The 72,089-nt window shown below is 32.0% G+C and overlaps 4 protein-coding genes, 2 long non-coding RNA genes and 1 pseudogene across 16 annotated transcripts; 4 read left to right on the top strand and 3 right to left on the bottom strand.

Annotated features, from left to right (window-relative positions):
• Positions 1-7,457: 7,457 nt before the first annotated feature.
• Positions 7,458-10,308, bottom strand: LOC146954188 (small ribosomal subunit protein uS3x). Its single transcript, XM_085715234.1, has 6 exons — positions 10,201-10,308; positions 9,967-10,114; positions 9,302-9,473; positions 8,252-8,306; positions 8,032-8,163; positions 7,458-7,903 (listed from the first exon to the last, which is right to left on the bottom strand). The coding sequence occupies exons 1-6, from the start codon at positions 10,228-10,230 to the stop codon at positions 7,721-7,723; spliced, it is 720 nt and encodes a 239-aa protein (XP_085571360.1). The 5' UTR covers positions 10,231-10,308; the 3' UTR covers positions 7,458-7,720.
• A 3,649-nt stretch (positions 10,309-13,957) lies between these two features.
• Positions 13,958-16,558, top strand: LOC146954187 (uncharacterized; annotated as a pseudogene). Its single transcript, XR_015012379.1, has 3 exons — positions 13,958-14,057; positions 14,170-14,264; positions 15,644-16,558. The product of XR_015012379.1 is annotated as an uncharacterized LOC146954187 (transcript).
• A 4,628-nt stretch (positions 16,559-21,186) lies between these two features.
• Positions 21,187-24,226, top strand: LOC146954186 (plasmodesmata-located protein 2-like). The gene is made up of 4 exons (XM_085715217.1): positions 21,187-21,946; positions 22,734-23,075; positions 23,613-23,720; positions 23,823-24,226. The coding sequence occupies exons 1-4, from the start codon at positions 21,346-21,348 to the stop codon at positions 23,828-23,830; spliced, it is 1,059 nt and encodes a 352-aa protein (XP_085571343.1). The 5' UTR covers positions 21,187-21,345; the 3' UTR covers positions 23,831-24,226.
• Positions 24,227-36,735: 12,509 nt separating this feature from the next.
• LOC146954185 (putative carotenoid cleavage dioxygenase 4, chloroplastic) lies at positions 36,736-38,626 on the bottom strand. Its single transcript, XM_085715180.1, has one exon. It carries the CDS (start codon positions 38,565-38,567, stop codon positions 36,822-36,824), a length of 1,746 nt encoding a protein of 581 aa, XP_085571306.1. The 5' UTR covers positions 38,568-38,626; the 3' UTR covers positions 36,736-36,821.
• A 1,560-nt stretch (positions 38,627-40,186) lies between these two features.
• LOC146954184 (uncharacterized) lies at positions 40,187-53,901 on the bottom strand. Of its 10 annotated transcripts, none has more exons than XR_015012354.1 (11): positions 53,512-53,901; positions 52,989-53,112; positions 52,665-52,779; positions 52,304-52,435; positions 51,910-51,958; positions 47,355-47,442; positions 46,201-46,275; positions 41,547-42,804; positions 41,350-41,462; positions 40,715-40,827; positions 40,187-40,539 (listed from the first exon to the last, which is right to left on the bottom strand). It is a non-coding gene; the product is annotated as an uncharacterized LOC146954184 (long non-coding RNA). The 10 variants fall into 10 exon arrangements; XR_015012353.1 differs by having other exon boundaries at positions 42,759-42,804; XR_015012360.1 differs by having other exon boundaries at positions 41,547-42,784.
• Positions 53,902-57,781: 3,880 nt separating this feature from the next.
• LOC146954183 (uncharacterized) lies at positions 57,782-59,473 on the top strand. The gene is made up of 2 exons (XR_015012224.1): positions 57,782-58,198; positions 59,080-59,473. It is a non-coding gene; the product is annotated as an uncharacterized LOC146954183 (long non-coding RNA).
• A 3,768-nt stretch (positions 59,474-63,241) lies between these two features.
• On the top strand, positions 63,242-66,281 carry LOC146954182 (plasmodesmata-located protein 2-like). The gene is made up of 4 exons (XM_085715027.1): positions 63,242-64,001; positions 64,789-65,130; positions 65,668-65,775; positions 65,878-66,281. The coding sequence occupies exons 1-4, from the start codon at positions 63,401-63,403 to the stop codon at positions 65,883-65,885; spliced, it is 1,059 nt and encodes a 352-aa protein (XP_085571153.1). The 5' UTR covers positions 63,242-63,400; the 3' UTR covers positions 65,886-66,281.
• Positions 66,282-72,089: the final 5,808 nt, after the last annotated feature.

The following is a 72,089-nucleotide window of genomic DNA, read 5'->3' as shown; positions in this document are numbered from 1 at the left end:
ATATGTTAAAACAACAACAACAACATTTGAACATGAATTCATCAACAATTCAACAACCGCAACTTCATTCATCATCAAATTCATACAAAAACATATCATGTTCATATCTACCCATTTTGACATACAAATTCAACAACAACAACACAATTAACATTCAATTCATGTACATAATCATGTCAACAAAATTAAGCACGAAATTCTACAACCAAAATCAAATTAAGCACTTAACCACAATTATGCAAAGAATTAGGGTATAATTAAACTAAAGAATTATGATTAAAGCCTAACCCCCTTACCTCAATTCTTCACAATCAACACTAAGGCTTCACTTTAGCTCCAATCCTTGAAGCTTGACCTCCCTCTAGCCTTCTCTAGATCTCCTCTTCAAACCCTTGTCTTCTCTCTATCTCTATCTCTATCTCTTCTCAATTGAAAATGAAAATGTTGGCAAAAAAACCTATTTCCTCTACCAACTAGAGCTTATATAGGTTCACCTAATTGGGCTTAACTCACCACACCTTAATGAGCCCAACCCATTTCTATTCTAACCCACAAATGGGTAAAATGTAACACTAACGGTCAACTACCGGTAATTAAAATAAATCACTACAACTCCCTAGCACTTTGTAAAATAATACTAGCTCTCACTAAACAATAAAATAATCCTCATCAAAATTACTAAATTACCCCTACTCTCAAAATGACCAAAATACCCCTTAGTCCAAAATGACTAAAATACCCTTCTAACACCGAATTCTACAATTCCCGACCAAAAATACACACAGAGGCAATTAATCACATAAGAGCACATATAACACACATAAATAAATAATAAAATAAATCTAGCGAAAAATTGGGCTGTTACAATAACTGACATATTAGACACAAACATTGATTCATTCTTATTTTATCATGTTATCATGTTTCTAAAACCATTTGCAAGTTAACCGATCAAGAAACCTTATTTTGACAAAGTTTGCCTATTTTCCAAAAATCGTCCATTTTCAATTTCCAACATCAAAATAGGTTACCAAGTTCTTATATATATATATATATATATATATATATATATATATATCATAAAAAACATTTTTACAGACCAACTAACATCTTAGTAAACTAATCAAAGCCTTTTCGTTTCACAAAGTTCCCTTATTTCGTCAAATTTCAAAAATTCGTCTCTCTTTGACACATGATTCAAAACCGAAACCGATTCAAAGTAAAGCCATGTTAAAACACTCTAAAAAGTCCAATTACACTTCAATTAGGTAGGGTTAGTTGTTTGGAACTCATAGGAATGCATTTGCATCCGTAAAAATGCGAAAAATCGAGTTTTTGGGTGCCTGCACAAGCCGCAAGGTCGTGCCTATTGGACACACAGTCGTGTGTGCCAACAACGAACCGCACGCGTGATCCGTGCCAACAAGGGGCACGGTCGTGTGTGTCTGATAGTACATGATTTTTGATTTTTTGCCATTTCACGCGTAAAATTCCGATCATCGATTCTGTTTTCTCCTACGCGTTCCAATCACTTAAACATATCATATTCTACTATAAAATCATGTTTTTCTTATCTCAAAACAACATACTCCAATTCTTTCAAAATCACCTATTTATCGAAAACACTTAAAACAACTTTTTACTCAAAACTCAATTTTCTTCCAAACAATCTCACACCCAAAACTTATAGTCCAGAATAGAGATTCTATTCATCCTGACTCAACACAACACATCAACAACTCACTCCAATTCATCAAAATCAAACTTCTACATTCTTGACCCATTTTCTCAAAAATCATCAAAACACCACAACTTAATCAGACTTCACATTTATCATCTTCAAATTCATGAATTCACATCAACAACATATACCCAACAACAATTATCACATATTCATCATAAATTCAACATCAAGTAACAACAACATCATCATTTTCAATATTTTAAGCCAAAGCTTCACAATTATCATTTCTACATGGTTCAACAATGAAATTTAAGTAGCCACAACAAATTTTTAACAAATTTCACATATTCAAAATCATCACTTAACTAGGAGTACGAAAATCAACATTTAAAATCATCAAAATTATAATTCATACAAAAGCACTTATGACCCATAAGCTAAGAACTTAACCATAAGTGATTATACACCCAAACCTAACCCCCTTCCCTCTTGTCTTCATAAAATTAAGCTAATATCCACTCCTCGTTGCTCCTAGCTTGAATCCTCTTTGAATCTCCTCTTTGGGTGACCTCCTCTTTTCTCTTCTCGCTAACCCTCTCTCTATTTCTCTAGCCTTTCTTTTTGTTAGGTGAAAAATGAATGAGTTTTAACCTAGTTTTTCTCATGAATTATCTATATATTGTCACCACTCAATTGTGCTTAGGTTAAAACAATTCATAACGAGCTTAAACTCTACTAATAAATTCTAAAATGTTACTACTCACTAACTTGCTAAAATATCGACTAATTACCATCTCAAAACAGTTACCACAAGTCACTACTAACTTAGTAAAATAACTATTCTCACTAAAATACTAAAATTAACCTTCCCACTAGAATTACTAATTTACCCTTACTCACCAAATGACCAAATGCCCTTAATCTTAAAATGACTAAAATACCCTTATAGGCTAAAAATCCACTAATCCCAAATCAAATACACATAAAAGCAAATAAGCACATGTAACACATATAAATAAATACTAACACAATCCTAACAAAAACAGGTTGTTACAACCCTCCCTACTTACATAATTTTCGTCCTCGAAAATTACCTGAAGAAAACAACTTTAAATACGATTCCTTCATACGACTCTCTGATTCCCAAGTAGCGCTCTCACCGGATAGTCCAAACCAAATCACTTTCACCAAAACAATCTCTTTTCCTCTTAATTGCTTAACTTATCGATCTTCATTCCTCACCGGCCAAGTCTCAACGGTCAAATTACCCCTTACTTCCAAATCATCCACTTGAATCACATGAGACAGATCATACACATACTTCCTACACTACGACACATGGTTTTTTTTTTTTTTTGGTAAAATGAATATGAACCATTAGATAAGGATTGATCAACCTTTGGATTATAAAAGTCTATGAGTCTTACTATATGCTATCAACACTCAATAATTTCTTTTATTTCATCATCATTGTCTCTCTCCTATCATCTCTTGTGCATTTTTTCTTTCTCTGTCTTGACAATTCAGATCTGCAGCAACCAACAACAAAGAGCTTGGATCATTGATGGTCTAGTGGCAAGAAACATGCTTGAATGGAGGGGATGTTGGAGAGGGGGCGCAGATTGCAGCTAAAATCTGCACCAAACAATATGGGATGAAGAAAAATGCTCTCTTTAATTGTTGAAAGATTTGCTTTTTTGGTAGTAATTTTTATGGGATGTGTTCTTGATTGCAGATGTAATATTTTCTCTTAAGTGTATATAAAAGTGTGAATCTTGTTATTGCTTTGTTTTTTATTGCATATCAAAGATTTGTTCTTTTATCTTTTAATTTATTTATGAAAGTGTGAATCCTCATGCCATATCTTGGCACTAATTTTCCAGACACATGGAAAATTAGTTTAATACAATGTTAGATTGAACTAGAACAATGAAGGCCAATATTGAATTTTACATGACTGATAAATCTGCATTGAATGTTATTGATATTATGGAGGAAAAAAACAGAGGTGGAGAATGAGATTGGAAGGGATGAATGAACAGTGATCTAAGAGGGACCGATGTTGTGGCTGTCTCATATAACTCAACTAGTGGGAGACAAATAAAAATAATCAAGTGTATTTTGCTTATAGTATGATCTAGTGTGCTTGATGAATCTAATGGTTTTAAAAGGTCATGCACCGGTAGGAGACCTATTAAGGTCTCCCACCCTAGACAGAGCCCATATCTTATCCTTATCTAACTTCTAATCATATATATATATTCGTTGACACCAAATCTCAACCATCCATATTTTTAATCTAAAGGTCCATATGTGTTTGTTAAAATTAATTGCCTGATCTTTTCTCTCCCAATTCCCACTCGCTTTCTGTCAAGAATAAAAGTATATGTATTCTCTTCCTCGTTGATCTTAGTATCAACCATCACACCATGATTCTTGATTTTTTTTACCCCTCTGATGAGAATTGGCAGAAATCCAATTTAAAGGGTTTTTACCCATTAATAAATAGAAAATAAATAAAAATACCCGCTCAATACACCACATCATTTGTTTTTGCCCACTCACCATGCCACATAAGCTAGTTTGCACGGTCAGATAGGCTTAAGTCTAAAATTATTAAACTTTTTTTTATGCCACATAAAGATCCTTTATATCACATATTTGGAATTAAACTTTTTTTTACACGGAGTGAACATAGATTAAACCTTTTTATAATACTGGAGGCTTGAATCGTCTTCTTCGCCCTAGTGCAGTTCAAATCTCTTTTGGCAATGGCAAGAAAATAGAGACATGATAATTAGACAAGACTAGTCTTGTAATGCTGAAAACCATTTTTTACCATAGGTCATGTATATGGTGCAAGGCAACTCTTCCCAATGTCTTTCTTCAACGTATGAGAACATTGGAACAGCAATAACAAATTATCGTTTGAAGGATGAAGGAAAGGGACATATATAACAAAGCATTAGGGGGCAAGATTGCCTCTCAATTAAGCTCTCTTACATATGTCCCTCACCCAAATCCCTCAAACGAGTGTTTGTTAATTTGATTATTTAGCTTTTCAATACTTCTTAGTTTTCTTGGTTCTTTCGGTACAAAGAAACACTTAGACGAAGTTAAGGTCTCAGATTCAATACTAATTTAGGCAAAAAAAAAAAAAAAAAAAAAAGAAAACACATGAACACTAGATATCCTAAGCCATGAAATGCAAGCAATGATAGAAAACAACAGCATTGAGAAACCCAGTTGCAACAATTGAGTCCTAAGGATTCCAAATTTTAAAATGCTAATAGAAAATATACTATCCCTCAACATTACCAAATGAATATATAACAAATTCATGAAGTTATGAAAATGGAGGAAATAAATTGATTTAGTCTTCTTCCGACACAAAATTGGCAAATAAATTCCAACCTGCTTTGTAGATAACAAATCTAGTGTTATAACAAAAAACAAATTCACAAGAAAAAGATATAGAAGCAAACCCAACACAAGAAAATCATGTGAAATAACAAAAAAAATGTAACCACTAATGTAAACCCATGAATATAAATTAAATTCATGAGTTATAGCAACATACAGAGGATATAAAAATAATTTAGTCATCTTCCGACACAAACATGGCACAGAGAAGCCGATCTGCTTTATAGATGACAAAATGAAACAATCTAATCTTAAACAAAAAACATATTCATAGATACTTGCAAAAAGAAAGAACATATTCACAGATGCTTGAAAACATGAAACACATAAAAGTATATCAATATTAACAACATAAGAAATATAAATAAAATAAAAAGAAAGTGGCTAGTGGCTATTGGTTCTTTCTAAAGAGAGATTTGTTTTTTTCAACCTCAGAGCGACATTTTTGATACTTATAGAAGAAATGGGGTTCACAAACGGCGAAGAGTGGAGTGACTATAAACCCTAATTTTGGAGTTTGGGCTTCGGGTCATGGACATGGGTCGTAATAGTCACAGTCCAATCCAAACACAAGCAAACGGTGATTTAGGGTACAGTATGCATTTTTTATTTTAAATATTTTGCTCTTTTAACTCTCAGATTTTGTAATCTCATCTCGTTTGAACAAAAAAAAACTCAGATTTTGTTCGTTTAATTGATTTTTTTTGTCGGGTTGTCTATTAGTTAGAAATTCATCTTTAAGACGAATAAGTAGGATGTCTGGGGTTCCAACCCCGACCCTTACATACATTATACAATGTATCAATGTCCTTATCATCCTTTTTTTTTGGTGGTGAATGTTCTTATCATCTGAGCTAAACTTGCGAGGACATATTGTTTATTTGAAGTTTATTAATCCATTAGTTTTACCACTTGATTGTTTAAATATATATTTTAGCATGATTAAAAGAGGAACAAGGTAAAAATGTCAAAATTGATACGTCGGATATCATGATTGGGGTTTGAACCTCGACTCTTTCATTTATGTGTGTATAAGTTTCTAATATTTATTGTCATTTTTAAATGATGATCACAAAGTATATTTAGTGGTAATAACATGAGTTTTGATTTGACGTAAAACTATTTTAATTTTTATAGTGGAGGGGCTAGTTATCAAAGACGATGGAAATGAAATGTCAAGATCGTTGATTCTCATTGTAATTCAAGTGGTCCCACTGTACCCAATGTTCTCATAATCAACAAGATTATACTACTTTCCCAAACATACATATTTTTGGTTATTGAAGCCGTGATGTAACAAATAAAGACTATATTCGAGAATATAAAAATAAAATCTTTATAAGTTTTTTTTCTTCTTATTCTAGTTAGATGTATGCCCTCCAATTTTTTTAGTTTTCCATAAACAACAAATTTAATTGCTGATTGAAAAACCACATTGAGGCGCGAGATAAAAAAATAATATTGATGTTAACTCATTAGTAAATTTAGATTTTGCTTTTAAAAATTTTAAAACATAAAACTTAAAATCACCTTGAAAAGACTGACATTTATCTATAAAAAAATAAAATAATGGATAGCTTAGTTGCAGTCACATGTTATCCATCTTAAAATTTTAACCAATCAATCAATCATAGAAATTTTGTAACTTCTTAATTTGAACGAGAGATGGATTGCATCCAATTTTAACCAACCCTAATCTTCTAAATATTGATCGGATTATTTTAAATAGAAAAAATGCTAACAAATGTTCTTAAAATATTGTTTAAGCATTCATACGTAATAGTAACTTTTACTTTAAAAATTGTATAGTTATAACTTTTACATATGTTTGACTAATATGTCACGAAGACATATGGTCACAAATTTTCACGATTCCCTGTTTGTATATTCCTTTCAGAAAAATAATAAATATTTCTTTCCTAAAGACATCATAATTCATAACCACCACCGCTCACTAATGTCACAACTCCATGAGTGTTAGTTAGAGAACTGAGGCACTTGATGGTTAACTCCAAAAATGGACAGGTTTTAAAACACACAAAGTTGAATAATCCCCCGACAGGGACGGGGAGAAATGTTCACTCATGAGACTTCATGGATAAGGATCAGGGTAGTACCTACCGACTCCATGGATTCCCCCACCCGTTCAAAATACTATAATACCCTTAACGTATTATTTTACAAACTCAGAATTGCTTATTGTTAAACATTGAATTGAACAACTAAACATGCAAATGCCCCTACAATCCTTGAAAATGCTACAATGCATGTGACTTCGTACAATTCTCAAAATTGCGTCAACATATCAACAAAACTGAGATGCAAATTTGAGATAATGAACATAAATATGTTAGTGGGAAATTTTCTTTAATAAAGAGGATCATAATAAAAAATAGCAATTATTTAATGCTTAAATAATTGCGAAGTTGCAACTTAGTATAACAATATTTTAGAAAATCTGAAACTACAAAAATTGCGAAGGTCTTCGACAACAAACACTGAAAATTACAAAAATTGCAGAGGTCTTTGATAAAAATCACTGAATGTAACAAAACAGTCAAACCAGACACATCGCTAATTAAAAGGTCTACTCCAAAGCAAATCAAAACATTCTCAAACAACAGGGACTGGGACAGGAACCTCAATATCATTGGCCACAACAGCAGCAGGCCTGATGTACTCCTCCTCTTCCTTTGGAGTGTGAATCGTGACAATATCAGGGAGGGGAGTTTTAGGGCCCTGCTTTCCTTTAGGATCCCAGTCAAGCATGATCTTAACCTTGATACCGAGAACACCCTACAACACAAAGGACACAAAACATTAGCAACGTAAATCCATACCATACCAAACCAAATGAACAACCAACATGAAATGTTGTAGGAAAAAGAAAGCAAATAAGGTTGTTAGATGATAAACTTACTAACCTGTCTAAGGAGAACATGTCTGACAGCAGAGTCAATGTAATCCTTAACAGGTTGTCCGGACGAGATCATATACCCGTCCTTAAACTTCATGGATTTGGCTCTCTGTGCTCTCAATTTTCCACTGACAATAACCTGCACATGAAACAGCAATTACAACTAAAATTCATTACAGGAAACAGTATAACAATCAGGAGTTTAATGTAGTTTCTGTAAAACAAACCTCGCATCCCTTGGCACCACTTTCCATGACAAACCTCAACACACCATAGCAGGCCCTGAAAGAAATAGTTAGAGACAGTTTATTATGATAGCACAAATTGTATTCGAGAGAATAAAAAATGGGAAACTTTTAATTACCACCCATTGGAAATACACACCAGTAAAAGGAAAATTGAAATATATCGGGTACAAAAAGAGGGATTTAAGATGTGGACCCAAAACATATAATCTCCAAAAAGTAAATCACCATGTTACAAAAGTTGCAGACTAAGTGTACCATTTAACATGAGTATGTGTTGAAGCTAATAGAACTTCAGTGTAATATGATTAGTCAACAAATAACATTGGAATAAAAAGAGGAAAATGATTTCAGTTTTATAGCACATAGCAAACATAAAACACAGGTTAGATAGCAATCAGCAAACATGTTATGACAGCTTAACATCACGTTTTGTTTTTCAGAATAAAGAGATGGTGTGTAATGTTGAGCAAGAGAAAATTAGTCTAAAGAAATGGTAAAGTCACATGGCTGGTATTGAATCACACGCAAAGTATTCACAGACTTTTTCAATGTCACCCTAAGTAGGGACTCATAAAGCATATAAGGCTAGACTAGTTTAAATCAAGATTAAAGATTCATTCTAGTCCCCAAGAAAAATGCGCAACATAGTTTAGTCCTCTTTAAAAAAGAGTCTACAAATAATTCAATACTCTATTAAAATTACAAAATCAAGAAACAATAATCCAATCATCGTAGACAGCTTTGAGTCTTAAAATTTATTTAAATATATGTTTCATGTTGACTATTCATGATCTTTTTAACAAAGAAAAAAACTGAATGCTGAACATTTTAAGAAGCTAAAATGGGTTTTACTTTTCCACCATAGCTAAACATAAACAAATATGGTACAAATTCATAATTACTGAAAAGAATCAGTTCCAATTATTTCTCCTAATAACATTTAACTTTGAAAGATATACAACTGTGAGATTCATTTCATCAAAATCAATTGCATAATTTCAAGCATTGCAACAAGTTATGTCTATATACCTGCGAACAGCAAGACCTCCGAGCAGCTTGTAGCGAAGAGACTCGGCCTGAGCAATGGCGCAAAGTCCCCTGTTGTTGACCTTCTCAGCGTAAAGCTCAACACTGTTCTCAGGAAACTTGAACCTCTTCTGGACAACTGAGGTCAGCTCTCTTATTCTCCTTCCCTTTTCACCTATACATCACAAAAACCCAAAATAAAACACAAATCATATATCATTATCACATGATTAAAATCCAAAATCAAAACAAACATAATATATCACTAGAAAAAAAAAAGCTAAGAAAATCATTATCATACATATTGAAAGGAAAAATACAAATAAAACTAAAATCACATATTCATAATCATACATAAATCTAGAAAAAAACCCAAGTAAAAAATCATTATCATACAAAATTAGAGGAAAAAAAATACAATTAACTAAAATGACATATTCATAATCATAACCATACATAACAATTTCATATATCATATACAAAACCCAAAACAAAACAAGAACAAAAAATCATTATCATACCATACATCATAAGGAAAAACAAATGAATTTAAATCATATGAAATTGAAATAATGTATTCATATACAGCAATTGCATAAATAATAAGAAAAAACCCAAAATGAAACAAAAATAAATCAGATTAAAACAAGAATAATGAAATGAGTTACCGAGAACAGCTTGGGTACGAGTAGCCCTGATGATGATCTCAGTGCGCATAGGGGTAACCCTAACCTCAACACCGGAATAACCATCTTCAGCAAGCTCTCTTGTCAAAACTTCATTCAATTCAGCGAAGAAAACTCCGTCAGCGACGAACTGCAACAACACAAACATGAATCAAATCAAATCACTACTAAGAGAGATGAATTGGATTAAGAAGATTAACGAATCTGAGAACTAACCTTTCGCTTTTTGCTCATTTGGGTAGCCATGTTTGCAGATTTAGCTAGGGGCGGCAAGAACACACGCACACAGTGAATGAATACTGAAACCCTAGTTTCTTATGTGTGTGGAGAAATGGTTATGGACAGGGGCGTGCATAGTTAACTAAGGCCCGTTTATTTCAGATTATATTATTATTATTATTATTTTTTAAATGTTTGTTTAGGATTTTAGAAAAAAAAATTTATAAAAAAAATTATTTTGACCATAAAATGAGAAACCAATAAAATTAACATTTTCAAATTCTACCTATTTGAGTCTGCCTACCTATTGGTATTGACTTGAGATCTAAGAATGCGTTCGTGTCAGGTTCAATTATCCTCGTGTCAATTTTGATGGGTTAATTTAGCTTCTTAAAAAAAATAAATTTTTTGTCAAAATCTATTTTTTTTCCAAAAACAAGAAGGTAACACATGTATACGTTAAAACTATTCTTTTTAAATGATTTATATGGGTAGTAAACAAACAAAAATAGCTTCAGATTTTTATGGGTAGTAAACAACCATTTTTTTTATGAGAAATGGGTCCAAACCGGTTCGGATCCGATTCATAACCCGTTCTTATTATAAGTAAATTTCCAAACTTATTTTTTTTATTCCTAAAAAAAAAACTTATTTTTTTATCGATATATCTTGGAAAAAAACTCAGAAGAAATGACCTCTTATTTTGATTTATCAAACCAAGAGATCTATGAATAAGGATCCAAATGCATATAAATACAAATGGTCCAATGGGAGTAAGAATTTCTAGTAAGAAATTTACTCTTTAGAGTGCGTTTGATTTGCAAAACAATAAGTACTGGATAGAACAATACAAGATAGAACAACACAACACAACACAAGACAAAACAACACAAGATAAATTTTTATGGTATTAAATAATTTTTGATCTTATACGATTTTTGGTGTACTAAATATTATTTTGGTATTTTAGACAACCTATACGTAGTATAAAATTTGGGCCGTGGTTTGGTGAGGGAAAAAATTTTTAGTTTTTATCTCGTCTCTTACCTCCGGTTTGTTTTGTCCCTCCAACGGTTTTACAAATCAAACAATGTAGTTTCCAGAACAAATTGCTAGCACGACAAAGCCAAGCAAGCAAGAAACTATCTGACTCACACCAAGCAAGCCTGCAGTAAGGCATGGAATGTGTGAAGTCAACCTCTCTCTTCTTGATTCCTCTAATCATCTTCTTCTTCCTTTTCTTTTTAGCCCAACAATGTCTTAGTTAATTTCAATTTTCCTTCCTTGGTTGTAATTGCCTTCCAAAGCCTCGATTAGCACAACTGTAGATTAAGAAATCGCCTCGATTGTTTAGCCATAAAACTCCTTACTCTTTTAACTTGTAAGTAGTAACCATTAAAAGCAAGAAAATTAAAGATGAAGAAATGTAGAATACAACTACCTAGAGAATTGTCTTCAAGGCCATCATTTGTGCTTCATGTGGCCATTGAGACCACATTGCTAGCCTTGATCACCACCTAATCTGCCTCATCAAACAAGTACTAGTCTAAACTTCCATTAGCCGTGACATCGTAAACAAGTAGGAGGTCACATTTACAACGACACCACCCAAGTAACTGAACCAAATTCCAGTGGCGAAGCTGGTCTATGTTGGTGATTTCAGAATTCAGACACAAATTCCCATAGCCTTTGTTTTGATTCACGGGAAACTTTCTTAACAGCTATGATAAAATTTATTTCCAAAATTGTACAGAATGTGATCCTTGCTGATATAGAATAGTATGTCCTGAATGGTGCATACAGGTACATGGCATTTTAGTTATACCTGTAGTGCCTCTTATATTGATCATTGTATATGTAAAATATGATCATTTGTTGTAAAATGGATTTTAAGGGCTTAGTTGATCACTATAATGTATAAGTTTCAAAACTAAATGAAGTTATGTTGTTCTCAAAGTTGCATGATACCATCTTCATATTGCTTTCTTCAGATCAGCTTAGTATAATGTACTCAAAGTAGCAACATTAGTCCAATAACTTGATTATATAACATGCACCTAATTTCAACACCTATAACAGATCACCATATAATTTCAAGATCAATAGCAGCACCTCATTTCAAGAAGTTTGTCCAATAGCTTTCAAATTCTGTGCATTTCTCACTAATGCAATCAAAGTAAAAGACAAAAAAATCGAAGAACCCATACCCAATTTCATTTTCAATGCCTACATACTCAAAAAAGACAATACTGTACACATCACTGTCCTGCTCGCCGGCCACACATTTCAAAGTTTCGACAATGAAAGTTGTTAGAGATTGCTGATAATGAGCAGTATAACCAACGCAGGGAACCAATTTCAATACAATCTGCCAACTGCAGGAATCAAAGGAAACCCAAAGAGTATGTTTGAGAAACAAACTGATCATTATATGAAAGCGATAAATCCTACTTGGAAACTTAAAAAGGAGAAAACTTAGTGGATCACACTCTATCATAAGAAAATAGCCAAAATCCAATGTTTAGAAGCCCTTACGAGTTCAAATTACTTGTCGGCCAACGACATCGAAACAGATTTGGAGATCACATTTCAACACTTGGCCTCCTACTGCTATTTTATGAGAACAATTTTAATATCCACTAAATAGAAATCTTACCCAACCACATAAAACACTCAAATAAACACTACTATAGAATTTCATAGCAACAACACGTATAATACTAATAACATGAACAAATGGATGAGTACAAATCCTCCAATGCAAAATACAACAAACTCACATCAACTACTCAAATCTGAAGTAGATAGATATAAATTGCATGATGTTGAAGAGTAAAGAGAGATGATCAATCATTTTACGGAGACCTGCATTAATACGCACTCCTAAAATCCCTCTTCCTCCTCCATCGGCCTAGCAGCATACGCTTGTTTCATGGCTCCAGAGAGAATCACAACCTATGCTTCTCCTACGAGCCTCCATTCTCATCCATGCGCTTAGACAAAATACAACGTGATACATAAGTTGGATTTTGCCTCATCAAATAACTACTAGTCTAAGCTTCCATTAGCCATGAAATCATACACAAGTAGGAGGTCACCTTTGCGGCGACACCACCCGAATAACTGAACCAAATTATGGTGGCAAAGCAAGCCTATGTTGGTGATTTTAGACACGAATTCCCTCAGCCTTTGTGTTGATTCATGGGGCATTTTCTAAACAGCTACTTGGATCTTTTATTTTGACAATGTCCCTTTGTAAACTCTGCCAAAATCACTCTGCCCAAATAAACTCTTTCTCCTTTGAAACCTTTTGTTGCTTTGTTGAGCTCTTGATAGGACTTAGGAGTATCAATGTGGCCCAACAGCAAGCTCCCATGCATACACTACAAGAAACATTGAAGTTAGCTAGGAATTATACCGAGGAATTCAGTTTCCTCGCTATCGACAATGCATACCGAGGAAATTTTCCTAGGTAAGCTTCTTTGACCTTCGTTACCTTTTTCAGTCAGCATGTGTGTTAGCGAGGAAACGAAGGTGGTTACCGAGGAAATATTTCCTAGGTAAACACATGGTACAGAATCCAGCAGGTTTTGCAGGAAAAAGGTAACGTGACAGCTCTATGTTAACGTTGAGCACAGTGAAAAAAAAGCCTGGCAGATTCAATTGCTAGCAGGTGACCGTTGAGCAACCCATTGTGTTATTTAACTGGGTTCTTGTGTGTATATATATACATGTCTTTCAACACTTCTCTATTATATTTTTCATTATTCCATATTTTTAACACTTCTCACTACAATTTTATTTTCCATCTCTACCATTTCAACAATTGATCTTGCATATTTTTTTCACATAAGGTAACTATTTTTTTTATCTGATTTCAACTTTTATATTTAAAAATAAAATTTTAATGTAATATATTTTTTTTGAAGGATGTTAATGTAATATATGTTACATCATTTTTTGCAGTTAATATTTGGTTCCATTTCCTATTACAAGTTATTGTTGTTGCTGCTGGCTACTACTTTTCCGATCTGCATTGTCATCAAATTATATTATTTGAGGTTAGTTTTTCCTATTTATTTAAAATTATTAGTATTAGTAAAAAAAAATGTTGTGATTAGCATTAAAACTGTTTGTTAATAACTATTAAAAGATGTTAGTAAAATTGTTGTCTTTTTTTTTAAGGAAGTAAAATTGTTGTCTTAGTTATTGATAAAAATATTAGTTTTTTTTTAGCAAAGATAAAAATATTAGTTAGTAAAAATAATGTTAGGTTAGTAATTATTTTAGTTATTTTTGCTGGTGCTTTTTTTCTTCTAGTATTTTTTATTTATTGTTAGAACAGTTAGTCCCTATAAAAATAATTAATATTTTAAGTTTGGTTCCTATAAAGTTTTAATGATAATTTTAGTCCTCCAAAACTTTATAATTTTTAAGAATAGTCCTTATTTTGAAAACTTTTTACAAAAATATAGATATTTTTAATCCTCTAAAATAGTCCTTATAGAAAGCAAATAGTGGTAATATTAGGTGAGTCATCATGTATTTTATAAAAAATTTACTCTATCATGTTAGAACAGTACAGATGGGAGCTAGATTAGGTGAGACACAAGATGACACCCTCATTGATACCTTTGTTTGAAGGGTTGAAAATGGATTATTATTTTGTGTTAAATATGTTTTTAGTCTCTATATTTGATTTTTATAGGTACTATTTTGGAGGATTAAAAGTATCCATTTTTTTTCTTTCAAAAAAAAAGTATCTATTTTTTGTAAAAAGTTTTTAAAATAGGGACTATTCTTGAAAACTACAATATTTTGGAGGATTAAAATTATCATTAAAATTTTATAGGGACTAAACTTGAAAACTCATTTATAACCTCATCATCATCATCATCATCATCATCATCATCATCATCATCATCATTATTTTTGTTGTTGTTGTTGTTGTTATTGTTGTTGTTGTTGTTATTATTATTATTATTATTATTATTATTATTATTATTATTATTATTATTATTATTATTATTATTAGAAAAAGGTAGGTTAGTAACAATGTTAATTAGGAAAAAAAATAGGTTGTTAATAAGAAATATGTTAATTAGGTTGTGGTAATGAATTTTGTCGATAGCACGTGTAATGCTTATTATTGTCTCGTATGACAACGAAAAAAATAGAATAGTATAAAAATTCATTCTTTAAAAAATATGTTTTTGAAGGAAAAAAATGTTATTATTATAAAAAATAATAGTTTAAATATGTTATTTTAACGATATTGTTATTAGAATAGAAATATGTATATAAATGTTTTTTTTTAGGAATATGTATAGAAATGTTGGTTGGTAAAAAAGTTAATTCCTAAGGAATTAGGTTGTTAATTAAAAAGAAATATGTTCTTATAGAAAATATAAATTAATTTGAATTAATGTCAATGATGCAGAAGATGGATCAATATATTCTTCATCGAAGTTGGATATACGATAGAAAAAAATGGGGAAAAGGACACTTAAAGCTCAATTTAAGGAAGGAATTCGTGAATTTGTTGCTTTCGCCATGTCACAAGATATTTTTTGAAGTGAGGGAGGGATTAGATGTCCGTGTCTTAAATGTACGTGTAGGTTGATTCAGAGCCCGAAAGATGTCATAAAACATTTAGAGGATTTTGGTTTTATGGAGGATTATTATGTGTGGAGACATCATGGTGAACAAGAGTCAGATGAGTTTGATGTTAATAAGCAGGCTTCAAGCAGTGGAGCGCATACAGGGTGTGAAAACTTTGGTATGATGGAAGATATGGTCGGTGATGCTCTCGGGGTGAATCTGTCTTATGATGAGGGCATTGAAGAGGAAATTATCCCGAACGAGAAGGCGTTGAAGTTTTACTCAATGATGAAAAAAGTAAATGAACCGTTGTTTAAAGGGTCGTCTGAGTCGAAGTTATCCATGTGTGTGAGGCTTTTAGCTGGAAAGTCAAATTGGAATGTACCCGAAGAATGTGCGGAATACTTCACGAAAATGATGAGGGATTCGACTCCTGTACCAGAAAATTTACCATTAAGTTATTATGAAGCATAGAGATTAGTGTCGAAGTTGGGATTGGAAGAAAAAAAGATTGATTGTTGTGTTAATGGGTACATGTTGTTTTACGACAATGAATTTGGTGAGAATGATGGCGCGTTGGAGGAGTGTAAATTTTGCAATTCACCAAGGTATGAAGTGAGTGGCGATGATGTTAATCATAAGAATAAATGAGTCGCAGTCAAGTCAATGTTTTAGCTGCCAATAATACCAAGACTGAAGAGATTGTTTGCATCAATGCACACGGCTGGTCATAAGTAGCAAATTAATTTGTTAATACTTACGAGTCACCCTTAATTTCGAGTATATAACGCTTCTTGAACGTTGGCGCCACTTCATAGTAGCGACATCTCACTCGTCTTTGTCGTGCTGCTTCCCTTTCTTGTTGTTGGCTTTGATGTTTTTGCTCACAATGTTATTATTACTCCATCTCCTAGTATACATGGAGTTTCATTCCCTGGAGGCACTATGTCTAGTGTTACTCCTCCACTATATACACACTTACCAGGATATAGTAACACTCCTTTCTCTGCAAGACCTCCTATAATATCATCAGATCTTTTATAAGATGGCCATTTTTTAGAATTTTTTGGTATTAATGGAGGATTTATGCCAGTATCCAATGTGCAGCACCAACAACAACAACAACAACAACAACATCAACAAGAACAAGAACAAGAACAACATCAACACTGTGAGCAAAAACATCAAAGCCAACAACAAGAAAGGGAAGCAGCAAGACAAAGACGAGTGAGATGTCGCTACTATGAAGATGCGCCAACGTTCAAGAAGCGTTATATACTCGAAATTAAGGGTGACTCGCAAGTATTAACAAATTAATTTGCTACTTATGACCAGCTGTGTGCATTGATGCAAACAATCTCTTCCGTCTTGGTATTATTGGCAGGTAAAACATTGACTTGACTGCGATTCGTTTCTTCTTACGATCAACATCATCACCTCTCACTTCATACCTTGGTGAATTGCAAAATTTACACTCCTCCAACGTGCCATCATTCTTACCAAATTCATTGTCTTAAAACAACATGCACCCATTAACACAACAATCAATCTTTTTTTTCTTCCAATCCCAACTTCGACATTAATCTCTTTGCTTCATAATAACTTAAAGGTACATTTTCTTGGTACAGGAGTCGAATCTCTCATCATTTTCGTGAAGTACTCCGCACATTCTTCGCGTACATTCCAATTTGACTTTCCAGCTAAAAGCCTCACACACATGGATAACTTCGACTCAGACGACCCTTCAAACAAGTAAAACAATTGATGCAGAGAATCCAACTTGCATAGTATCATGAAGAATATGTGATATATTTGTGCATATAAACATGTATGAGTTGAGTCCAACTGTTTTCAATTTTGAGCAATAAACGTCGTATGCTAGCTGAAACACTAATTAAAAATTTGTAACACCGACAACTCTAATAGTAGGTATGTCTATTGTTCAACACATGTGTCCTTGTCAGACAAAGACACATGTGATTATATTCAACTAATTCATTTTCATTTATTTTTTTAAATGACTATTTTTAGTAATTAGTTATTAGAGTATTATTTTTCTTCTCGCCCAAGTTTATACATCGGACCTCCAACTTCTTTAACTCTTAGCTCAAACAAATTGAGCTACCCAACCTCATTTTCAATTAACCTATCATATGATTGTTGTCTAAGTGAAGAATGTTTTTGTGAAGAAAGAAAATAAAATCGTTTAATAAAACTAAATTAACCTAATTTGAACCGAGTGGATTGGACTCAAGTGATTAATGAACTCCACTAAATGATGAATCGTTCGAGAGAACTAGAGTTCGATCATGGAGTAGAACGATTATTTGTGAAACTTTACTTGAACTCGGTCTCATTCCCCTGAGAACCAGAAGGTAAAAAAAAAACAATGGTAGATTAATTAATTTCGTATGAGAGAGAAAGATTTACCCTGATGTTAAATACAACACATACTTCAATTAATTTTGTAAGTCAATCAATTTATTATTCAACTTAGAGAATAAAAAAAGTAAATAGTAAAATATAAAAGAAATAATTAGTTTTTAGGTAATTACACGATTTTATTACCGTTGGAAGGAAGCTTCCTGGGGTTCAATCAAGGTTACTTATGTTTTAACTAGAGAACAACACGAAAACCCTAACTAAGAAAAACACATTCATTCTTCCATTACATTCTTATTCACCGCTTGTGTCTTTGTATTCACAAAAACCTTCCTTTCACAAACCCTCCGATCAAAACCTAAAATGTGTCAAGGCAAAAGGAAAGTGATTCATCAAGGTGTTGGATTCAAGGCAAAACCATTTTCCGTCAAAGGAAAATGTGTCAAGAGAAAATTTGTTTCCGTAAATGTGGTCGCAAAGATCATGATAGAGTCGGAGAAAGAAAAAGAAGAAAGAGTTAAAGATCATCAATCTCCTTACCAAAAACTTGTTGGTCCTTTTATTGATGATATTGAAGTGAAGAAGACGTTGTCTAATTGGAGACAAATGAAGGGTCAAGTTCGACAAGAACAAAGAGAAGCGGCGCGACTCGAACTCGAGAAGATCCAAAATACCGCTTGTTTTAATGAGAGCATAGATGTTATGTTTGATTTTCACAAACTCATTGGATATTCTAACTGATTTTGCCCTTGTTTCAATTGCACCAACATGAGAGAAACAAGAAGTAATTAATCATTTGTTGTTTAGGGTTTGGGTACAGGTTTAATTAACCAGAGACTATTTTGGTTTTTTTCCTTTTGTATACATTGTTAATTAGGTGATCACAATTGTTGTTGTAACAGCAGTGTCCATTTTTCTTGTCATGTTTCTTGTGTGGCACTACTTGTGTCTACCACATTTATCTTGTGATATGAATGTATATATTGTTTTTTTAGCCATATATTGGGTTACCTTAATGGGTGTTTTGGTGTTTGTGATTAGTTGTGAGTGTGTGACTTGTTTATTTTCTTGATAATACATTTATAATATTTTAATCATTAAAGAATCCAACCAATCAATTAGATTTTTTTTGTATCTTACTAATTTACTGAATTTATTTTAATAATTCATTGATCCAAAAAGAAGTAGAAAATTCCTAGACCGTACGTGTAAAGCTAAGGAGGAAATATCAATTCCAAACTCAACCCCCAAGCTCTTTCTTATACAACAAGTCAACAGATAAAAAGTTATATAAATTTTCATAATCATACATATACAATAAGGAACTAATGATGCCATAAAAGCCATTTAGAAGTGCCTATACTCTGAAACCATCAAACTTCAACAAATGAGTCTAATTTTCACCAAGTAAATGAACTTGTATATGCATTGTAAAATAATGACAAAGTACTACAACCATCCAACACCACGACTAAGTACAGAAAGTGGAACAGCGTAGCATCACCAAATCTTGATACTGCAATAACTATCTCATTAATTTGACTGTCCTCAGAGATTGAAGAAGAACACAGTAGTTCACAGAGAATTTTTGCAAGTCAAAATAAATATAGTCCACAATGCCATAATGATCATGGATGATGGAACACATTGGCATATCAAAATATTGCTGCGCCTAGCTTTTGTGATCGTTATGTTATATATCCACAAATATATAACAACTATGCCCACTCAAGTTAGTCTATATTTTTTTGTTAAAAAAAGGAAAGATTAAAGCAAACCTCAACCATTAGAACAAGAGCAGTAATATTTATACAACCAATTGATGACAACTTATGTAGCAACATTCTTTTTTTTTCTCTTCTTGTTGGTCAAAAACAATAAAAAAAAATGAAGAGGGAAGATAAAAACATCATGTAAGTACAAGAGAAAAAATTATCACCAAATAGTTTTACAAATATTAGTTGTCTCTCGTCAAAGAGAGAAGTGGCAATAATTGGAAAAGCATCACCAACGTTGAAAAAATGACACCTCCATTGAATTGAAATGGATATGAAATTTTGTCAAGCATATATGTACAAAATGTTAATTGAAAAAGTCTCTCACATCCTATACTATATTGTAAAAAAGAAGGCTTTTTGTTGGAACATGTGACATATAGATGCCTTTAAATGCCTTATTAGCACTTTGGTGATATCGGGGTTCCAATGTCATGTGATATTGGCCAACCAAAATGTCACAAGTGTGCAAAATGACAAAAAATCATTAAATGACAAAATGTCTTTGTGAGTGAGAGAAAAGAAAGTAATGATTTTTTGTCATTTTGCACACTTGTGACATTATGGTTGACCAATGTCACATGATATTGACACTCCAATGTCATCAAAGTGCTACCCATAAATACTACAAGACTTTTTAGTTTTTTCATTATAAAAGATTCTTTTAAAATCCTTTCAAATCCTAATTGGACGCTCCTTCTAAATTAAACCCATATGCTTATAAAAAAAACCCTACATAAACACTTTTTGTTAACAATAGACATCATATATAAACCTCAAATGGAGCTTACCAATAGATCACACATATGATATAGTTTTGGAGAGTTCTTTGATAATATGAAGTTTAGTTTGAACACCCATACCTTGTAGGAAAAGCTAATTCAAAATACCTTAATTCAAAATACCTTAATGTGCACAAGTAAAATAGTTTTGATCATAAACAAATTTATTATTTTCTATCATTGAATCAATATATCACATCATAGTGAAAAAAAAACAACTAATTCACATTTTATGTAATATTAAGACTAATTAATTTAATGATAAAAAAATCTTAAAAATAAATAAAACTTATCTCACTTGTGCAATATATAATTAACCTACCAAATTTCGTGATTTATCATCTTGTAGGTACCACATCATGGCAACCACCAATTAAAAAACTCCATATCAAAAGGTTCACCTTATAAAGTCCCTTGTCTCCCACCACATTTTGTTTTCTTTCACCTCAAGTACTTTCCAAATAAAAATAGAAAATCATTTAAATCTTTTTTTTACAGAAATAGCACACCATTTCCAAAAGTATATTATTTATAAATACTTTTTTTTTTATCTTCTTTTCTACATTGCACTCATTCTAGAGAGAGAGAAAATACAGCAGTAGATGCAATGCAACTTACCCAACTCACCCATCTGCACATGTCCTAAGGCTTTAAGGCTATCCAAAGAAAATTTAATCCCACCTTCTCACCACCACAAAACCATAAAACAAATCCTTAACAACTTCAAAGATTTTCCTCAAAATTGCAATGATTTGATACCTTACTACTACACAAAAAGGAAAATGAGTTTCACCTTAAAACCCATATTTCTTTCATTTATTCTAGCTTTATTCACTAATATTAACCCACCTCATTTTGCAAAATCTTCTTCAGATTACACTACATTAGTCTACAAAGGTTGTTCAAAAGAAACTTTTATAGATCCAAATGGAATATACTCACAAACACTTTCTACACTCCTTGGTTCACTAGTTTCACAATCCACCAAAACTAAGTTCTATAAAACCACTACTGGTAGTGGCCAAAACAGTATAACTGGTTTGTTCCAATGTAGAGGGGATCTCACTAATTCTGCTTGCTACAATTGTGTAAAGAAACTACCAATTTTGTCCAACAAATTTTGTGGCAAAACTATTGCTGCAAGAGTTCAACTTCTTGGTTGTTATCTACTATATGAAGTTGCTGGTTATACCCAAATATCAGGTATGCAGATTTTTTATATTTTTTTATATCAATTTAGTGTTTAAACTATCAGTGGTGGAAAATGGGGTTATTAGTGTTCACATCAATAATAATTTGAAAAAATGGCATAATTCAACGTGATCACGCGTGTCTGTGTCGGACACCACACGTCGTCCATCAAAAGTGCTGGGGCTACCACTATCTTTTATTTAATCTCTAAAATATTTAAATATAATAAGTAGGGTGAGTACTTAAAATTATAATTTTTTTTAACTAAGGTTGACAATACTATCCAGAAATAAAAACTGATGACATTCATCATAATTGCTGCTAAGTTGGTGATTAGATTGTTGTCGGTTTAATACGAGCTACATATTTATTTTCTGTTGTTATGATCAAACTGATATAAATTAATTCATTATTCCAATTGTAAAAATGACAAGGACCAGTAACATCTACTACTAAGAGACGATGTGATGTCTGTCGTAGACGAGGTTTTACACCTTGTTTAAGCACTTGTCCATAGTGGACCACTTATGAAGGAGGTCTATATTAGAATTTCTCTAATAAGTAGTCTCTAAAGAATGTGTAATCGGTCAATTTGGTCCCGACTATTTTGACAGATTTTATATACTTCATACGCTATGTATTATCTTAATAGAATGACTAAATTGAAAAGGGGAAATTTTTTAGAATTAAAGTGACATTAATGACTAGAATTTTCCTCGAGAGAATTTGAACTATGTCACTATGAGCTTACAAGATCGAACTCTTTTGGATGAGCTGACAAGTTTTGTACAAATGTTAGGTATGCAGATGCTCTATAAGACTTGTGGGATAACAAATGTTGCTGGAAGTGGTTTTGGGGAGAGAAGAGACGCTGCTTTATCAGCGATGGAAAATGGGGTTGTTAGTGGTCATGGTTTTTATACAACTAACTATATGGCATTTTATGTTTTGGCACAATGTGAAGGTGATATTGGTGATTCTGATTGTGGACAGTGTGTGAAAAATGCTGTTCAAAGAGCTCAAGTTGAATGTGGCAACTCTATTTCTGGTGAAATCTTTTTGCATAAGTGTTTCATTAGTTATGGCTATTACCCTAATGGAGTTCCATCTAGACATTCTTCATACTCCTCATTTTCTTCAGGTAAGAACTAATGTTTAACACCTACACATTGAACCAAAATTTGGTGTTGGGAAAAGGTGAAAATAAGTGTCGATTTGTATGGTAAATTTTGACTAATCTGTCATACTGTCCTTGCCCTTTATGACAAATGTTGGTTAATTTCACAATGAGTAAATATATGAACTAGTCGATAAAATTGTTGTAAAATATCAATTTAGTTCATGGCATTATAGATATTCAAAATTGATCACCGAAATTGTACAATTTTGATCAAATTCGTCGCTTGGTTGATATTTTTAGGACTAGAATGACATTAAGTTTGTAATCTCAGAGATGAATTTGAAACTAAGTGACCTGTTGTCTGCGATGCATTTGATAATAATTTCAAACTGAGGGACAAACTTGATTAAAATTTTGTAATTCTAGACATCATTTTGAAATATTGATGATGTGGGATACTAGATTGATTAAAATAATTCTGCTCCCTAAATTTTCCAAGGATTAAGGAAAAGTTGCTAGTCTTCTAAGTATGATCATATTGATTTGATGCAATGACAGGGCAAGATCCAGGGAAAACAGCTGCTATAATACTAGGAGGAATTGCTGGAGTGGCTTTTCTAGTTATATTCTTGCTATTTGCTAGGAATTTGACAAAGAAACACAATGGTATGTATGAGTTATTTATGAACTCTTATGTTTATATTTTAGTCTCATCTCATGTTTTGATTCTTATTTACTCATTCTGCAATATCATTTTATCTTCCACAGATTATTGATGGCATGCTGAAAATAATTTGTGACAAGGAAAAATTCTTCTTGTGATGAAAATTTGCTTACATTTCAGCTTATTTATAAGGATGAATGAAAGCTGGAAATTTTTGTGGTAAATAGAGCTTGACTGGTTTGGTACAGAAAGAATATCAGATGCTTCAATGTAATTATTGTTGTAATTACATAGATCTTCTGGAAGTGCTAAATGTTCAGAAGGGTTGATATTATTTGACATTCCTTAGTGGATGAAAATTTTGGGGCCATATCCTTGTTGAGCCATGTGGGTGACACTATTATTTTCCCTCTTCAATTTTCTAGTTTTTCATTGACTTTATAATGCTTTTGGAAAGTTTTTGTTTTTGAGCAATGCTTTTGGAAAGTTGCAAGTTGCATTCTCCCTAGCTTTATGTCTTTCTCTACCCCTCAAATACATAGAATCATAGAAGTTGAGGTTTCTTTTTTCCTTTTTGATTTATACTAGTTGGAGTGCTATTGTTTTTGTGTAGGGAAAAATTTGGTTAGACGTAATAATCCACACTTGGTTAGGATAATTTCTACCTAAAAAGATTAAAAACGTCTCATGGTTAAAATAAATCAAATTAATATTTATTTATTTTTATTATTCAAGGAAATGAAAATTTTACTTTTCTACACACACTTTGGTCCTTTCAATTTTTTGTTATATTTTAGTCCCTCAAATTACAAACATTTTACATTTTGGTACTTTAAATTACAAAAATTATAAACGTTATCCTCTTAAATTATAAATGTTAGACATTTTGATTCCTTAAATATCTGTTGTTTCTAACTTAAGAGAGCAAAATGTGTCCTATGTGTGATTTAACCGAACAAGATAGAATGAAAACAATTTAAGGGACTTACGTGTGTATTGTTTGTAATTTGAAAGACCAAAATAAAATGAAAAAAATTTAGAGGACTAAGTGAGACTTAAAAATAACCAAAATATAATTTAGCCTAATTTTAATTACCCACGATAAAAATCGTGGATACCAATGAAATAAGAAAGTTAAATAAGGCATCGTTTGACATGGTTTTTTTACCGTCTAAAAGCTACTTTAAAAGAAAGTTTAAATTAAGAGCTTTAAAAAAGAAGTTAAAGTTGTTTGGTTACTTTATTATTTTTAGTCTTACAATTATTTTTAAGTTAAAAGTTGTTTGGAAAAATATTGTACAAAACTTTGAATCTAATAGTTGGTTTTTTCATTTTCAATTATACACAATAACAAATTTAGTTATTAAAATACTATATTTTTGATGCCATTTGAAAAGATAAGAATTAAGAATTTATATTATATGATATTATATTTGTTACATGTTGATGTCATTGAAAAAGATATATATAGTTTTTTTTAGTAAGAAATAGACATGCATAGTTTGTTACAATATGTCTTGTCCATAAGATACGTATAGATTGTTACTAACAAGTAGTTCTAAAGTAGCATTCAACAACTTTTGGACAAAGCTCATTCTATTCCATTTTATGCATTTTAAAAAAAACAGTACTTTTTTTTAATAAGTACTTAATTGATATTGTGTTTGACCTACTTTTTCTTTAAAAATGTAGAGAAATAAAAAAAAGGAGTCAAACGGTATCTAAGTAAATCATCAATTCTCTCCTTGATATTGTAGGGTCAAGTATTGAACTGCCCGGTGAATAGGCAAAAAAGATCATGATACTTATTATAAGAGATGCAATTCAAGAACTAATTTATTGCTTAGCGATAAAATTAAAAGAGTAACTTTATAAGAGATGCAATTCAAGAACTAATTTGTTGTTTAGCGATAAAGTTAAAAGAATAATTTGTTAGTAGTTAGTAGATTACTTAGTCTGATTTAAGAATTTTTTATTAGATGCTGGATTGGAGTGATTGAGTGCTTATTAGGTATTACTATTAAAAAATTATTAATGAATGATGTGTACACATTTGACCCATTTAAATACCTAAAATGGATATTACAACGTGTTAAGAAATAAACTAAAACATAGGATCAAAAAAGAAGCGGAGGAAGAAGATGAAAGCACATTGTAATATCCAAATCCAAACACATGTCTTTAACCTATGGGGGGAGAACTGTTCATCCTCAATGGGATTTTCTTGGAATTTTGAATTATTTTAAATGAGTAAATAATTTTGATAGGGGGTGGCCCAATTAAGATCTTAGCATGCCTAAAATAATAGAGTTTAATAAAAAATTAGTATCAAAGTAGCCTTCAAGCTAGAAAATTTTAATTTTAATGATGATTACACTTATTTGGACCAAATTCGGTGCATCTTCTAGAGTAGATAGAAGGGTTTAATTTGACCAGCTGCCCTCTACAAGCTTTTTTATACTCCCTCCGTTTCAAAATGAGTGTCGTTTTAGGTGTTTACACACATATTAAGAAATGCAATGATTAAAAGAAAGAGAATGGTTAGTTTACCAAATTATCCTTATTAACTATTGGTTAGTTTTAAAAGTAATATTTTGGAAGTAGTGTGCAGAGTATTAATTGGAGGGTACAATTGAAAAGAAAAAGTTATTATTGCATTGAAAACTAAAAGTGACATTCATTTTGAAACAATTTTTTTTTGCTAAAGCGACACTCATTTTGAAACGGAGGAAGTATTAGTCGGCTGATTTGATGGTTTTACAATTACGAGGTTATACACAAAATGGGGAACTGGTCCAGTAGCTGAATTTATCTTATTTTATTTATAGAGGCTGCTGCTGCTAACTGTTAAGCTATCTGTAGACTGCATCAAACATGATATATTTAGTTGTACCAATAAACATAAATATGTTATGGAGCCTTTGTAGAATAACTCTCCTATAAATACATTGTTTGTTAGATTTCTTTTGTACCATTGTTCTTATCTACACCATTTACTTTAGTTCTTTGATAAAATCTGAAATTGCATTGCTTGAGTGATATCAAGGTTGGAAGAGATGCATGGAGGATTAGAGTTCCTGCAACAAAAAAATAAATAACAAAATGGAGAATTAGACTTCTTTTTCCTACAGAATATTGTGAAAAAAGAGGGGGCATTATTAGAAAAGCTATTGCAACAGAATAATGGGTAAGGAGAAAATAAATGTGATGGAATAGGGGAGAATGTTTACTGATGCCAACTACACTTTATAATAAGGTATTCATCAAATCTCTGCTATACATTAAATCATACATAAAGATGGAATTTTTTCCGGTATATCATACAAAACTTCATCTGAAATTCAAACCCAAGAAATCAAGTTTAAAGCTGGAATTATTAGCATAAATTACTAAATCATACATCAGTTACATGAAATCAAACTCAAGAAATTATCATGCAAAACTGGGTTTTTTTTCACTAAATCATAACTATAGCTGAAAACAACAATTGCTATTCACTTTTTAACATCTCATTGGTATAAACTAATTTTCTATCATCCTCTTCATTTTTGCAGTTGGAAGCCCTCATTAAGAAAGCAAATGATATATTTTTTCTAAATTGAGAAGTTTAATTTATAACATTTTAATGAAGAGGCAAGTGTAGTGTAGGCTTTCCTAACTTTTTCAATTCATGAGAAATTTATTAGTTTTAAATTTAATTTGATTCATAAGTTTTAAATTTAAGTTGCAATTCATAAGCCTTAAGCATTCCTTTTAAGAGGCTAAACTACCATAAATTAGTCTGAGTATGATCGGGTTATGCAACATTGCAATATAATAGAACTTATAAATAACTTCAAGAAGAAAATAATAGAATTTTTGAAAGCAAATAATAGAAGAAAATAATTTTCAGAGTTTAAAGAAGAAAGTAATAGAACCTTTGCTTGAAAAATTCCGAACAGAAATTAGAGACAAAAATAATATTAATCAGTCTCCAAGTTTGGAGTTTCTAACACAAAAATCAAAGTAAAGCATTAAGTACTCCTTTATATTGGATTAGCTATTTCAAAGAAGAGAAAACATTTAATAGATACTAGTATGGACACCCGTGCCAAGCACGGGCTAGAAATTCGTCATACTTAAGGGAGATGATATTGTGATGTATCAAATGTCATTTAAATCCAACATTAGATAAAATAGTGAATGTTGAACAACAAATAGGTGACAAAACTCATACTTAAGTCTTAAAATTTTGGATGAAGATATAGTATTATTTTTACATGTGTGGTAGCTCTTTCTCAATTGTGTCGATCCACAACCGTGTTGGTTGCCCATAAGGCCTAACTATTGTATGATGTCTCGGTTTAACATTGCAGGAGTGCAGGAGTGTTTCTTGGTGGTGGAACACGAACACAAAGAGTCTTACCCTTAGTGGAGAGATGTTAATGTGTCAAGTGACTTAAAATTCCAGTGTATGCAAGAGTAGATATTGAACAAAATATAAGTAAGATGACCCATATATCTATTATTTTAAGATTTTGGATGATGATGTGATGTCGATCTCACTTGTGTGGTTTCTCTTAGCCTAGCATGATTATGCAACCTAATGTAGTCTACTATGGAAGTCCCGAAATTATTATATTTTGTTTTGTTAGTTTTTTGGTCTCATTAGATTAAATTTTTATCTTAAATTTTAGTTTTTGGATATCATTTGCTTTCATGGAAAAAAATATTCTACCTCTGTTATTTTCATTTACTTTACTTTTGGTCTTTCGTAGGATGTGACAATGAAATAATGTAGATGTGTTTTGTTAATTTGACGCAGTCCTGTTCCGGGAGGCCTGACTACATAAATGAGCTATCATGACCCATTCTATTTGTAATTGGGCCAGACATTTTAGAGTCCGACCCAATCTGTTTATGCCATGGGTCAATCCGTCTTATTTTTCTTTTTTTGATTTATTCAGTCTTTTTTATGTCTTTGTGATATATTAGTCACTCACAACTATCTTTTTACTAAAATATGATTGGATGATCATATATATCTGTGTAATGATACAATGTATTGTAGGCTTAATGTGATGATACAATGTATCGTAGGTTCCCTCAAAACTCAAAAGATTATGATGAATTAACTATTTGGTTAGTTTTTAATGTCATTAGTTTAATTTTAGGGAAATGATAACCAATGCCGTCGGGACACTGATTAAGGATCAAATATAACATAATTGCATTGATTAGCATGACCCATTATTATTCAATTTAATTTTTTTTGGGTGTCATTTGTTTTAATGCAATATTTTTTTTAATCAATCTCTATTATTTTAAATTCCTTCACTTTTGATCTTTGTTAGAATTTGACCAAATAAAAATATTGATGTTCTATGTTGAGTTAAAAAAATATGTGCTTATTAGACATTTAAATGTTGTGGTTTTTTGTTATTTTGTCTAATTTTTTAGTAAATTAATCACCAAAAAATCTTCAACTCCTTCAATAAACCCATAAAATTACTGACAACTCACTCAATCTCTCAATTTAAAGTTCCTTTTTATTAGACATATTTCTCAATCTCAAATTTCTTTTTCATCTTCTTTATTTTTCTAGTTTTTATTTTCTCTTCTCATGAAAGAAAAGAACATAAATCCCACTCTATTAAAATACAATCATATCGCCTTTTAGACCATGTTTTGTCTTCGTTTGACCTTATTTGACTATGTCACATAATTTCAGACGCAGAGATTCGCTCACTTGAGAGAGATGTTAATGAGTCAAATTTGAGTTAAAGTTCTACAATGGATGAAAGAGTGGATGCTGGATAACATATAAGTGAGAAGATCCATATACTTGTACCTAAGAATTTAAAAAGAAATGTGGTGTCAATTTGAAAGTTAACAAAATATGTGTGATGTTGAGTTGACAAAATGCATGCTCATTAGACATTTGAAATTGATGTGGCATTCTTTTAATGATTCTAATATATTGGTAGTATAATTACCCCATAATCTCCAACTTCCTCAACTTAATATTAACTTAATATTTTTTGGGTTAATTAAGTTTTTAGTCCCTATAAATATTCACAGTTTTGTTTTTAGTCCCTATAAAATAAAATCACACTTTTTAGTCCCTGTGACATTTTCCTTAACCATTTTAGGGACCAAAAATGTTGATGGAAATTGTTACAGGGACTAAAAATGTTGATGGAAAAATTTTATAGGGATTAAAAATGTTGATTCAAAATTTTATAAGGACTAAAAAGTGCGATTTTATTTTGTAGGGACTAAAAACAAAATTCTGAATATTTATAAGGACCATTTACTTAATTAACCCATATTTTTTTCATTAAAGTTGGGTTTTTTTTTTTTTTTTTTTACATTAAATAACTAAGCTGTTTCTTTTTCCACATTCCTCTCTTTTCACACCCTGGATGTATTGGATTAAGATTTGAAGAGATTTTAAAAGACTCTTTAATTATAAAAGTCTTGTGGTATTCAATCAAGACTTTTAAAAAATATAAATAAATCTTGTGATATTCAATTAAGACAATCAAGACTTTTTTTATTCAACAAAAAAAATAAGACTTTTTTTTTCAATACAACGAAATCTGTTGATATTCAATTAGGATTTCTTAAAAATTATTAAATGTCCGTTGGTATTCAAAAATTTAAAATTTTGATAGATTTTTTTATGGAATGGATTTCAGACTTTTTAGTTATGCACAATGACAATTTTCATTCAACAACCTTCAACACCCACTTTTTCAATTCCTAACACTCCACATCATTTTCTCTCTCTTAATTCAACACCCATTAAATTTTACCTCTCCAATGGTTTTTTCATTCAACACTCTACCCCACCACCTTTTATTTCTTATTCTTATTTAATTTTATATTTTTGTTTTTATAAATACATAAAATTACAATTATCGATTATAATTAAATTAAAATAAAGAAACACTTAACAATTTTTTTTTGTTTTTTGTAAAAACAAAATTTATTTAAATATTTTTTTTTATTTTCTTAACTTAAAATGCAATACAACAAACTAAGCACGCAACACACAAATAGCTTAAAATGCAAGACAACAAACAAGCACACAACACACAACTAATTTATTTAGTCCGATACAAATCATCTTCAATCACGAAACATTCCAAACTTTGTCCATATGTGCTTCACTAGATCTGCTTGCAATTCGTAATGAGCATTTGGATCACGCAACTCGGATCTAGCACGCACATGATTTGCAAAGGTGGGTAACACCTCGGTCGAGTATGGTTGCGGTGTACTAGATCCACTTCCCTCAGATTGCCCAAAATCGGTCCAACATTGAGCATATGTATCTCGTTCATCCTCAACAATCATATTTTGGTTGGGAAATTGATTTGGGTTTTGAGGATGTTGGTTGGGAAATTGATTTGGGTGTTGATAATTGTTGGGATTTTGGTAGCTAAATGGGTAATCAGAAGAATTTTGGGTGTTGAATTGATTGTTATTGGGATCCATTTCACTAATCAAAGACTAAAACTTCAAAAGAAATGCTAATAATATGATTAAGAGAGTGAAAAACTTGATTTTTTTCTGTGTCCAAATCAAATGATCCAAGTCTCTGTTTATAGAGGAAAAAAAATCACAACTTTTGGTAAAAAAAAAATTATTTTCAATGAAATAATTGAGTCCAAATTATTAAGAAGATAAAAATCCAAGCAGCCAATCGTAGCAAGCCACGTGTTTTTTCGAAGAAAAAATATATAGGGAATAACCTCAATTTGGATTATATGATTTGAAAACCCTAAACACTTTTTCGAAACATCAGTGGGCGCGTGATAAGAGAGAGTGGTGGAAAAAGAAATATAGAAACAATTATATCAAAGCAAAATCTATTATTTTAAACAATAATTTCTAAAATGCTCCTCTCAAAAAATACATAACAAGTTTTGAAACTAATAAATATAAAAATAAAAATAAAAAAGACACTGATAAATATTTGCCAACGATAAATATCATCCAAAAAATATGGAACAAGTATTTATAATTTATAAATGGCTTAATAGCAGTTTTGGTCTCCTAAGTATCAGGAAGTTGCGATTTTGACCCCCTAACAAAATAAAATACAATCCATCCCCTTAAGTGTTGCCCCTTTTGCAGTTTGACCCTCAGGCCAATTTTGACCAAGTCAATGCTGACGTGGATGCCACGTGTGTATTTTTTATTTTTTATTATTGCTTTAATATTTTTATTTATTTTTTAATTAAAAAATAAAAAAATTATTTTTTTAATAATTAAAAAAGGGTTAAATATGTTTTTAGTCCTTATAAAATTGGGACCTTTTAAGTTTAGTCTTTACTTAATTTTAATAGCTCTTTTAGTCCGTAATTTTTTTTCCTGCACTGGGTATTAGTCCCTACTCAATTCAAATTTGTTTAATTTAAGCTTAAACTCTTAAGTTTTTGAACAATTTTTTGCCGACATGTTTGGAACATTACTAAAAGTTCCTCCGCAAAAAATTATCGCAAAATTAGATTTCTACGTCCAGATTTTGTTACTTTTGATCTTTAACTTTTGTCGTTTTTATAAATTTGTATTTAATTCGTTTCATGTTAGAAAATTCTAAATTTTAGTAAATGAACCTTTTGATGGTTAAACAAACTTTAAGAGTTTAAGGATAATTAAACAAACTTAGTTTTAGCAGGGACTAAAATTATAAGTAATTTTTGCCCTCAAAATAAAAAATGATAAGTAATTTTTTTTTTGTAGGAACTAAAAAAGCTATTAAAATTAAGTAAAGACTAAAAAGTTCCCAATTTTATAGGGACCAAAAACATATTTAACTCTTAAAAAAAAAATTATACACATATGACGTCCACATCAGCATTGACTTGGTCAAAATTGGTATGAGACCAAAACTGCAAAAAGGGCGGTACTTAGGGGGCTGGATTGCATTTTATGTAGTTATGAGACCAAAATCGCAACTTACTGATACTTAGGGGGCCAAAACTGTAACGCCCGTCTTAATTATTCGATTATTTAAAAATATATTTATATATATGATTTACGTGATTTTCATGGCTGATATGTGTGAATTTTATGATTTATGAAGTTGAATGGGTTATATGATTTATAACTGAATTATGAGGGATATTTTGTTGTGGTGAAGTTGTTATGTTGTTATGACTTATTTTATTATTAAATAAAATAAGATTTGATAAATAAAATAAAAATATTAAAAATTGGGCTGTGTTGTGAGATGAGCAATTAGTAGTGATAAGAGTAATTAGGAGAGATAAATAGACAACAAAAGTTAGAAAACAGAATACGTACGTTTTTGGAGAAAAAGGGAGAAAAGTCAGAAAAGAGGAGAACCAGAGGGAGAGCTGCGATTTCATCATAACCAGGTAAGGGTGAGACTAATTTTCAATATTATTAAGGGTATAATTCTATAGGATGAATTTAGCATGATTAGGTTAAGTTTTGGTGAGAATTGAGAATTAGGTTTAGGATCAATTTTGATGAATAAATCAAGAACAGATGTTAGATTGATGCAAAATTAGTATACAGACCTTAGATATGACTTAAGATGATAATTAGATGCTATTTGGATGAAGGAATCATGAATATAGGTGAAAAGTTGTGATTTTTAGGTTTCTGGCCGTACTGACATTCATCGCTCGCACCTGCGAGCAAGAACACTCGCATCTGCGAGCTAGAACCCAGCACTCGCAACTGCGAGCAATGCAACTCGCAACTGCGAGTGACCTGTGAGCTCGCAACTGCGAGCAGAATAACTCGCCACTGCGAGTAAATACGTAGGAACCCAGAATGCACACTTTGCTCGCCAGTGCGAGTGAAGTTACTCGCCACTGCGAGTTAAGCTGTTAGTTGCCCAAAATTGTCCCGATGCGATCCTTCGCACGTGTAGTCTTGAGATGACCTTAGAAGTAAGTTAGAGAGCTGTTTAGGATGCTTTCATAAGCTCCAGAAGTCTGTTGCCACTGCGAGTTAAGCTGTTAGTTGCCCAAAATTGTCCCGATGCGATCCTTCGCACGTGTAGTCTTGAGATGACCTTAGAAGTAAGTTAGAGAGCTGTTTAGGATGCTTTCATAAGCTCCAGAAGTCTGTTATGGTGACTGAAAATTAGAAGTGTTGCTGCATGAATGCTATAATGATGTTTTATGATATTTATATTGATGTAATTAATTCCTTATGTGAATGTTAACACATTCAAGCGTTGTTAATTGTTGTATGTTGCTGCTGTTTTCTGTTGTCGACTGTTAGTGTCTTGAGGTTGCATGAGTCGGTCTATGTTGTTGGAATTTAAGAAGTTGTCCATGATTATGAGTCGTATGAGTTGTACACGTCGTTGTCTAAGTTGTTGGAAGTTGAGTCCATTGCATACTCATATAAGTTGGTTGAGGGCTTGATGCCCTGGAATGCTTAGTCATTCACATGATTGGTGAGGGCTTGATGCCCTGGAGCTTTTGCTCACTATGTTGGGGGCTTGATGCCCTGAAGAGCCTAATTACGCTCATATAAGTTGGTTGGGAGCTTGATGCTCTGTATTGGTACCAAATGCATTTGCATATCAAGAGGTTCATGATGTTTAAGTTGTCAAGATGTTGTCGAGTTGATAGAGTTGCACGGTCAAGGATGAGTTGTGTCGTCAAGTTGAGTGTTAAGTTGATTATGATTTGTGATGAGAATTAGTAATGGTATTGATGATTGTATTTGTTATGTAATGAAAAATTATGCTAATTGTTAATTGTTGATATGTTATTAATGTTTAAGTTGTTAAATGCATTTTATTGGATTATATGCTTAATGTATTGATTATGAAATCTCACCCCTTCTGCGTATATGTTGCCTCGACCGTGGGTAATGTGCAGGTAATAAAGATTAGAGGCGTTCATGAGTGGACTCTCAGTTGGTGTCTAGGTGCTCTGATACGTAACGGGATGGGGGCTTGCTTTTACTTCTATTCCTTACGTGTCTCTTTTATGAACTAATTTATGAGATTTTTCAATAAGGCCTGCGTGCCAAGACTTTTAAATGTTGAACTATTTTCCGCTGCAATAGTTTAAGATTTTTCATGATGTTGAATTTGAAGGATAATTATTATTATCCATTTTATGATTTAATTGAAGTATGTGACATTCCGTTGTGATCAAAATACTCTGATTTTAAATGAAATTTTCTTGTTGGGAAAACGGGGTGTTACAAAAACTGCTATTAAGCCTTTATAAATATATAAAAATACTAGAAAAATATTATCATTGGGAAATTAAAAAAAAAACCGAGAATAGTTTTATCAAATATATAACTAAACACAAACAATTATTTGTCACTGAAAAATATAAGAAATAGTTTTGTACCAAAAAATTTATTTTTCATGAATAAATATATAACTAAACACGGACAATTATTTATCACTGATAAATATAAGAAATAGTTTTGTACCCAAAAAAATAAAAAAAAATAATATGTTACAGATATTTGTCTTTAATAGATATAAAAAATATCAGACAAATATTTTTTAACGATAGATATTAAAAACAATTTGTCAAGTATTTATTAGTAATAAATATAAAAACATATAGAACATATATTAGTCACGATACGAAAAGAGCACTGAATGTTTGTCAATATAGAGAGAATGAGAGCTAGAGAGAAAAAGAAAGGCGACCAACCTTAAGGTTCACCTAGGGCAACCGCGTCGGAGCCTTTCACCGACAGGGAGACACGTAGGGGGGATTGGGGTCTAGCCAGGGTGGCAGAAATTGGGGGGACAGGAGAGATTGGTCTATGGTACGGTCCAGGAAGAGGAAAGTGATATGTCTAAAAACAACTGCCTTTAACTCTAAAAAGACATCCTACATGACAATTTCACATCATTTTTATTTAATTTAATTAGATAAAGATTTTTTTATAGGGACGGTCTATACAACAAATGTTATTGGATCCGACCCTTATACTTCTCGGATAGCACTTGGGTTATATTGGGGTGTCAATGTCTTGTGACATTGACCAAAGATCTTTTTTTTGTACAACACGGGCTAGCACTTGGGTGACATTTGTGTCATTCGACATTGACCAACCACAATATCACAAGTGACTTTCTTATCTCTCTCCCACAAGGATTTTTTTTATTTTTTATACACTTGTGACCAATGTTTTAAAACTCGGACCGGTGATCGACCCGGTTAAGGCACTGGGTCACTGATCGAACCAGTGGGTCATTGGTCGGACCACATGACTATTGACCCGGTCTATATAAAAATGTTTATGACCAAAAATTACATTATGAATGAAATTTTTATGGAAAAAAAATCCTGTCATTTTTTTTCTATTTAAAGTTCGTACATTAAAAAAAAAATTATATTCACAACTACAAGTTTGCAAGTTAATTTCTTAACTGCATCACAATTCAAGCTAATTCCAATCCAAATTCAAATTAGCTCATACATTAAACAATATTACTGCATAAAAAACCTCACAAATAATAAGTTCTAATTTAGTTTCCATCTTTAAAACATAGTATGTTCTAAACATTGTTGGAAATCAAAATATAGCAGACTTACAAACCCAAGTAAGTTACATAGTCAACAAAAAACGGAAACTCAAATATTATAACAATTCCCTAATCAATAAACTATTTATGCCCATGGAGTCAAATTGTCATAGTCTTATCATTTACAACTTTTGGTGAGTTTAATGTGTTTGTGTGTTGTTGTGGTTTTTATCTTCACGCAACTATTGTTAATCAATGATATTTATCTTGAATTGACGACAACAATAAATAACGTAATTATGACATAATTTCTACCGCGATGTAGAATTAGTTTGTTATTGTCGTTTTCAACTTTAATTAAAAATTAATTTCGTCTTTGTAATCAAACTAACATCGTATTCAAAGGTTTCCGAGCCGTGCGTTGCACGGGTGAGGACACTAGTACTACAAACCAAACGGTTAAATATACAACACTCTACCTTACCGGATATAAGTGGAAAATTATAGTATCAACAAGGAAAATGCTACTTCTCAAATTTTTCAAACCCCATTTATTTCCGTAATTGTTTACCGTATAAACAAAAATAATTGTATCTTAGAACAGAGACAAACCATGTCTTCCCTACGACACCGACAACTTGGTGATGTCACTCTCCTTCACAAATAATCCATGAAAACCATACGGCACCCTCCTTGGCAACTTCACCTCCGCCACAATCTCAAACTCCGGCGACTTCGCATCCATCACCAAAAACCTTGACTCTCCCTTCTTCTCATCATGCACATAACTCACCAAATAACCATCATCCTCTTCTTCACCATCCTCCCTCGCCACGAAAAACGGCTCACCACCATAACAACCCTCTCCATACAACCTACATCCAACTTCCTCACCTTTCAACACATCTATCTTCACCACTCCTGAAATCTTTGGCATTGGATTCCCAATTGCCGCATAAACAAACCTATTCTTTTTCCCCATGTAATCACCATTTATCACCCCGAAATCTAGGTTTCGCGCTGATAATGGTTGTCTTGATACAATCCCAGTTTTGATATTAATCTTCACTTTCTCAATCATTGCATGCACAAGCTCAAGTCTCTCCATCGTATGCTCAATGGAGAGAACATTCGGAGCAATTAGTGTCACAGTATCCTCATCATCTTCCCCATCCCACGCATTGATCGCGTGCATGATATTAAATCCTGGCACATCGAACCATTTCATCTTCGACTCGTCACTAGCATAACGAGGTATAATTCCGATCCTTGAAACTTTTGATGGATCGGAACCTACTGGAGAACCACCAGAAATCATGTCAAGAGGATTCATACCAAGCTGAATATCCGTAAACACAACATACTTTTTAGTAATGGCGAAATCATGAAGAAAAGAAGGTCTTGTCATGGAGAAAACCGGAACATCGTTATGTTTAACACCATTTGCATCAAAACGGAAATAGGTTAAAAATGGTGGCATAGGACCGTAACGGAAAGCAAAAGTTTCACCAGTGTCGCCGTCAATTTTAGGATGAGCAGTCATACTCATGGAGAGTTTGCCGTTAAAATCTTGACGGCCGATTGTTTGGATATCACCGTTTGGTGTAAGCTTGATTTCATAAGGAAGGTCTGATTCTCCTAAAGCAAAAAGTTTGTTACCAAACAAAGCCAAACTTGTGTTGGCTAAACCAATTCCGTTAGAAGGATTGTATTCTCCAGATATGACACGTGCTGCGGTGACGGAGCCACGTGCAGCAGAAGCTATAAGCGAGTTGAAACCAGAAAACACGTTTGGGATAAGTTGGTAACCAGCTTCGTTTTCGATTTTGTATTTGTAAGTTTGAACGTAACGGCTACAGAGTGTGGCTTTTCCGTTTGAGATTGTAATGGCGTGAAGCATGCCATCACCGTCGAAGAGGTGGTAAGGTCCACGTGGAAGAAACTGTGGGTTTGGTCCATTTCTTATGTAAGCGCCGTTAAGTGACTGTGGAAGTGTGCCTTTAATGATTTCACATTGTGTTGGAGGGAGTTCGTCTAGGACTGGTGCAAAGTTTTGAGACAAAACATGTCTTGGATCTACAGATGGTTTTATTGGTGGGTCTATGAAGGTGTTGATGATGTCGTCGAATGTGTTGAGTAGTAATGCTGGGAGTGATGATGGTGTTTGTGGTTTTTTGAGGTTATGGGTGGTGGTGGTGGTGGGGGGTGTAGGAAGAGTTTTTGTGGGGGGTGTAGTGGTGGTGGTTTTTAGTGTCTGGGATTGTGATGTTTGGGGTTTTTCTTTGGTTTTGATGGATGAGATGTTAAAGGGAGGGATAGAAGTTGTTGGTGGTTGCTTACTTGTTATTATGATGGGTTTTGGGATCATGGTGTTGTTGGAGAAGGAGATAATGTTTGGGGGTTGTAGTGAAAGATTGGGGAAATTGTGGTTTGTGTGAGGAGGGAGGTACGATACTTATCTTGTGTTGGATGGGAAAAAAATCAAATATGTGATTGTTGTTAGGTTGAAAATGAAATTAAGATTCTTAAAAAAAAATGAAGATATTATGAATTTTATGTAGATAAAGCTTGCAAAATAAATATTTTAGGACACAAACAACACATTAGAGTTTTGAATCTGAAATAACTTTCATCTAGCTAATAATAATAATAATTAATTTGAATAGTGACTACTCGTTATTTTTGGACTTGAACAAATAAATATAAACAGAGAGTCAGAGAGATAATATAAAGGAATTTGAGAAAATTAGAGTTCCATATTAATCCAAAAATAGATTCCTTATTGTTTTGATGCTGACACTGTGAGGATCTAGATTGCATGCATACAAATATTCATGCGGTCATATAGTTGAAGTAATCTGCATTGTTATGTTAAATTAGAAGGCTCAAGTTATATATATTCACCAAATCAATCTCTACCCTTCAAAGTTTATCCACAACAGTCATGACTCATGATTGCAACTGTGACGGTTACACAGTCCATTATTTTCCCATTTGAGTAAACAGGACCACAATAATTTGAAGCATATGTTTTGTCTAGATGGTAAAATTCTCTACGAACAACCACCGTTGAGATTAATCCTCAGAGTTGATTTGATCGGGAACATTAGTTAAATTAAAAGAGATCTCTTACTATCACGTATTTTTGGGGTTAAAGAGAAGGTAATTGACATCGTAGAACATCTAACAATTAATGTATAGCTTCTTTCTTAAGTTTTTTTTTAACTGGTTCATAGGCTTCTTTATTACTCCTTCCGTCCTGGAATATCTGACACATTTACTAAAAAAAAGTGTCTCAAAATAACTGATTCATTTCAATTTTCAATACAACTTTCATCATTTCCAATACAATATAACTCTAATTAATACTACTTTCGTCATTCCCAATACAATATATTCCACTTTCCCCTTTATTTATACATTTTTCTTAATCTGTGTGAAAAACCAAATTGGGCCAGATATTCTGGGACGGAGAGAGTACCTTTTAATTCAGAATAGGAGAGAGGCATCTTTTTAATGTTAGGTTTTAATGTTAGGTTACTGTCTACTGCAGTGGCGGATGCACAAGGGGGGGCCAGCGGTGGCCGTGGTCCCCCACAATTTTTTCAAATCACTACAAGAACAAACACGTTTTGTGACCTTTAAAATTGACGATTGCGACTGTTAGAAGGGTCGCAAATGTACATTTGCGACTGTTCCCCAACAGGCGCTAATGTTGGGGTCGCAACAGTCATTTGCGACCCTTCGTAGAACAGCCGCTCCAACTGCCGCAACAGGTGCTGCGACAGTTGCCAACCGTCGCAAAGGAGCGCTTTAATTTAATTTAAAAGGGCTTGCGACCCTTCAAAAGAGTCGCAGATGTTAAGTTTTTTTAAAAAAAAATAAAGGCTTGCGACCTTTCAAAACAGTCGCAGATGTTAAGTTTTGCGACCCTTCAAAACAGTCGCAATTATTTATTTTTAAAAAAAAATAAATTAAATGGTGCAATTTTTGTTGACAATTTAAATAAATATATTAATGAATATTTAAAATACACAAATATATAACTAAAAATATCTAAATTCTATTTATATGTTAGGCATTTCATATACGCATTACACACCAATACATTTTTCTCCGAGGCCCCAAAATGTACACCTTTGATCTTAAAAACTATGCTCAACAATCAAGTAAAGTTGTATTTGGTAAAGTTGCTGCAGAAGCAAACCTTTCCCATTCATAAACCACTTCAACGAGATCAAATTTGATATTTTCTTGGGCATACTCTTCACTCTTCAGGGCTTATTGGGAGATTAAACTGTGCTTGAAGCTCTCCTAGTCGTATAGCTATTTTGTGCAATCTGTAACAAATACTTATGTTATAATCCATATGTTGATTCCAATCAGAATTTCAGAGAAGCAGGAAAGTAAAATGATAACAGATGATACGTTATAAAAAAAATTAAGAGGGGTCAATATTTATTGTTTTTCTTACGAAGATCTAAATAAATATAAATAAAGAGAACTGAAAATTACCTATTTTTTGCATCAGACAGCCTAGGTGTGAGTGATGGCTCGGATGCATTCTTCTGCTGGAACACAAAAGCAGACATTAACACTGTTGCTTCTTCTGGTTCCAGTTCATCGAGCTGGTTCTCAAACAAGCACTCAGTACATATCAGAGACTTATAAAACCAAACACATAAAATGAATATAGTGAAAAATTAGAAAAATAGCAGAGACTTATAAAAAGCACGCAGAAACAAAACAACAATAGCATAAGCAAAATACCAACCGAAAAGTGGCATTAGACTATGCTATTAATCAATGATCTGAAATTTACATGAATCACATCAGTCATCACATTCCTATTACTTTTAACCGAACACATTGCCTAGTGCCTATACAAATATGTTAGGATTGTGTAAAAGTGTTGGGCTTTTTTAAGTTAAAAGAAAATGAAAATGGATATGATTCTATCTATAATGTTAACAAATTCCCTCTTCCTTTAACCAATTGAACGATGATGTCAAAGAATCAACGCAAATTAGAATGATTAATCATGATAAACAAGAATTCAAGTATCCTGGCCGTGGGTAGGGGCAAGTGCCACACAAATTTTACACGATGAAACACAATAAAAAAAGTAAACAATTCAATAAGAAGGTAACCTTTGTGAAGACGCAACTCGCCAGCACTTAGCTTCTTAACAGGTACTCCATTACTGTCATTTTCATCTTGTTCTCTTTGATTTTCCTTTACTTAAAATAGTTTAATCATATTCCTACAAGAACAACATCAACCGGAATTAGAACACTTCATATCACAGACTACATAACTATCCAAACATGATAGGCTAATGACTTACAGCAGGCTCAACCGTATGCACATAGGGAATCCTTACTGTCATCATTGTGGGGATGCCATCGAGACAACATTGCACGTCCTAAGGGATTGTCCTTTAGCAGAGGCGGTGTGGTTAAATTCTGTTGAATTAAAATTCCGTACCAATTTCTATACGACAGATTTGAGAGATTGGATAGAGCAGAATCTAAACCGGAAGAGGTGGGCAGAATTTTGGGCGACGGCGTGTCACACTCTTTGGTATTGGAGGAACAAGCTAGTTCATGATGATGATTTTGTGATGCCTGCTTATCCTTGGCAGGTGATTAATCAAAGAGTCCTGAATTATGGTGCTCATTCTAGTATAAATGCTTCAATTTTAGCAGGTAGTAGAGAGCTGGAAGAAATTCGGTGGTGGCCTCCGGATTCTGGCTGGATTCGACTTAATACAGATGGTGCTTCTAAAGGTGGCCAAAATGCTGGTTGTGGAGGGGTGTTCAGAGGTGATAAGGGAGAATGGATTTGTGGTTTTTCAAAAGGGTTGGGCTCTTGTAGTGCTTATGTGGCAGAGTTGTGGGGTGTGTTTGAAGGTTTGAAGTTGGCTCGTTCTAATGGATACCGTAAAGTAGAGCTTCACATAGATTCTTCGAGTGTGGTCTCTTCCATATCCCGTGATCAAGGTGGTAATGTAGTTGGCCCGACTCTTCTGCATAATATTCGACGATTGATCGACCAAGATTGGGAAGTTCAAGTTCGTCACTCCTTTAGAGAAGCCAACGCTTGTGCAGATGCGTTGGCGAATATGGCTTGTGATAGTGGTTTTTCTTTGATTTTGTATGAGCAATGTCCCGCTCAGATTAGATCTCTTTATGTAGCAGACTTTGTTGGCATTTCAACTCCGCGTCTTGTGAAGCGGTAGTTGCTTTCTTTCGGGCTTCGGCCCTCTTGTTATCCAAAAAAAAAAAAAAACAACATCTACAACTTCCTTTCAATAAGAACAACAACCAGACTAAAACAAAAACACAATTAAAAAAAAAACAATCAAGCTCATCCCTTTTTCTTTCTACACATCAGTAAACTAGAGAAAGACTAAGATGAATGATGTCTTCCCAATTCCAAACAAAAATTATATGTTCAGAATCACAGTTGGTTAGCATCACTGTAGGTCACCGTGATTTTGCAAAAGCAACTGAGCTCGATTCATGGGAGGAACAATTTTTGGTCGGGCATTACGTACCTCCTCACGGAACTCCAGCTTCATAGCTTTTGCAATCAAACATAACCTTTTTCAGAAGAAACAAATATTCACAAGCTTAATAAAAAAAAACTAGCTAGGTTACACATTAAACTTAATGATATGAAAGAATCAACACAAATTAGAATGATTAATCATGATAAACAAGAATAAGATCGCGTTTAGGTCAAAAAAATGTTAATCATACAGGTCCAAAAAAAAAAAAAACCTAATCATAGAACTTGACGCGTTCTCAAAGAGTTTCACAACGTAAGTTGAAAATAAGAATTAGAGAGAAGAATCAAAGGACTGAGCATTCCTACAAAATAGTTTGGCAATATTTCAACACATCATAGTTGTCAAAGCGGAAACGCGGCGCGACGCGGCCACCCCAAAAATTGACGCGGCGCGGTATGCGGGCGCGACGCGGGGGCTATTACATGACGCGGACCCTAAAACTAAAAATTATATTATTAATAAAGGACTACTAAAATATGGAAAAAAAATGTATTTAGTATTAGTATAAATGAAAAATTAAAGACTATTAATTGTTTTTAGTATTAAATACTATTATACTTAAATATTTTTAATTTTAAAATATCATATTGTTCAAAAAGAAATATTAAAATACCTTAAATAACATACTTAAACATTATAATTAAATACCATAATGCTAAAAAATATATACTAAAATACCTTAAACAGTATACTTAAGAAACAAATTAATTGTATATACTTATTAATTTAATAACTATATATCATACTATATTTTTTTGATAAAGACAAGAGTAATATATCATGCCATAGTTTAAAAACGATATAATACTATGTATTATTTATTATTCCTTTAAAAAAAGTATTATTACTATTAATTTAGTAAAACAAATTATTATTGTACCAAAAAAACAAATTATTGTACCAAAAAAAACAAATTATTATTATATGAGTGTGACTTTTTTAAATCACATTAGAGCATCCACAATGGTAGTTCCCTAACAAGGACTCCTTAAATGGACCCCACGTGACACATCACTTATTTATAATTTTTTAATAAAAGTACCTATTAAGGAATCAATGACTCCAATGGCAATACACTAATAAGGACTCCAATGAAAAGTACTTAAATATGTCCCACTATTTTTACATATTAAACAAAAATAATTTATCTATTACTCATTTTTACAAGTGGGACCAAGTAGTACACATTTTATTACTTCTTTATGCAAGTGGGACCAAGTAGTACATATTTTATTACTTCTTTATGCAAGTGGGACCAAGTAGTACACATTTTATTACTTTTTTAAACGTGGGACCCGTTAGTTACCCAGGAGAGAGAGGGTCCTTATATAGTTGTCCGTTCCTTAACGGGGACTCAATTTTTCTTCCTCCAATGGAGGGTCCTTAACGGGGAGTGGTCCTTGTTAAGTAAGGACCCCCCATTGGAGATGCTCTTAGTAATTAAATTAATATTTAATAGGGAGTGGTGCCTTCTCAAAAGACAAGCGGGGAGTAAAGTAGTGGCTAGTGGGTTACAGCTGTCCTTTGTCCAGCCACTCACATGCTAGGTAACTTTAGGGTACACAAATTGTTAAACTTGTGTACCCATACACAAACACTCCTTTAACCTTCAATTTATCATTTGAAAATTTAATGGTTAAGATGTAATGATGGCATTGGCAACCTCACTCATAGGAATACTCCTCTTTGGTCTATAAAATTGTTGGCGGTGTATTTTTAGGATCCATTTGTTTTTTTTTTTTTCATTTGTTTATCAAATAAAAAACATATTTAAATATAAATAATATAAAAATAAAATATATACCCAAGAGTTTACATGATATGATAACAACTCTCTAGCAATTTAATCAAATGTCTTGACTTTTAATCGAGTCTTAAAAATGCAGCAGGGGTATTAAATCTCTTGAGGATAATTGATTTTTTTTTAAAGAACAATAAAATAGTATTTTTTTTTGGTTAAGAAAGAACAATCAAATATATAAATATAAATAACGGTTCTTTTTGTGAGTATTTTCTTTTTACTTTTTTTTTTAATTTTTAATATTTTTTTCTCAACCTTTATTGGACATTGTGTGTACGGATAAACCTACGATCTCTCAGATTCAATTTTGTATGATTTTTCTATCACTTTTCTCATATTCAACTTTGCTAATCTAGTTTCTTTTAATGAATGTAAGAAATTTTTATTAAATGATTAACAACAGGTCAAGAAAAGAGTAAAAAGGAAGGAGAAAAAGACAATATACATTTAAAATTATTCGTTACGTTCACGCTCTTAATGATAAAAATGGCCAAATTAGTTGACGAGAAAAGATAGGCCAAATTATTAGTATATTATGTTTTTTTAAAAGAAAGGTTTACATTACAATATAATAATTTTATTAATAAATAAATGCATTCCATTCCCAAAAATACATTTTCTTCAAGACTCATTTTAGAAACACTTTTTGTACATGTAGACCATCACTAGACCATCACTACATCCAAACCATTCAATTTTCAATTGATACATCAAAGGTTAAATGTATGTTTGTGCATGGGTACACAAATTTAACAATTTGTGCACCCTAAAAGTCACCCACATGCTAAAACACTCACATGCTAAAACGTGTGTATTTTCAAATATGGAGTCAAAAATAAAAAACGTGTCTTTTGAGAAAGAGACAAACAAAAGGTGGGTGACAGTTGTTCTCTTCAGCCATTCATGTGCCAAAACGTGTCTCTTTTCAAAATAATAAACAAAAAACTGCATCTTCTTCCCCTTGTCTCTCTCTCCTCCAACTCGCCGCAAAACAACCTCGAAAACACCAAAACTCGCCGGAAACATGCCGGAAACAACCTGCAAACACCAAAACTTGGAGAAAGCGGCCGCTTTGACCCGCTTTTGACCCGCTCCGCCTCACAGAAACGCGGCCGCGAAACCCGCATTTCACAAACGCGTGACTCGGTGGCGTTGTGATGCGGTACCTAGATTTTGGCCGCTCCGCGCCGCGATAGCGCCGGGAGCGGCCGCTATTGACAACAGAGCAACACATCACATTTTAAAGTAAACTAGAGCATTAGATAGCAGCCACACACACACACCACACTCACTTGCATTAGATAGCAGCCACACACACACAAAGTTCTATAAAAAATCAGTAGAAACAAAATCAATTTCATGTTTTTTTCTTTCTAAAAGTCCTTGAGAAAAAAATTGATTAACGCGGATAAGTTAAAGACCATCTAGACTGTTAACAAATTCCCCCTTCCTTTAACCAATTGATTAACAGAGACAAGTTGAAGACCATCACATACACATGGATATATTTCAATTATAATGAACAATAAGATTAACTTTGGAAACCGAAAATTCAAATACAAGTATTCAGTTCAAAGTTCAGAAAAATTAAAACTAAGAGTAACACAGGTAAAGAGAAGGGTTTACCTTGAGATGTGCTGTAAGACAGTTGAAGAAGTGTGGACAACCACGACACTTGACGGAGAATCCCAAATGTACTAACTAAGAAATATCACAGCAAGTAGTTATTAAATTCATATCACAACAAGTAGTTATTAAATTCATATCACAACAAAACAAATTACTAAGAACTTAAGCTAACTATTATATTCTACAAATATTTGAAGCAACTATTAATACTCCTAAAAGTTCACAAACATGAGATAGTATAGACATTGGTTAGACACATGGAAAAACACCTATTTTTACAAAGTTTAAGCTTGCCTATCAATACCCTGGAAACAAATTTTATGCAAACTAAACATAAACTTAACTCACGAAATTTTGATTATAAACTATTTTTCAACTAAAAATTGGAAACAAATCATCATCATAATCAAAAGAACTAGATTAATTACACAAAATTGCAAATAGAAACTACCTTAAGCCTAATTGACATTTGACAAAAAAAAAAAAATTAAGATGCAGAACCTTGATATGAATTAAACTGCCAATCAACCGGAATTTTGAAACGGTAGAAGCTTCAAGCTTTGGAATGTTCATAACTCATAAGGAAGAATTTTCTTAATATTACCAAGGTCTATCTATTACAGTACATTCTCATCAAATTTGCTATAACTTTTTTGTCAATCTGAGACGCTCAATGTCATTGGTAAAAGTTTCAGCTCAGAAAATAGGTACTTACAAACTACTCTATCATGAAATCTTCACATCAGTAGTGAGATTCAAACCATATTCTTAAGGGATAAACCAGTGTGTTACAAAATTTAGACACTCCTCTATTGTTCTCAACACTCAATTTATATTGTTTCACAGGAGGGAGTTTATCAAATATTCTGTTTCCAAGCTCTTAATTCAATTAATCACCACAAACACACCATATAATAGCCAAGAGTAGACCTTTCATATCGGGGTCTGTTGTGATCACATCACATAATTATAATCTTAGCATTCAATTAAAATTTCTCATTATATCTTCATGTCTTAAATGGTTAACCATTTTGGCATATAATGCCATAAGAAAACCAATTATAAGAACCACAACGAGAACATACAAAAACAAATCAAGCATTTCGCATTTCTTGGAATAGACGATGTATGAAGGCAGTGGCATAAAATACCTTCCCTTTAGAGTGGTGTGTAAAAGCCCTTTTGATTGCTGAAAACCAACTCCCTTCTTTCGCATCTCAGTAGCATTCCTGTTTCTTCCTGTAAGTTTAGATCAAGATATAAGATTTAAGGAATGTGCATGCTTGTGTTATTTTTTAAAAATTTAATCATTTTTCAGCTACCTCCAAATATATATATGAGGAATTCAATATTATGAAATAACAAGACATACCAAATATATTATGAAATAACAAGACATACCAAATATATTACTACACCATTAGCCTCCACTACCTTAAACAAATCCGATCCTTTTAGTCCAGGAATCAAACATGATTAAAAAATTTGGCTATATTATACAAGCAGACCTTATACAAGACACGCCGCGCAGTCGTTGCTGCCTTTGCCAATTTGGCTATATTATACAAGCAAACCTTTGACCAATAATCAGGATTCTTAGCCGTATCCCTGTGAAAGTGATGAACACAGACTGTTGGGATTACCGATGTTGGATTCATCCCTTATATCTAATCCTAGCTTACATTCTAACCCTAATTCACTAACCCTATTTCTAAATACCTGGCGGCAATCTTTTGAAAATCTGAAATCAGAATTTCTCTCCTAATAGTGTTAATTAATTGACATTGGTTCACTTTAACCTTTCAGCTTACTAGGCGCATTCATTTCTATTACGTTTTCCATGCAATATTGATTAAAATATTTGTTTATTTGTTTACTTTAAACAAAAGGGAAATGTTAACTTGTGCCCTTGGGGCATAAGTTAAGGAACCAAATGTAGAAATTTTTTCTTAAAACTTGTGCATTCAATGCTTTGAAAGTTTCAAAAGTTATCATTTAAATATAAAATTTATTTGTTAATTCTATTTTAAGCTCCTTAACTTGTGCCCTTAGGGCACAAGTTCTTGTGCCCTTAGGGCACAAGTTAACATGACCCTAAACAAAAACAGTTCAGCCTATCCTTTATATATAATCCAACTAATTGCAATTAATTCCTGGTCATTTAAGTACCCACTCCTTTCCATATTCTCATGCTTCCACTCCTTTCCATATTCCCATGCTGTAACTTAGTTTTTATTTTCCATGCACCACACGCCCTCTCATCTGCCAAGGCATTCTGTCTATAATATACCCTCATGGATTGTACCATCGTGCAAGGATTCTTTCATATAACAAAATCTTAGAAATTGAATAGAGTCATGGCTACCGACGACGTCCATACTTTGTTATCGTACCATGCATTGATTGGTAACGTCTCATATGATTCATTTACAGCTGTTGTTCTGTTTTATTTTTGGTTGTTATATGCATACTAATTTTTAAATGTTCAATTGTTCACTGCAACAACACCTTTGAATCCCAATCCTGTCACCGAGCTGGAGAGAGTTGTGAATGAATTGCAAGTTAAATACAGGACATACTGCCTTGAGTTGAACGTTGTGAATGTGCATTTTCTTACAATTCAATTTTCTTCGTTGATATATACACTGCGAATAATCTAATTCCTAATGAAGTGTTTCATTGAAAGAAACTACAATCCTGCAAATGTGAATCATGCTGTTCCATTGCCCTTTGCTCATGACTTGATGAATTTTCAATTTACGTATGCGAAGAGGCTATCTGCTGATGAGATTAAGGAATGATGTATGGTAGGTTGTCTTTTCTGATTTTATCTTTGTTCAGTTCCTTGCATATACATTTACGTCAAATACCATGAAATATTCATATATTTTCCTTATTTTCATCTTACAGACTCTTGCTTATAGTGGATTCTGTGAGATTGCACTTCAAACTTGGACTCCTGCGCTGGGGATCGTAGATGAGTGTGGGAATCTGTGGTAGTGTGATCTGGTGTTTGAGACGCGTCCATATACTCATTTTATAGTTGGTGGTGGTTTCAGCAAAATGCTCCTCGCTAGAAGGCTTTGTGAAGGTACTCATGTCATGGTTGGTGCACCTGAGGTTGGGAGTAACCACACTCTGTTTTTCCGAGTTATTCGCCGTTAGGAGATTTCATGTTGCAGCTTGGAGTTTCGTCTCAGATATATATGTCTGGCTTTGTCACCATATTAGTTGTTTTGGAGTTTATCTTTATACTCCCTCCGGTCACATTTATAAGCAAAAATGTACTTTTTAGGTTCATTGAATATATAATGTATTTGGTTTATATATTGACCAAATACATTAAGTATTGAATGAATCTAAAAAGTGTTTTTTTTGCTTATAAATGTGACCAGAGGGAGTATTTCTCTTTAGTAATCTTTATCTTTTATTGTTGTTTTGTTTAGTGTTTGCTTGAAGGTTGTTTGACCAAATTAAACATTTTAAGGTTGTTATCTGTTGATTGGAATGAACTGCTTCAATGAGTTTTAGTTATTTAATTGTCTCCATTACAATTTTGTATTATTGCACCAGTCGCATATGCATGAATCTATGAGTTTCATACGCCTGAGTTTTGACAGTAATGTATATAGCCTTTTGATTATGTTAATTGCCGTTTGGTTAGATGGATAGGTATGTATATGCATTCAATTCTATGTGCTTAAATTCCTCCACTGAAACGTGGGAAATGTACCGTTATTTAATACTATAACAAATATTTGGTTTAGTGGTTCTATAAAGAAAAGGAAATATCTTTTACTTTACTGCCATAGTTTTTCCAAATCGTTTCATTGGTTATATTGATTTCAAAGGCCATAAAATATATATAATTATAATATCATAAATGACTTTGCAGATATGTTTGAGCATTTCAAGCCCTGTTTTTAGGAAAATACTTGGGTGACATTAAGTCACCGTGACATTAAATCTGGGCCACACAAAGGTGTTGTGTTGTGTGGCCCAGATGTGTTGTATGTGTTGTGTGGCCCAGATGTTGTGTGGCAATGTGTGTTGTGTGGCCCAGATTTAATGTCAAGGTGACATAATGTCACCCAAGTGCTTCCCCTGTTTTTATAGTTCCCAATAATTTTTCTTGAGCTGCCTTGAGTAATGCTCACCTATTCCCAAAGTTTTCTACCAAGGATTTGATGGGTGCATGCCGATTCACTAAATAGTGCATGTTGTATTAGACTTCACAGTACCAGTTAGGAAGCATGGTAATATAACCACATAGAATTGATACATATAAAGTTAGCTATTATAATGCAATACCTTAATATGACTTCAACTAAGTGGAATGATACATATAAAGTTAGCTATTAATCGTTTTTAAGGATCAAAGGAATTTAAAAATAAAAAAAAAAATGCTTCCCTCACTAATAACTAATTTTTTTTTTTGAAAGAACTAATTGTTTCTTATATAGTTTAGGATGGCTAATTAACTTTATACCATAACACTTTTGCATTTACAGTACAACAACAATTGAGTAGCAACTAATTGAATTAGCACAACCAGTTTTATAATTATTCTCCAAAATAATCCTAGAACTATATTCACCGTAAATGTTTTTGGTGTTTTGCTAACTTGATATTTTTTTTTTTGTCTTTACGGCTGACACTTACTCCCTCTGTCTCAAATTATAAGCAAAAAAATCTCATTTTTTTTTGTCCCGAAATATAAGCAAAATTAATACCAACATTTATGCTATTATTATGTTTTATAAAAAAAAAATCATCTTTTCCAAAGTAAAATTAAATGCAAATTGCATTGAATTTGTTCTTCTTTTTATTTTATCCGTAATCATTATCCAATAAGAATTGTTTTTACATCTTTTTATGAAACTTATTCCAAGAAGAACACAAAAAACTATAACTCATATAGTATACACCCTCCGGTCACTATTATAAGCAAAAATCTACATTTTAGATTCATTCATTTAATGATGCACATGGTCTTTATTATAGACCACATACATCATTAAATGAATGAACCTAAAATGTAGTTTTTTGCTTATATTAGTGATCGGAGGGTGTATGTTTTAGTTTTCTTAATAAGTGTGAATTTGTGTTTTTTGCTTATAAATTGGGACGGAGGGAGTAGTATGGAAGATGATAGAGAATCATTGAGGTTATCAATGGTGAAGGAATTACGGCACATACTCGACCAAGCAAACTCATGCTCAAGCGTACAGGAGGGTTCGAGACACATATATACTCCCTCTGGTCCTATATATAAGAAAATTTTCAAAAAAATTGTTGGTCATATTTATTAGAAAATATCACAATTTTTAAGGTGTAGTTATTGCTTAAAAGACTTTTCTACCCCTTATTTAATGTTTGTCTTTTTAATATTAGGGGTGTATTTAATGCTTCACAATTTTTTATGAGGGTATATTTGTAAAAATATTCAAAAAGTTACACTAATTAATGAGTGTATTGGTTTTGATGTTTTTTGGTTTTTCTTCTTATATTAAGGACCGGAGGGAGTACAAAACAATGCTCCTAACATGAGTTTTTATAACAGGCCTTATGATATTTCGCACCTATATTTTCTAATAAAAAATGCAGGTAATGTTTTGAACTATATATGACCCGCGCGGAAGCACGGGTGAAAAGTCTAGTACATAATAAAGGGAGCAGGAATAAAAACAGGAATACAATACTCACTTTGTCAAAATCCTGTGGATAGATGTGAGTGCTCACCCATGAACTTCACCTGGCCAAAAAAACAAAAGAGAAAATCAAAAGACATCAATGGAAGGCTCAAGTAACCTCAAAAGGGAACTGATATAGAGTATCGTGGTAGGAACTAGGGAACTGCTAACATGTGAAAGTGATTTAATACTGAAGAATTATAAATAAAAAATAACTAAAACCGCTAATGATGATCTTTGTCGTTCAGTTGTTTAATATTCTGTGCAGATGGAACTTTTTCATAAAAATAATCAAGGTGGGTTGATTCTTGTTTGTATTGATCAATAAAGAGAAGTTATTACATTTATAAACTTACTACGAAAATGCAAGAGCAAATTCAGTAAGAAAGAGTAAAAAGGAGCATTACCATAGAAGATAGAGTTTGTAGTCCTGCTGAATGTAGAAGCAGAGCTTGTTCATCATCTCCCCCTTCTTGAGCCAGTAGACATAGTTTTGGGATAAAACCCTCTAAGTTGAACATGTATGTACCATCTGTCCACTTTTAGTTCAAAGGGTTAACTTCACTAAACTCGGGGTATTAAAAAAAATGTGACAACAAAATAGAAACTAAACGATCTATAAATTGCAGTATATCAAGTAGTAGGACCTATAACGTAGACAATAACAACTCAAATCACTAATTCTGCTTTCAGAGGGGTCCTAAACCACTCACAAACAGTAATACAAGTTTTTAACACTCAAATCAGAAAGACCGAATGACCATATACCTGGAAAGTAATAAAATCTACAAGAGTATTGCAACCTAAGATTCGCACTTCATCTGCTCGTGTTTGCTCAAAAAGAGTCTGAATTATCCCTAGCAAACTACTGGCAAATAGCGGTCTGCAGATTAAGAAGCAATTATTTTGAATATCATTACTCATTACAATGAAATGTAGCATCTAATAACTGGAAATCAAATTAACCAAAACATTATTGTATAACGCTCAAGTAACTGGCAAATAGAAGATGTCTGCAAACTCAGTTGGGATCAAATAACAACTCAGTACAAGGAAAACGTCTGCACTTAACTTATAAGGCAAAAAACTTACATCTGCTCCCTACATGACGACACCGATTTTCTGTATATGCACAACTGCACAAGATTACTTTCACTGAACCAAAGCTTTCGTTACGCAGATCCTTGTAACATCATTGCTCCAAGTTCTCGGTAATCTGACAAGGTAAAACACCACTTAAACTCAGTGTATATAAGAGATTGAATTCAATACTGAAAATGAAAAAATTTAGAATTAAATTTATCTCATGGCGTTTGTTCAAAGTGAAAACAGAAAAAAAAAAAAAAAAAAAAAAAAAAAAACAAAAAAATAGCTTGGGCTTTTTCTTTCAGTATCAATGTTTCAACACAAGCAGAGTTGAATCAACATAAAAAAACACTCAAATCAACTTAAAATAGCTTAGGCTTTTCCTATCAGTACCAATATTTCATCACTAACAGAGTTCAATCAACATAGCATAGTTGAATCAGCATGCAAAACACTCAAATCAACATAAAAACAGAAAATTTTAAAAATAAAATTCTTAAATAAACAAAAGGAAAAAATAAATTATAACCTAGAAATGAAGAAGTCAGAGGTCTGCGATTTAATGGAAAAAGGAACCCAGCTGTGGCAAAAAGAATGCGTCGAGATTGTGGGTGAGAGTGAGGAACCGCGAAGAAAAAGAAGTGAGCAGCTGTAGAAAAAGGAATCGAGAAATCGAGAAATGAGATTCTAAAGAATTGAAGAACAGTGAAGAGTGAGGAACCGTGAAGAAAAGGAATTGGTCGAGATTGTGGGTGAGAGCTGAAATGAATTTGGAAAAAGGAACAGAATTCTTCGATTGAGAAGGGGTGGTAGAGATTTAGGTTTCAATATGAGGGAAAGTGAGATTGTGAGTGAGAGTGGTGGAGATTTCAGGTTTCAATTTGGGGAAAAGGTGAGATTGAGGAATAAAATGGAGTTTTTTTTTTTTTGAGAGAAAAAAATTATATCATTTCATTTAAAATCAGATCAGTAATACATGTTGGAATATCATCAAATATCTGGAAGCTAGTATTAAATGTGGCTGCCTTAGCTAAAGTATGAGCAACCTCATTTGCTTGCCTCCTAATAAACTCGACATGAGAGTTTGTTAAAAAGTTGTTGAAAAAGTAGATGCTACTTTCCATGATGGACCCAAACTCGATGACATCTCCTCAGCCATTGTTGAAGTAATCAGCGACTCTTTTAGAATCCACTTCGAAATCAACATTTGTAAGTTGAAGTTCATGTATCCACCGAATTGCATGAAACAAACCCAGGGCCTCCCCAACATCGATAGAACAAGCTGGACTGAACCACATAGTTTTAGAACGGATATGATTTCCGTCTGAATCTCTAATGCACATTCCAATTCCAACTTTGTTTGTATTGATTGGAAAGGAGGCATCGACATTGCACTTGTATCTTCCGCTTGTTGGTTTCGTCCACCTAAAGATTGCATCCCTATCGTTGGGATATCTCGGAATGGACGATGAGTTGTCTTGCCTTATAGGTGCCTGCCTACGATTGGCATTTCGCCATCCTTCTAAAAGGTGCCTTGCTCTTTCCAGAATTGTAACAGTCGAATCTGATACTTGTTGCCATAATTTGAGATTCCTAGCCTTCCAAATACTCCACATAATAGTAGCAATGAACTCCATGTGAGCTGCAGACAGTTTTTGCAATAAGTTGAAGATAATATCAGGTGCGTTATCAAAATGACTCAGGGACGGAGAAATCAAATGCCACATATTAGCTGTTTGCCAAATTTCAATTGCTATAGGGCAGTGAAAAAGAATGTGGTAACTATCTTCATGGGGGTCTACACACCTAACACACTCTGAAGGGCAGTTAACACCTCTGCTTCGCAGCTTCACTCGGGTTGGGAAGCAATCTCTACAGATTCTCCATATCAAATTCTTGACTTTGGGGGGTACTTTCAGTCTCCAAATACCACTCCAATACCCAGGTTTGCGCAAGTGATCATTATTTATAACCTCTTCAATACATAAGCGATATGCACTTCTTACTGAGTAGTGCCCATTTTTCTCTGCTTTCCATATCAACTTATCCATCTGGACCTGATGATGCAAGGGGGTATTCAAGATGTTTTGGGCCGTCTCGTCTGGAAATAACTGACGAACCAATGGCTCATTCCAAGTATGTTGATGAGTTAAATTCAAAATATGGGGAGAAGTTTGATAATAGTTCAAAGTATGTTGATGAGTGGTGAAGAGGTAAATTCTAAATACAAAGAACAAATAGGATCACTTCTATATGTATTGAATATGAGTTGTGAATTGAAAAAGTAAATTCTAAACTCATGTTTTGTTAACATGAGTTGCAGTAGAGAGAATATTATTTGAAGGTTCTTTTAAATTGATTAATGTACATCGAAATGTAAAATTTATTAAAAGTATTTTTGGTTTAGGGTTCTGAAATGTGTAATTTCTTTTATGTTTAAGCAGTTATGAGTTCTAACGGGACATGGTTTGATAACTTATTAAACCTATTGTGAATTTAATTTTTCTGATTTTTTGGTTTGGTAAGTTAGGTTTTATGCTACTATGTTTTGTTACATGGTAGGTTTTATTACAAATTGTTTTAAAAGATTGATGAACAACTCATGATAGACATGGATAGGTAGGATAAACTCATGATATAATTTATATGATTATGTTAGTGGATTTGATTTGAATTTTGCATTTTCAAATTTAGCACCCACTAGGTGTTTGACAAAATGTCACTAACAATAAAAATTCCGATATCGTTAGTTTTAAATCCAATTAGCCTTATTATTATATTTTGTCGACCGAGTGATTTATGGTAGTTATTAATATTATAAGTTATTATCCTCTTGATTGGTTTTTATTTTAAATCCTTTTGTGATTGATAATTGATTCTCACACTAATCTATATTTTGCTTTCTTGATTTGTTTTTATCATCCAGTGAATGAGATAATTGAACACTGTGGGGAATTTTATTTACTTGACTGATTGTTGGAGCAACTATTTGCAAAGAATCACAAGGTATGCTTTATAGTGTTGTGTTTTTGCTTTTTGCTTCCATTTTTGTGGCTTAGCTCTACTCGTGCACTTGCCTTTGCTAACTGCTATCAAGTTCTGATCTTTAGTTAGTGGTCTTAATGTTCAATATAATCCATTGATATTTATTGTAAGAAAGACTTGCCTTCTAGAGAAGAAGAAGAACTTTTAAAGATCACCTTTTTTTATTTTATCTTTTAGAATGAACATTTGTTTTATATGATATTGGATTACATGGCTTTTATAATTATTAGATTGAATCCTTCAAAAAAAAAAAAAATTATTAGATTGAAATGTGTTGTTTTTATGGCTGTTGTGATTTTATAATTTAATATCAGAAATCCAAATCGAAACTTAACAAATGGGATACAACTTTGTAAAAAAATTGCATTTTAAAGGGAGATAGAAACTCAACTTTTGAACCAAATTCACATTCTTTTACAATATTCACAATTTTCTACCCCTCCCTGTTTTTATTTTATGGAAATCAATGTAGTATGGATCCTATAAAAATAAATATGATTGTGTCAAATAGACTGTCTGCATCTATTTCAATTTTTTTTTAAGCAATTATTCCTAGAAGTTAAGAATTAGTTGTCTCCGAGAGTATATTACCATCTCTAAGCTATTACCATCACTTTTTGAATTTTAATTTGTTTGTTTGAAGTTTGAGCAATGTATTTAACAAACAATTCAAATTTTACTTTTGAAGTTGTCCTGATTTGATTGTCTCATAAAAAGGTTCTGAAGTGATTACTTTTGTTCTAGAGGAAACTAATTCTTCGAACATATAGAAAACTAATTTGGTTGAAACTAAATTTTACTCTTAAATTTGTGCATATAGGAAACTAATTTTGATTATCTCATCAAATCAGCGAAGAAAGTTGAGAAATCTACTCTTTCTCAATTTTGTAATGATATCCAATCAAGTATATGGATCTTAAACAATGCTTTAACCAAGCTACTATATTCATCTGTAGAATAATGACTAGATCTTGATTGATTGCAATTATTTAAAAATTAATTTTGTCATGTGCTTTTATGATTTCAAACTCAATAAATATTAAAATCTTTTTTTCTTCAAATTACTTGACTTTTAGTTCATTTTAGGACTAAGCATCATGACATGCTATAAGACTTTGGAAAAAGGATACAAAAAATGCCCAAAAATGGTTCATCACTTTGTGTTTTAGTATATTGGTAAGGAGAGAAAATGAATACATTTTTTTAGTTCAACTTATATATGGTCTGTGGGAAGTTAACGATCTCTATCCGTTTCTCATTATTTTGTTTTACACTGTATTGCTTAAACTTTTATGATTAGAATTAGTTTTAAATTCAATTGAACATGTAATAGGTGATTAGAATTATATCAGTTATGTTGTTCGACTTCCTTCAAGTATTTCTGCAAATCACTGATTCAAATTGTTTTATTTTTTATTTCTTGAAGCTATTTTGATGCCTGGTTTGAAACAAGAGTAATTGTTTTTCAGATTTCTTCAACTATGTTGTAGTTTTAAAGATTTTTTTCTCTTTTATGTTTCCACTTCTATTCTTATGATTATATTTTTAATCGTTTACCACTCACTCTTTTTGTGATTGTCAAAGTTGGAGTTATATGATAGAGTTTATACCTAATTGAGTTTTATTCAACTATACTTGAAGTAGTTAATCTATTTGCCAGAGTTTTTGGTGTCACTAAAGATGGTGAGTTGTGGTACTTATCATGTGTATTTTTTACTCTACCTGTTTTATGACTTTTTTTGACTTTGATAGATTTTTTCTTCTTCTTTCAATTAAAGATGTCTGTACATTAGAGAATTGCATGAATTTGAATCAAAGAAGCTACGTTTATCTAATTAGGAAATGACTAACATATCAAGCTGTATTTTTTGGTTACTTTGTTTCAGAATTATATAGATACATTTGTTGCTTGACTAAGTTATTGACATTTTTTACTTTGATAATTTGTGGATATACACATGATATGTGGTGTACATTGGAACTTTACTTAGGTATTCACTTTTTCAACTTTATTTAGGCCAAGTTGTATGTGATTTTTCTTAATAGTATCTTAGGGGTTTACAAAGTCAAAGTTGGAGTTATATGATAGAGTTTATACCTAATTGAGTTTTATTCAACTATACTTGAAGTAGTTAATCTATTTGCCGGAGTTTTTGGTGTCACTAAAGATGGTGAGTTGTGGTACTTATCATGTGTATTTTTTACTCTTTACCTGTTTTATGACTTTTTTGACTTTGATAGATTTTTTCTTCTTCTTTCAATTAAAGATGTCTGTACATTAGAGAATTGCATGAATTTGAATCAAAGAAGCTACGTTTATCTAATTAGGAAATGACTAACATATCAAGCTGTATATTTTGGTTACTTTGTTTCAGAATTATATAGATACATTTGTTGCTTGACTAAGTTATTGACATTTTTTACTTTGATAATTTGTGGATATACACATGATATGTTAGGTGTACATTGGAACTTTACTTAGGTATTCACTTTTTCAACTTTATTTAGGCCAAGTTGTATGTGATTTTTCTTAATAGTATCTTAGGGGTTTACAAAGATGAAACTTATTTGGATTAAAACACACATAAATCAAATAATCTGGCCCATAATTGCAAAGGCCCTGTACAAAGTAGGAGGCATATGGTCTCTTTCCAGGGAAAAAAACAAAAATTTTGCAAGTTTAATTTTTTATATTTTCTATTGAATGTGTAAATATATGATTATCATGATTAGTTATTTAATGTTTGTCAAAAAAAATGATTAGTTATTTAATGATTGTGTAATTTGGTAATTTTTTGGATTAGTAAGATGATTTGAATTTTGAAACTAAAAATTTACCCCCCTTTGCTTTTCAAAATTCACTATATCATTAGATTTGAATTTTATTTCTTTTTAGATTAAAACTCCTTGGTGGTTCTTTTAATAGCAATTTTACAAATATTAGTTGGCATGTTACTTATATCTTAAGTGAAACAACTTTATAATCTTCTCTCATACTTATAGTATATTTTTCAAAATTGAAATGTCTGACATCTTTTATATTGATTTGCAGAAAACATCTCTCATTACATATGAAATAACGTCTTTATTTTAAACCAAAGCTTAAAAAGAATTGCAAATGATCGTTCTTATTGTTTTTCTTTAAGTATGTTATTTTCTTGAGAGTTAAAGATCTTTTGTTTTGAAGTGTTTAACAAGAATAAGATATTCTAGGAAGGCTTTGTATATTAATTAATTAATGTACCCGTGGAGTTATGTGCATGGAGGGAGTTTATCTATGGAGGACCAAGTTCAAAGTGCACCATTGCTCGAGAATATGTTGTTATTTAAGTTTAGATTTACATATGCAATGTATTTATAGTCAACATGTAATCAATGTCTCTATGTATCAATAAGGACTATAACATTTGGAAGATGTTACTTTCGTTCCTCTTCTTTTAGGTAAATTATCATTATTATGTACTTAATTACTTTAGACCATTTATGAATGTTATATGGACCTATTGTACACAAGCATGTTTCAAATTATCATTATTATGTACTTAATTACTTTAGACCATTTATGAATGTTATATGGACCTATTGTACACAAGCATGTTTCAAATCCAGAAGATGAACGAAAGTTAAAACAAAAGAAAATAAAAGGAAGAATTGAAAAGATGAGAAAAATCACTACAAAACTTTAAAAATGTTTCTACGTTTGTTGCATTATCAAGGTTCCTCTCTTGACTATTTCCAATTAGCCACGAGTCTTTAGTAGCATGAGAAATTCTATTTGTTTTTATCCATCATTACATACAACATAGGCTGAGTACTCCTTTAAAATCATGCAATTTGGTTTTAGATGACTGAGGGAGGAAACTGGAAGTTAGGGAAATTATATGGCTTTCTTTCATCAATGATAAATAATATATGAATAAGAGATGGTCTCTATTAGTTAATTAATTCTTTACTTCTACAATTTTCTAATTCCTCTACTAACATGAGTCTACCGTCATATCTTATGTTATTGTATACGGTTAACTAACTAAATATTTTGCCACTTTTTACTTATCAATTTATGCATCACGGGAGGCTATAAGATTTAAATTTTTATTAAATGTCCAAAGTTTCATATTCTTTTAAAACATCGAGTTACATGTGTTTCAATTAAGTTTCTATTTAATTAAGTCTACGGTTTCAAATTCCACAAAAAACATAGGAGGCTATAAGTATTTGATTTAAGCCACAATAAATCTCTTCTAGCCCGTGCGTTGCACGGGTGGAAAAACTAGTACAACACATACTTCAATTAATTTTGTAAGTCAATCAATTTATTATTCAACTTAGAGAATAAAAAAAGTAAATAGTAAAATATAAAAGAAATAATTAGTTTTTAGGTAATTACACGATTTTATTACCGTTGGAAGGAAGCTTCCTGGGGTTCAATCAAGGTTACTTATGTTTTAACTAGAGAACAACACGAAAACCCTAACTAAGAAAAACACATTCATTCTTCCATTACATTCTTATTCACCGCTTGTGTCTTTGTATTCACAAAAACCTTCCTTTCACAAACCCTCCGATCAAAACCTAAAATGTGTCAAGGCAAAAGGAAAGTGATTCATCAAGGTGTTGGATTCAAGGCAAAACCATTTTCCGTCAAAGGAAAATGTGTCAAGAGAAAATTTGTTTCCGTAAATGTGGTCGCAAAGATCATGATAGAGTCGGAGAAAGAAAAAGAAGAAAGAGTTAAAGATCATCAATCTCCTTACCAAAAACTTGTTGGTCCTTTTATTGATGATATTGAAGTGAAGAAGACGTTGTCTAATTGGAGACAAATGAAGGGTCAAGTTCGACAAGAACAAAGAGAAGCGGCGCGACTCGAACTCGAGAAGATCCAAAATACCGCTTGTTTTAATGAGAGCATAGATGTTATGTTTGATTTTCACAAACTCATTGGATATTCTAACTGATTTTGCCCTTGTTTCAATTGCACCAACATGAGAGAAACAAGAAGTAATTAATCATTTGTTGTTTAGGGTTTGGGTACAGGTTTAATTAACCAGAGACTATTTTGGTTTTTTTCCTTTTGTATACATTGTTAATTAGGTGATCACAATTGTTGTTGTAACAGCAGTGTCCATTTTTCTTGTCATGTTTCTTGTGTGGCACTACTTGTGTCTACCACATTTATCTTGTGATATGAATGTATATATTGTTTTTTTAGCCATATATTGGGTTACCTTAATGGGTGTTTTGGTGTTTGTGATTAGTTGTGAGTGTGTGACTTGTTTATTTTCTTGATAATACATTTATAATATTTTAATCATTAAAGAATCCAACCAATCAATTAGATTTTTTTTGTATCTTACTAATTTACTGAATTTATTTTAATAATTCATTGATCCAAAAAGAAGTAGAAAATTCCTAGACCGTACGTGTAAAGCTAAGGAGGAAATATCAATTCCAAACTCAACCCCCAAGCTCTTTCTTATACAACAAGTCAACAGATAAAAAGTTATATAAATTTTCATAATCATACATATACAATAAGGAACTAATGATGCCATAAAAGCCATTTAGAAGTGCCTATACTCTGAAACCATCAAACTTCAACAAATGAGTCTAATTTTCACCAAGTAAATGAACTTGTATATGCATTGTAAAATAATGACAAAGTACTACAACCATCCAACACCACGACTAAGTACAGAAAGTGGAACAGCGTAGCATCACCAAATCTTGATACTGCAATAACTATCTCATTAATTTGACTGTCCTCAGAGATTGAAGAAGAACACAGTAGTTCACAGAGAATTTTTGCAAGTCAAAATAAATATAGTCCACAATGCCATAATGATCATGGATGATGGAACACATTGGCATATCAAAATATTGCTGCGCCTAGCTTTTGTGATCGTTATGTTATATATCCACAAATATATAACAACTATGCCCACTCAAGTTAGTCTATATTTTTTTGTTAAAAAAAGGAAAGATTAAAGCAAACCTCAACCATTAGAACAAGAGCAGTAATATTTATACAACCAATTGATGACAACTTATGTAGCAACATTCTTTTTTTTTCTCTTCTTGTTGGTCAAAAACAATAAAAAAAAATGAAGAGGGAAGATAAAAACATCATGTAAGTACAAGAGAAAAAATTATCACCAAATAGTTTTACAAATATTAGTTGTCTCTCGTCAAAGAGAGAAGTGGCAATAATTGGAAAAGCATCACCAACGTTGAAAAAATGACACCTCCATTGAATTGAAATGGATATGAAATTTTGTCAAGCATATATGTACAAAATGTTAATTGAAAAAGTCTCTCACATCCTATACTATATTGTAAAAAAGAAGGCTTTTTGTTGGAACATGTGACATATAGATGCCTTTAAATGCCTTATTAGCACTTTGGTGATATCGGGGTTCCAATGTCATGTGATATTGGCCAACCAAAATGTCACAAGTGTGCAAAATGACAAAAAATCATTAAATGACAAAATGTCTTTGTGAGTGAGAGAAAAGAAAGTAATGATTTTTTGTCATTTTGCACACTTGTGACATTATGGTTGACCAATGTCACATGATATTGACACTCCAATGTCATCAAAGTGCTACCCATAAATACTACAAGACTTTTTAGTTTTTTCATTATAAAAGATTCTTTTAAAATCCTTTCAAATCCTAATTGGACGCTCCTTCTAAATTAAACCCATATGCTTATAAAAAAAACCCTACATAAACACTTTTTGTTAACAATAGACATCATATATAAACCTCAAATGGAGCTTACCAATAGATCACACATATGATATAGTTTTGGAGAGTTCTTTGATAATATGAAGTTTAGTTTGAACACCCATACCTTGTAGGAAAAGCTAATTCAAAATACCTTAATTCAAAATACCTTAATGTGCACAAGTAAAATAGTTTTGATCATAAACAAATTTATTATTTTCTATCATTGAATCAATATATCACATCATAGTGAAAAAAAAACAACTAATTCACATTTTATGTAATATTAAGACTAATTAATTTAATGATAAAAAAATCTTAAAAATAAATAAAACTTATCTCACTTGTGCAATATATAATTAACCTACCAAATTTCGTGATTTATCATCTTGTAGGTACCACATCATGGCAACCACCAATTAAAAAACTCCATATCAAAAGGTTCACCTTATAAAGTCCCTTGTCTCCCACCACATTTTGTTTTCTTTCACCTCAAGTACTTTCCAAATAAAAATAGAAAATCATTTAAATCTTTTTTTTACAGAAATAGCACACCATTTCCAAAAGTATATTATTTATAAATACTTTTTTTTTTATCTTCTTTTCTACATTGCACTCATTCTAGAGAGAGAGAAAATACAGCAGTAGATGCAATGCAACTTACCCAACTCACCCATCTGCACATGTCCTAAGGCTTTAAGGCTATCCAAAGAAAATTTAATCCCACCTTCTCACCACCACAAAACCATAAAACAAATCCTTAACAACTTCAAAGATTTTCCTCAAAATTGCAATGATTTGATACCTTACTACTACACAAAAAGGAAAATGAGTTTCACCTTAAAACCCATATTTCTTTCATTTATTCTAGCTTTATTCACTAATATTAACCCACCTCATTTTGCAAAATCTTCTTCAGATTACACTACATTAGTCTACAAAGGTTGTTCAAAAGAAACTTTTATAGATCCAAATGGAATATACTCACAAACACTTTCTACACTCCTTGGTTCACTAGTTTCACAATCCACCAAAACTAAGTTCTATAAAACCACTACTGGTAGTGGCCAAAACAGTATAACTGGTTTGTTCCAATGTAGAGGGGATCTCACTAATTCTGCTTGCTACAATTGTGTAAAGAAACTACCAATTTTGTCCAACAAATTTTGTGGCAAAACTATTGCTGCAAGAGTTCAACTTCTTGGTTGTTATCTACTATATGAAGTTGCTGGTTATACCCAAATATCAGGTATGCAGATTTTTTATATTTTTTTATATCAATTTAGTGTTTAAACTATCAGTGGTGGAAAATGGGGTTATTAGTGTTCACATCAATAATAATTTGAAAAAATGGCATAATTCAACGTGATCACGCGTGTCTGTGTCGGACACCACACGTCGTCCATCAAAAGTGCTGGGGCTACCACTATCTTTTATTTAATCTCTAAAATATTTAAATATAATAAGTAGGGTGAGTACTTAAAATTATAATTTTTTTTAACTAAGGTTGACAATACTATCCAGAAATAAAAACTGATGACATTCATCATAATTGCTGCTAAGTTGGTGATTAGATTGTTGTCGGTTTAATACGAGCTACATATTTATTTTCTGTTGTTATGATCAAACTGATATAAATTAATTCATTATTCCAATTGTAAAAATGACAAGGACCAGTAACATCTACTACTAAGAGACGATGTGATGTCTGTCGTAGACGAGGTTTTACACCTTGTTTAAGCACTTGTCCATAGTGGACCACTTATGAAGGAGGTCTATATTAGAATTTCTCTAATAAGTAGTCTCTAAAGAATGTGTAATCGGTCAATTTGGTCCCGACTATTTTGACAGATTTTATATACTTCATACGCTATGTATTATCTTAATAGAATGACTAAATTGAAAAGGGGAAATTTTTTAGAATTAAAGTGACATTAATGACTAGAATTTTCCTCGAGAGAATTTGAACTATGTCACTATGAGCTTACAAGATCGAACTCTTTTGGATGAGCTGACAAGTTTTGTACAAATGTTAGGTATGCAGATGCTCTATAAGACTTGTGGGATAACAAATGTTGCTGGAAGTGGTTTTGGGGAGAGAAGAGACGCTGCTTTATCAGCGATGGAAAATGGGGTTGTTAGTGGTCATGGTTTTTATACAACTAACTATATGGCATTTTATGTTTTGGCACAATGTGAAGGTGATATTGGTGATTCTGATTGTGGACAGTGTGTGAAAAATGCTGTTCAAAGAGCTCAAGTTGAATGTGGCAACTCTATTTCTGGTGAAATCTTTTTGCATAAGTGTTTCATTAGTTATGGCTATTACCCTAATGGAGTTCCATCTAGACATTCTTCATACTCCTCATTTTCTTCAGGTAAGAACTAATGTTTAACACCTACACATTGAACCAAAATTTGGTGTTGGGAAAAGGTGAAAATAAGTGTCGATTTGTATGGTAAATTTTGACTAATCTGTCATACTGTCCTTGCCCTTTATGACAAATGTTGGTTAATTTCACAATGAGTAAATATATGAACTAGTCGATAAAATTGTTGTAAAATATCAATTTAGTTCATGGCATTATAGATATTCAAAATTGATCACCGAAATTGTACAATTTTGATCAAATTCGTCGCTTGGTTGATATTTTTAGGACTAGAATGACATTAAGTTTGTAATCTCAGAGATGAATTTGAAACTAAGTGACCTGTTGTCTGCGATGCATTTGATAATAATTTCAAACTGAGGGACAAACTTGATTAAAATTTTGTAATTCTAGACATCATTTTGAAATATTGATGATGTGGGATACTAGATTGATTAAAATAATTCTGCTCCCTAAATTTTCCAAGGATTAAGGAAAAGTTGCTAGTCTTCTAAGTATGATCATATTGATTTGATGCAATGACAGGGCAAGATCCAGGGAAAACAGCTGCTATAATACTAGGAGGAATTGCTGGAGTGGCTTTTCTAGTTATATTCTTGCTATTTGCTAGGAATTTGACAAAGAAACACAATGGTATGTATGAGTTATTTATGAACTCTTATGTTTATATTTTAGTCTCATCTCATGTTTTGATTCTTATTTACTCATTCTGCAATATCATTTTATCTTCCACAGATTATTGATGGCATGCTGAAAATAATTTGTGACAAGGAAAAATTCTTCTTGTGATGAAAATTTGCTTACATTTCAGCTTATTTATAAGGATGAATGAAAGCTGGAAATTTTTGTGGTAAATAGAGCTTGACTGGTTTGGTACAGAAAGAATATCAGATGCTTCAATGTAATTATTGTTGTAATTACATAGATCTTCTGGAAGTGCTAAATGTTCAGAAGGGTTGATATTATTTGACATTCCTTAGTGGATGAAAATTTTGGGGCCATATCCTTGTTGAGCCATGTGGGTGACACTATTATTTTCCCTCTTCAATTTTCTAGTTTTTCATTGACTTTATAATGCTTTTGGAAAGTTTTTGTTTTTGAGCAATGCTTTTGGAAAGTTGCAAGTTGCATTCTCCCTAGCTTTATGTCTTTCTCTACCCCTCAAATACATAGAATCATAGAAGTTGAGGTTTCTTTTTTCCTTTTTGATTTATACTAGTTGGAGTGCTATTGTTTTTGTGTAGGGAAAAATTTGGTTAGACGTAATAATCCACACTTGGTTAGGATAATTTCTACCTAAAAAGATTAAAAACGTCTCATGGTTAAAATAAATCAAATTAATATTTATTTATTTTTATTATTCAAGGAAATGAAAATTTTACTTTTCTACACACACTTTGGTCCTTTCAATTTTTTGTTATATTTTAGTCCCTCAAATTACAAACATTTTACATTTTGGTACTTTAAATTACAAAAATTATAAACGTTATCCTCTTAAATTATAAATGTTAGACATTTTGATTCCTTAAATATCTGTTGTTTCTAACTTAAGAGAGCAAAATGTGTCCTATGTGTGATTTAACCGAACAAGATAGAATGAAAACAATTTAAGGGACTTACGTGTGTATTGTTTGTAATTTGAAAGACCAAAATAAAATGAAAAAAATTTAGAGGACTAAGTGAGACTTAAAAATAACCAAAATATAATTTAGCCTAATTTTAATTACCCACGATAAAAATCGTGGATACCAATGAAATAAGAAAGTTAAATAAGGCATCGTTTGACATGGTTTTTTTACCGTCTAAAAGCTACTTTAAAAGAAAGTTTAAATTAAGAGCTTTAAAAAAGAAGTTAAAGTTGTTTGGTTACTTTATTATTTTTAGTCTTACAATTATTTTTAAGTTAAAAGTTGTTTGGAAAAATATTGTACAAAACTTTGAATCTAATAGTTGGTTTTTTCATTTTCAATTATACACAATAACAAATTTAGTTATTAAAATACTATATTTTTGATGCCATTTGAAAAGATAAGAATTAAGAATTTATATTATATGATATTATATTTGTTACATGTTGATGTCATTGAAAAAGATATATATAGTTTTTTTTAGTAAGAAATAGACATGCATAGTTTGTTACAATATGTCTTGTCCATAAGATACGTATAGATTGTTACTAACAAGTAGTTCTAAAGTAGCATTCAACAACTTTTGGACAAAGCTCATTCTATTCCATTTTATGCATTTTAAAAAAAACAGTACTTTTTTTTAATAAGTACTTAATTGATATTGTGTTTGACCTACTTTTTCTTTAAAAATGTAGAGAAATAAAAAAAAGGAGTCAAACGGTATCTAAGTAAATCATCAATTCTCTCCTTGATATTGTAGGGTCAAGTATTGAACTGCCCGGTGAATAGGCAAAAAAGATCATGATACTTATTATAAGAGATGCAATTCAAGAACTAATTTATTGCTTAGCGATAAAATTAAAAGAGTAACTTTATAAGAGATGCAATTCAAGAACTAATTTGTTGTTTAGCGATAAAGTTAAAAGAATAATTTGTTAGTAGTTAGTAGATTACTTAGTCTGATTTAAGAATTTTTTATTAGATGCTGGATTGGAGTGATTGAGTGCTTATTAGGTATTACTATTAAAAAATTATTAATGAATGATGTGTACACATTTGACCCATTTAAATACCTAAAATGGATATTACAACGTGTTAAGAAATAAACTAAAACATAGGATCAAAAAAGAAGCGGAGGAAGAAGATGAAAGCACATTGTAATATCCAAATCCAAACACATGTCTTTAACCTATGGGGGGAGAACTGTTCATCCTCAATGGGATTTTCTTGGAATTTTGAATTATTTTAAATGAGTAAATAATTTTGATAGGGGGTGGCCCAATTAAGATCTTAGCATGCCTAAAATAATAGAGTTTAATAAAAAATTAGTATCAAAGTAGCCTTCAAGCTAGAAAATTTTAATTTTAATGATGATTACACTTATTTGGACCAAATTCGGTGCATCTTCTAGAGTAGATAGAAGGGTTTAATTTGACCAGCTGCCCTCTACAAGCTTTTTTATACTCCCTCCGTTTCAAAATGAGTGTCGTTTTAGGTGTTTACACACATATTAAGAAATGCAATGATTAAAAGAAAGAGAATGGTTAGTTTACCAAATTATCCTTATTAACTATTGGTTAGTTTTAAAAGTAATATTTTGGAAGTAGTGTGCAGAGTATTAATTGGAGGGTACAATTGAAAAGAAAAAGTTATTATTGCATTGAAAACTAAAAGTGACATTCATTTTGAAACAATTTTTTTTTGCTAAAGCGACACTCATTTTGAAACGGAGGAAGTATTAGTCGGCTGATTTGATGGTTTTACAATTACGAGGTTATACACAAAATGGGGAACTGGTCCAGTAGCTGAATTTATCTTATTTTATTTATAGAGGCTGCTGCTGCTAACTGTTAAGCTATCTGTAGACTGCATCAAACATGATATATTTAGTTGTACCAATAAACATAAATATGTTATGGAGCCTTTGTAGAATAACTCTCCTATAAATACATTGTTTGTTAGATTTCTTTTGTACCATTGTTCTTATCTACACCATTTACTTTAGTTCTTTGATAAAATCTGAAATTGCATTGCTTGAGTGATATCAAGGTTGGAAGAGATGCATGGAGGATTAGAGTTCCTGCAACAAAAAAATAAATAACAAAATGGAGAATTAGACTTCTTTTTCCTACAGAATATTGTGAAAAAAGAGGGGGCATTATTAGAAAAGCTATTGCAACAGAATAATGGGTAAGGAGAAAATAAATGTGATGGAATAGGGGAGAATGTTTACTGATGCCAACTACACTTTATAATAAGGTATTCATCAAATCTCTGCTATACATTAAATCATACATAAAGATGGAATTTTTTCCGGTATATCATACAAAACTTCATCTGAAATTCAAACCCAAGAAATCAAGTTTAAAGCTGGAATTATTAGCATAAATTACTAAATCATACATCAGTTACATGAAATCAAACTCAAGAAATTATCATGCAAAACTGGGTTTTTTTTCACTAAATCATAACTATAGCTGAAAACAACAATTGCTATTCACTTTTTAACATCTCATTGGTATAAACTAATTTTCTATCATCCTCTTCATTTTTGCAGTTGGAAGCCCTCATTAAGAAAGCAAATGATATATTTTTTCTAAATTGAGAAGTTTAATTTATAACATTTTAATGAAGAGGCAAGTGTAGTGTAGGCTTTCCTAACTTTTTCAATTCATGAGAAATTTATTAGTTTTAAATTTAATTTGATTCATAAGTTTTAAATTTAAGTTGCAATTCATAAGCCTTAAGCATTCCTTTTAAGAGGCTAAACTACCATAAATTAGTCTGAGTATGATCGGGTTATGCAACATTGCAATATAATAGAACTTATAAATAACTTCAAGAAGAAAATAATAGAATTTTTGAAAGCAAATAATAGAAGAAAATAATTTTCAGAGTTTAAAGAAGAAAGTAATAGAACCTTTGCTTGAAAAATTCCGAACAGAAATTAGAGACAAAAATAATATTAATCAGTCTCCAAGTTTGGAGTTTCTAACACAAAAATCAAAGTAAAGCATTAAGTACTCCTTTATATTGGATTAGCTATTTCAAAGAAGAGAAAACATTTAATAGATACTAGTATGGACACCCGTGCCAAGCACGGGCTAGAAATTCGTCATACTTAAGGGAGATGATATTGTGATGTATCAAATGTCATTTAAATCCAACATTAGATAAAATAGTGAATGTTGAACAACAAATAGGTGACAAAACTCATACTTAAGTCTTAAAATTTTGGATGAAGATATAGTATTATTTTTACATGTGTGGTAGCTCTTTCTCAATTGTGTCGATCCACAACCGTGTTGGTTGCCCATAAGGCCTAACTATTGTATGATGTCTCGGTTTAACATTGCAGGAGTGCAGGAGTGTTTCTTGGTGGTGGAACACGAACACAAAGAGTCTTACCCTTAGTGGAGAGATGTTAATGTGTCAAGTGACTTAAAATTCCAGTGTATGCAAGAGTAGATATTGAACAAAATATAAGTAAGATGACCCATATATCTATTATTTTAAGATTTTGGATGATGATGTGATGTCGATCTCACTTGTGTGGTTTCTCTTAGCCTAGCATGATTATGCAACCTAATGTAGTCTACTATGGAAGTCCCGAAATTATTATATTTTGTTTTGTTAGTTTTTTGGTCTCATTAGATTAAATTTTTATCTTAAATTTTAGTTTTTGGATATCATTTGCTTTCATGGAAAAAAATATTCTACCTCTGTTATTTTCATTTACTTTACTTTTGGTCTTTCGTAGGATGTGACAATGAAATAATGTAGATGTGTTTTGTTAATTTGACGCAGTCCTGTTCCGGGAGGCCTGACTACATAAATGAGCTATCATGACCCATTCTATTTGTAATTGGGCCAGACATTTTAGAGTCCGACCCAATCTGTTTATGCCATGGGTCAATCCGTCTTATTTTTCTTTTTTTGATTTATTCAGTCTTTTTTATGTCTTTGTGATATATTAGTCACTCACAACTATCTTTTTACTAAAATATGATTGGATGATCATATATATCTGTGTAATGATACAATGTATTGTAGGCTTAATGTGATGATACAATGTATCGTAGGTTCCCTCAAAACTCAAAAGATTATGATGAATTAACTATTTGGTTAGTTTTTAATGTCATTAGTTTAATTTTAGGGAAATGATAACCAATGCCGTCGGGACACTGATTAAGGATCAAATATAACATAATTGCATTGATTAGCATGACCCATTATTATTCAATTTAATTTTTTTTGGGTGTCATTTGTTTTAATGCAATATTTTTTTTAATCAATCTCTATTATTTTAAATTCCTTCACTTTTGATCTTTGTTAGAATTTGACCAAATAAAAATATTGATGTTCTATGTTGAGTTAAAAAAATATGTGCTTATTAGACATTTAAATGTTGTGGTTTTTTGTTATTTTGTCTAATTTTTTAGTAAATTAATCACCAAAAAATCTTCAACTCCTTCAATAAACCCATAAAATTACTGACAACTCACTCAATCTCTCAATTTAAAGTTCCTTTTTATTAGACATATTTCTCAATCTCAAATTTCTTTTTCATCTTCTTTATTTTTCTAGTTTTTATTTTCTCTTCTCATGAAAGAAAAGAACATAAATCCCACTCTATTAAAATACAATCATATCGCCTTTTAGACCATGTTTTGTCTTCGTTTGACCTTATTTGACTATGTCACATAATTTCAGACGCAGAGATTCGCTCACTTGAGAGAGATGTTAATGAGTCAAATTTGAGTTAAAGTTCTACAATGGATGAAAGAGTGGATGCTGGATAACATATAAGTGAGAAGATCCATATACTTGTACCTAAGAATTTAAAAAGAAATGTGGTGTCAATTTGAAAGTTAACAAAATATGTGTGATGTTGAGTTGACAAAATGCATGCTCATTAGACATTTGAAATTGATGTGGCATTCTTTTAATGATTCTAATATATTGGTAGTATAATTACCCCATAATCTCCAACTTCCTCAACTTAATATTAACTTAATATTTTTTGGGTTAATTAAGTTTTTAGTCCCTATAAATATTCACAGTTTTGTTTTTAGTCCCTATAAAATAAAATCACACTTTTTAGTCCCTGTGACATTTTCCTTAACCATTTTAGGGACCAAAAATGTTGATGGAAATTGTTACAGGGACTAAAAATGTTGATGGAAAAATTTTATAGGGATTAAAAATGTTGATTCAAAATTTTATAAGGACTAAAAAGTGCGATTTTATTTTGTAGGGACTAAAAACAAAATTCTGAATATTTATAAGGACCATTTACTTAATTAACCCATATTTTTT

Source organism: Medicago sativa, chromosome 1, assembly GCF_051527215.1.
Source record: "Medicago sativa cultivar Bolivia chromosome 1, Bolivia_mono, whole genome shotgun sequence".
Lineage (NCBI taxonomy): Eukaryota > Viridiplantae > Streptophyta > Magnoliopsida > Fabales > Fabaceae > Medicago > Medicago sativa.
This window is presented reverse-complemented; position numbering and strand designations above follow the sequence as displayed.

Bases quoted from the DNA above. Each gene is read 5' to 3' on its own strand.
- LOC146954182 (XM_085715027.1), top strand. From the start codon at position 63,401: ATGCAATGCAACTTACCCAACTCACCCATCTGCACATGTCCTAAGGCT. The intron at 64,002-64,788 runs GTATGCAGATTT...TACAAATGTTAG, and splicing joins TGGTTATACCCAAATATCAG to GTATGCAGATGCTCTATAAG. The intron at 65,131-65,667 runs GTAAGAACTAAT...ATGCAATGACAG, and splicing joins ATACTCCTCATTTTCTTCAG to GGCAAGATCCAGGGAAAACA.
- LOC146954188 (XM_085715234.1), bottom strand. From the start codon at position 10,230: ATGGCTACCCAAATGAGCAAAAAGCGAAAG. The intron at 8,307-9,301 runs GTATATAGACAT...TATTTCTTTCAG, and splicing joins GGAGGTCTTGCTGTTCGCAG to GGCCTGCTATGGTGTGTTGA. The intron at 7,904-8,031 runs GTTAGTAAGTTT...TTTGTGTTGTAG, and splicing joins GACATGTTCTCCTTAGACAG to GGTGTTCTCGGTATCAAGGT.
- LOC146954185 (XM_085715180.1), bottom strand. From the start codon at position 38,567: ATGATCCCAAAACCCATCATAATAACAAGTAAGCAACCACCAACAACT.
- LOC146954186 (XM_085715217.1), top strand. From the start codon at position 21,346: ATGCAATGCAACTTACCCAACTCACCCATCTGCACATGTCCTAAGGCT. The intron at 21,947-22,733 runs GTATGCAGATTT...TACAAATGTTAG, and splicing joins TGGTTATACCCAAATATCAG to GTATGCAGATGCTCTATAAG. The intron at 23,076-23,612 runs GTAAGAACTAAT...ATGCAATGACAG, and splicing joins ATACTCCTCATTTTCTTCAG to GGCAAGATCCAGGGAAAACA.